The sequence below is a fragment of the Pseudochaenichthys georgianus genome, chromosome 11 (assembly GCF_902827115.2).
Source record: "Pseudochaenichthys georgianus chromosome 11, fPseGeo1.2, whole genome shotgun sequence".
NCBI classification, from domain to species: domain Eukaryota; kingdom Metazoa; phylum Chordata; class Actinopteri; order Perciformes; family Channichthyidae; genus Pseudochaenichthys; species Pseudochaenichthys georgianus.
Window position 1 is genome coordinate 20,316,321 of NC_047513.1, and position 63,386 is coordinate 20,379,706.

The following is a 63,386-nucleotide window of genomic DNA, read 5'->3' on the forward strand; positions in this document are numbered from 1 at the left end:
AATTATTCATCAATTAGGGGCTAGGCTCTTTTTTTTCTCTCCTCTGAGCTGATTTTTCATTCAGTTTGCTCGAGATGTATGGCTCCCCTGCTGTTAACCAGTCCAAAGTCATTAGTTTCTGGGTTTGCAATTAAACCTGATGCCTTATGCATGAGGCTCCGACTCAGCAGACACACGCAGCAGCGGTGGCCGCAGCAGCAGCCAGCGAACGAGCTAGCAAGCTCTGGAGGCGTGGATGGGAAATTAATTTGCTAGAAATGAAGTTCTCTCTTTCCCTCCCCCCTCTCTCTATCTCTCTCTTGTCTGGCAGGTTGGAACAGATGCCACTGGCTGGAAATGGAGGTGGAGATAGAGATGGGGCAACTATGGAGTCACAGTACCGCTTGATCAGCACTGACTGATAAGATCTCACTAGATTTACATTGAGACATTACATTCACACCAGTTTATTAGTTACACTTAGCTACAACTAATTCGGTCTAATACAACAGACCTGCAATAAATCATACCCTTGTGGATGCTAGATTGTTCGGTCGTTCTGTTTTAGAGAGGAGTTGAATCAGCTTTGTGTTCATTTGGGAGTATTTATTGTGCTGTAAAACTGTATTACACTTTATATTATTTATATCACATTATACTGAGTGGTGTTTCTATTTTTTTGCCTACACATATTGATATAAATTAGGGCAGACACAATAACACAAACACCTAGTACAAGCAACTCAAAATATAATACGTTAATATGAATTTGAATGGTCAAACTTCATGTAGGTTAATGTTGAACAATCATGGTGGAAGAACCTTCAGAGTCACCAGTTATGTTTCATTTCTGCACTGACCTTTCAACGTTGACAAACAAGCCGTAGTTTATACAGGTTTTTAAAGTTTTGTGAGTAGTACACAATAGTAAGCAAACTCACCATATCCAGCTGGGGCAGTGTTTACTCTGTAATTAGGAATTGTATGCAATGCAGGATTGTTTATCTACATCTCTCGAAGTGTGTATTACACTGAAGCAGGATCAGACCAGGCATTGTTCAATGATCATTGGCTGCCACCTAGTGACCACAGAGGCAAATAGCATCTGTGAGAAGTTTATGGACAAGAAAGTATACCCTGGAAACTATATTAATACACTTTACATCTAACTACTACCAGAATGTGTTTTCTTGAAGAGTTCTGCTGTGAAATGGGTGATTTTAACAGATATGTGTCCACAGTTTAAGTTTCTAAAAAAACGAGATGGGATAGTGCTTTAGATCATGAATTGTACAATTGTAATAGTTTTATTTATTTTCTAGCAACACCATAGTAGGAATGTCCCTCCGTATTGAAGCACTTGTATGAACAAAGAAAGGCGCGCACTGGAATGGTCTTTGAACTCCTAATTTTCGTCTCCTGTTACATAAAACAAGACAATCAATAGTGGAATATTAATGAGTACATTTAGAACTGTGCCGTACTAAAAAATGAGAAGATTTTACTAAAATTTTACTTAAGCATTTCTATTTTATGCTACTTTAAACTTCGTCTCCAGGACTTATCAGAGGGAAGAATTTACTTTTGTATTTCACTTAATGGGTCTGAAAGCTTAAGTTACTTTACAGATTAAACATGTTCATACTCTTTCGTCCAAGTATATGATTTTGAATGTTTGCCATTGTAGATTTAAAAAATGTCGTCATACTTTTAAGTAGGGCTAAAACATTCAACCTACCTTGTTCACACTGACAAAATGCACACACTCCAGCCAGGTGGTGAGGAAGGGGTTCAGGCAGAGCGCACAGCAGCTGCCATTGGCCAACAGTTCAGGCAGGGGAGGATAGTAGGGAAGCATCCTGTGGACCAGAGAGGACATGTCCCTGTCCTGCTGCAAGACAAACCTAGCAGCTAGTTCCTGGGAAACAAAGAGTTAGCATAGTCATCATAATCAGTGTTGAAACTATTTTTTTCATTGAATTGTGACCGCAAAAAACTAAATTGAATTGTAAGTTAACAAAACATTCACACGTCTACTAAATACAAGTGTTTCATCTGCTGTGACTTTACCTTTAACATAAGCACCTCCACATCCTGCACTGATGACATCGGCTCACAGCGCACAAACCTGTTGTCCTCATGGTACAGCTCCTTCAGCGGCAGACTGTCAAACTGCACAGAGCAATGTCCTGTGTTACTCAGTGAAGCTGGGATGTGTTTTACATTTCATTACACAGCATTGCTCTGCTGAATTAGCTAACACAGTATACTGCACCTCAACAGGGAACATAGACAACTTGTTGCCAGCTACATCCAGAACTTGGAGTTTTGTCAGTGCCTTGATTCCCTGTGAAAGGTCGGGTAGAGTTTGGTTATGTAGCTGACACACTGTACAGTCAAAAGTACAGTGAGTATAGTATAAGAAAGTAGAAATGACCCCAGCAGACACCCACCTCTGGTAGGCTGGTCAGCTTGTTTCTGGCTACATGCAACTTGGTTAGCTCTTTACACTGGTACAGCTGCACTGGGAGCGAGGGTAGATTATTGGAAGTGAAGTTTATCTCAGTCAAACTGGTGAGATGACCCAGCTCAGCAGGGACCTCTTCCAGCTTATTGTCCAGCACACTGAGATGTCGAAGCCTGGTTAAACTAATGGGACAGACAGGTTTGCATTTACATTACAGTAAGTAAAACATTATGATGGATTATTATGGATTTAGCAACACAGCAGTTTACGAAGTGAATACATTTAGCGCCACATTCACAAGCCACAACATTAACCCTCCAGTTGTGTTCGTTCCCCCCCCCCCCCTTACTTTGGTGTTCGCGGTCATGTTTTAACTGCAATTGTGTGTGTGTGTGTGTGTGTGTGTGTGTGTGTGTGTGTGTGTGTGTGTGTGTGTGTGTGTGTGTGTGTGTGTGTGTGTGTGTGTGTGTGTGTGTGTGTGTGTGTGTGTGTGTGTGTGTGTGTGTGTGTGTGTGTGTGTGTGTGTGTGTGTGTGTGTGTGTGTGTGTGTGTGTGTGTGTGTGTTCCAAATGTTTACTAATTCCTTTTCTTTATGGATGGCCGGGAACACCATGGGTGTTACAAAGTTGACTAAATCATCCAAAATGCAATGAAAGTGGTGATCAGCAATTATATATGTTCAGATGTCTACTGTGAAGGATATCATAAAGCCTTAATGCAATCGAATGTAAAACAAAAAAGTTATGATTGATGAAAGTCGTAAATCGGGCAGATTTGACCCGAACACAACAGGAGGGTTAAAGTGATGAACATAGTATCAATGCATCAATAATAATAATCCTATATTTTGATAGGCAGACTCTGCATACTGACTATGTTTGCTTCTTAATGATGTTAATGCTTATATGATTGCCTTAGTAAGATGTTTACTGACATTTATGCTACTTGTAGTTGTACTGTATATATTACGACTTGTCCTATCTTATTAAGTCAAGTTTCTGAGTACTTCTTTCATCACTGACATGCAGAATCACACTTTTTAAGGCATAAATGGTGTTCAGAACCTATAATTGCAGGTGTGAAGATGTTGGAGACTAGGGTGCCATTTAATTACCTTTTAATCTCAGGTGGAAGTCTTCGGATATGGTTGTGATTCAGATTCAGCACAACAAGGTTTTGTAAGCCATCTGTAAAATATAAAATACGACAACGATCATACTTGTTTTTCTTTACAAAACTTGCAAGGTGCTAATCATGCAGAACAGTGAGAAACTACCTATCACATCAGGTGGCACTGCTGTAATTTGGTTGCTGAACAGATACAGTTTCTTCAAAGACTCCAGATGGCCCAAAACAGCAGGAAGCTCCTTCAAGGCATTATTCCCCAAATTCAGCTCCACCAGCTTGCAGGCATTCGCAAAACGAAAAGTATTTACACAAATCTGCGTGCTGAGTAAAACATTGGAAGTGTTGTGTTGGAACAGCAAACAACCGTAGCAGACTCACTTGATGCAGATAGAGCAGCTCATTGGGCAGCGCGCTGATGGAGTTGTTCTTCAACAGGAGCACCGACAGGTTGGGTAATCTTGAAATACACTCGGGAACCACGTTTATTTTCTTTGAATTCAAATTTAAAGATTTCGCTTTGCCGTATAAAGCTCTTACCACTGACTCGGTCATTTTAAGAAAATCTTCGTCCAGCACTCATTCAGGTCTCCATGGCGACACAACGCTTTTTGTCACGTCGGTGACGTTTTGCATCAGCGCGCGAAAGAAGTACTTGAGTGAAAGTAGCACTAATAGTATACAAAAATACTGTGTTACTAGTAAAGGTCATGCATTCAAAATTGTACTCAATAAAGGTCTTAATAAAGTCTAAGGATATACTTAAAGTACCAAATGTAGAAAAAGTACTACCAACCAAGTTGGCTACCAACATTTAGTGGAGTAGAGTCGACGTATAAAGTTGCATAAAGTGAAAATACTCATGTAAAGTACAAGTACCTCAAAATTGAGTTGAGTACTTTCTTACTATCCACCACTGATGATAGCCTTCCTCTGCCATTTATTTATAATGCCAATGTATGACATTAGGTGTTTAGTATAACTTATTTTAAACGTTGCATTGTTTAAACTGCTCTTTAAGAAAACAGCCTACATTTATTTGTATGACAGTTATAGTTATTGTAAGGTAATACTCTTTATTTCATATGGATAATATTACATTTCCAAATGCAAATGAACTAAAGAAGCGAACCACACATAACAGTCCAAAATAGAAATCACACTTAATTGACTAATTAAATGTAATGAAAGCATTAAAAAACAGTACTTTTAAAGCCTAGTGTGTACCATGGTACCTTAATATGTATGTCCTGTCTTTTCTGTAAAGATGTAACTTGTAACTAAAATGTTACGTTTGCTGGCCATTTGAAGGCTTAAATGCTACAATTTATATTTTTTAGAAGAGTAGCAGCCTCTAGTGGTGACAGCCTAGAATTGCAGGATTTGTCCAAATAATGTCCAAAGTTACATTTCAAGTAGAAATGCTTCCTTATGAAGTCCATTACATACAAGCACTGAAGTATTATGAGCAAAACGAGCTTCAAGTATTAAAAGTCCTCATTGTGTAGAAAAGATTCAACTTCAACTGTAATATTGTCTGTGAAGTAACTCGATTATAAAAGCATGAGAATCGTTTCATTTTTTTTAGATAAAGCTAGTTTTAAGTACTTTGGTTACTTTTTGACTGTTCTTCTTTATATTAGATTTTCTTCTCTGTAGTCTGTTCTTCATGTATGCTTTGTATATGAAATGTAATCCAATTAAAAGTAACTACAAACTATAGCTGTCAAACTTAATTAGGTAAATAAATAGTACAACATTTATGAAGAGTATGAAGTAACAAACTACTTTAGAAATACTCAAAGTACAGTACGAAAGTGAATGTAGTTACTTTTTACCACCGGCATTTCCAACATTATTTAATGACAAATTGCAAAATAATGTTTTGTGTTTCATTAGAGCTACAGTATGTTCTGTAGGCCTTTGGTATATGTGTAGACATTACCCTGAGTGAGACAATATCTGCTTTAAAAGTGACAGCTTGTTTGAGGTTCATGCAAGTATTTCATCATTTTCAACAGATAACTTTTGCTTCACACATGCCTAGAATGAATAGATGTGTGCATGCCTCCTGCTGGTCACTGCAGGTTAAAATGGCTGTTTCACAGTCTCATGTTGAAAACAGTATTTATGATAATATCTTCCTCATCAGAAATATTAAAAACAAAGCAGTTGAATACCTTATTAGTATTTTATGAGTTTATGTAACATTGATAAGATTCACAAGTTCCACAATTCAGTTCAGTTCGTCAACCCCACACTGACTGTTAACATTTGGAGTCAAATGAATGATCAATAGCTCTTACATCCTCTCCTATGGGACAACTTTGCTTCCCAAAACATCGTTAATTCACATGAATTTCCCTTTTATGCTTTTTTTTCTTACGCACAAATACATATCACTCTCCCCACTGATATCTTTTGACTTTTAAGACCTACCACTGTATATTGGAAACAACCAGCTTCTTCGTTAACCTCAGCTTAACAATGTCTTAAATGAGGGGGGGGGGGGGGGGGGGGGTCTCCTTCGAAATACGATTGTATTTAGGGTCCCTTGGTGTGAGTGGTTTGAACACACTCTGAATCACACACATTGGTTTAAGTCACACCAAGACTGGGTTGTCTCTCAGCTGTCCTCTGCATTAGCAGGATCCTTTAGCTGCTCCACAGAGTTGTAGTGCTCTCCTAGTCCATAGGCGTGACGCATGTATCTGCAAAAAATAAGAAAATATATTCTGTGAGTCAAGAGATCTTATATAAATATTTCTAAATTCTGAAAAGCTTTATTAAAATGTGTCATTTAATATAGTCAGTATATTCATTACATGTTTGTTAAACTAGTTTGTCTCTACACCTTCTTTAGTGTGTTTTGTGTTAGACATAATGTAATCAGTTTTCAAAAATGTCTAACGTTCCTCCAATATACTTTTTTCTACTAATTTAACTGTATTTGTTATGCAAACTGAATCTTTGACAAAAAAAACACAATATACACAACGTACATTAGGGTGACGGGTTCACTATCAAATTCCTCCCCGATTTTTATAGGTGGGGAGTCAGCCTGGATCACTTCCATTGGCAAGAGAAGAACTTGGGTCAAAGCTCGCAACTGTTGGGAAAAAAGAAAATAATTATTTAAAAATACAACGAGCAAAAGCACAGTGCGTCTGTGACAAAACGTCAACAACTCACTTCCAGTTGTCCACCCCAAGCTGCTGTGTGCTCCACGTCACTGCAGTACTTCTCAAACTCATCTGGAGACCAAAAACACTGCATGAATACTGGGCATACACATAATTCCTTTCTAAAAATATATGTATGGCTACCATTATTGGTCTTTAAATGAATAGTTTAGATGTTTAGAAGTGGGGTTGTATGAGGTATTGATCTGTGTACAGGCACAGAAGAAAAGTAAATTTCTGGACAGAGATGTCACCAAAACATATTTTAGCCAGCAAAATAAATCTATAACAGTATGCTTTATTTAAAATATTTGCCTTGCCGTGACACAGCTTTACATTCTTTGTTTCTAACAGGGAACTGAAGTCGTTATCTATGCTCTTGGCAAGACAACCAGGCTCCGTTGAAAGAAACTAACACAATTCACCTCGCAGAACATGAGGGTTGCAGGACTGATCAGTTAGTTTGTTTGTGTAATTATGTTATTTTGATAAGGCTTTCTTTCAGGTGACTAAAACGTGTTTTCAGCTGCCCTAATCAACAGCAGCACTTCTTTACTTCAGTATCGTACGTGCAGACCATTATCGATACATTGACTGCAGATTAATACCTCATACCACACTGCAAAATCCAAACCAACCCATTAAAATATTCTTTAAAATACAAGAGATAGTTCCTGATTACGAATACAAAGATAAGAGCGTTACCCGTTGTGTACATGTCCCCCGTGTTGGAGTTGGTGAGGAAAGGCAGGAAGTCATCAGCATGGCCCCTCATGAACTCAGCAGTGCGAGACCGCAGTTCTTTCATACTCATGGTTATCTCAGGCTAAAATTAAACAGAATAAAATATGTACTTTGTGTATGAGCTTTGGTAATAACACATGCATGAACTTTTGTCAAAGTTTGTCATTATATTAAAATGTGGCAACTTACACAGTGCCGCATGAAGTGTAGAGATTTGCCTATCGCATTTCTGATTAGGTATTCAAACTTCAGCCACAGCAGTAATATTCCTATAACAATGAGTACCTTTGTTCGCTGGGCCAGCTGATCCTCGATGGCACGGTACATGCAGTGGCCATCAGAGGAGATCTCCTTGATCTGAAGCTGTTTGGTGGCGAGTTTCTGAGCCAGCTTCAGCCCCTCCTGGTGCCTCACACCCTGCAGGTTCAGCACCTCGGCCTCTGCTATCCTGCTCTCTCTCTCCTTCTCCTGCGCTGCCTTCTTGTCCTGGAGGGGATCATTTTTATATAAAATGCATTTAATTAGTACTCAAACATTTTTAATAGGAAAGCAAACAGACGGCTTAGAAAATGACCAATTATAAAGGAAATGCTTAGGAATAACGTGCTATATAACATTTGTTGATTATTCAAAGTGTTGTGCTTTGTGGATTTTAGTACTAAGGATGATGGATTGCAAGCCTGAGGATTTCTTCAACTGCACACTAATGGCGCATTTCCACTACAGCGCGGAGCGCGGTTTTAAATGACAGTTAAAGTGCTGTAGACAATAGCAAACAACACTTACAAATGTCTTAAAGTGCACCTATCATGGTATTTTTAGGCATATATTATGTGTCTCAGATATATAAAAACACGTCTATGATGTGTTTTTCTCAAAATACAAACAGATCATGCATTTTAGACATCCCTCATTGTTGTTGTGGAAATATTTTCCAAGGCCCATAACTTTGACCCAGTTTATCAGTTCAAACTGTCCTGACTGAGCACACGCACCTCGTAACCTTGGCTGCTGTGCTCTCAGTGTTCTGTCTCCCTGTTCCTGCCTGTTGGCGTCAGCTGATAGAGGTGTTATGATTTTATCTTGTTATGCAGCATGTTGATGATGCTCTCAGAACTAGCTAAATACATGGGTCTGAGGTAGAGTTCTTTAGAATTTACGTGGCAATCCACCCGTGCAGTCTGACCGTGACTGCTGTGACTTGTGATGTGAATCCTCTGGCCGTAACTCCAAATAAACCTCCAGTGTTTGACATCGAAGCTCCTGCTCTACCGTGTCTCCTCCCTGAGTCGGTGACTCCCACTGCATTGCTACACAGAAGTTTCCCTTACACTCATATCTAGGGTTGGGAACCGAAACTCGGTTCCAGATGAGAACCGATAAGAAAATGCCGGGTACCGGGTACCCATACAAAATACACAATTTCGGTTCTGCTTAACAGTAGACCCTGTATTCCACCGGGTCCGTCTGCGCCGCGGTGACTCGGTGGAATACAGGGTAAGGGCGGACTTGCCATCTGTGTGTTCTGGAGAATCACAGAACGGCCGGTCGTCAGCGGGCCGTTAACGGCCGGCTCGGTACGCTGACGGCCGGCACCGCCCTTAATCTTTTTAAACGGCATCATGTAAGTTGCGCTGACAGGCGACAGTGGTCCACAGTTTCCCCGCAGCGAGGCTCCCCCCGCCCTCCCGCAGACAGTTCACGAGCTCAGTCACTTCATAACACCAAAGATGGATCGCGGTGAACGCTCTAAAGTGTGGCTCCACTACACTAAAAAAGAAAAAGACAAGGCACAGTATAATGCCTGTTAATAGCTTGCCACAGGCATAGCTCAGTTAAAATAAGGCACAGCTATTGTGGAATACATTTGTATTGCATGTATTTTTTTTATTTGTAAAAGTGTCAGTTAAAGCTTAAAAGAATAAAGATATTTTTCTTTTATAATTTTGGAATCGAAACGGGGAATCGATAAGAACCGGAATCGATAAGAACCGGAATTGGAATCGATACATTTCAGATGATACCCATCCCTACTCATATCCCTCTATTCCAGCCTGTTAGAGAAACGCGGATTTTGGGTCCTTAGCTTGAAAAAAAAAAAAAAGGAGGAGGAGGAGGAGGAGGCGGAGCTAATGCCTGATCAGAATTCTACCGGAGATAAAGTTACATTCTGCTGTGATAAAACGCCATCCTGTTCTAAACCACATCAAAGATTATTTCTGAAACAGTATGGAGCTCAAATGCTTTTTCTCTTGAGGGTTTATCACAAGGTGAGTTCCTTTTTTTATTTCCTGCTTTTTAAACACATGTGCTCTCCAGTACAGGTTAGCTCTGAGTGTTAGCGATGCTTGCTAATGTAAACAAAGACCATATTACGTCCAAAACACGTCAGGCATTGTTTCTGATAGCAACTTTCTCTAGGTCCACCATCCGAAATTACGTAATATCGGCAGCAAATCTGTATCTGCTCGTTGGACCCCCTGGTTTTATTTTCTGACGCTGCGTGAGTTCCCCGACACACCGGGGACACATATTTATGTATAAAAGACATCAAGAAGTGTATTTGCATGATAGGTCCCCTTTAAAACTTATGTGGAACCTGTATCTTACCCTTCTCTTCTGGGCCTTTGTTACACGTGGCTGTGTGGCCTCCTCTTCTTCATCTTCTTCTTCTTCTTCTGCTGCTTCTGCTTCTTTTCCACCCTCCATCTTCATGGTCTCCACTCCATTTAACACTTCTTCCACCTTGTAAGATTGAGCAAGGAAAGCTTATTTTCCACATTGACGTTTATCTAATACCTATACTTCATGTGAGAATGAACAATGAGATACCAATAAAAAAGATGTGTGTTCATATTTGCTTGTACCTTGGTGTCAGTGGAAGATTTGAATTGACTTAATTCCTCCTCATGTTTATTGTTCAGGTCAGCCTCTATTTTTGCAATCTCTTCAGTCATCTGTTTCCTCCTTTTCTTGTCATTTTTGGGGATGGCATTTTTCATGCTCTGGATTTTAGCTAAAATGAAAAACAAGAAAGATCAACAAATCAATAATATAGCGTGTGCCCACTCAATGCAGAATATATCTATTATGTGTCCTTGAATGTTGTTTGAAAAAGAGGGGGGGGGGGTCAATTACATAGCTGGGACCCTCACAGACGGCATTAACCTGTCTCAATGTTGGTTTAACAGTTAGAGGAAATTAAAACATATCATCATAACATATATCTTAAAGCCATAAATCACATGCAACAGGAAACTGCTTATCCACCTCTCTCTGAGTTAAAATAATTTAGCCTGCATTCTACTCTAGCCATTCCCAAATATGTGTTGTCAAAACTTCTATTTTGCCCTTAGCAAATTATTCAAATCTTGTTTTGACATCAGTGATGGAGTTTGGATGACAGTCATAAAAAGCTTGTAAGTTTCAGACTTCTGGGTTCTGTGCAAAACTCAGTTTTCTATTCTATAGTCTATTCACTGACAAAACACTAAACTTTCAATCACTGTGTGCCACAAGTTAAAAAGCAAAACAGACACACAAATACCTAAGAATAATAACACAGGCGTTACCATAGGTTGTTTATCCTGTGATACAGTCTATGGTGACAACATCTGACTGACTACTCCATGGTTTGCTAGTATCGAGATCGTGCCAGACTCTCAGAACACAAACAACACATGAGGTGCACTGCAAACAAGCTGACAGTGAACTAAACACAGTTAATATTACCTACCTTGCATATCTTTCTTCTCCTTGCGGTGCTGCTTGGCCAGATGCTCCTCTGGTGTCTCCTCTATCTCCGCCATTGCTGATGCTGCTCAGACTGTTCAGGGCGAGCTATATGGAAATTAAAACTGTTCGATAAATTATTATGATGTTTGTGTCATAAAATAGGCCCCATTACTAACGAGATATATACATATATGCTCCACAATAAATGAAATGTGCTCATATGGCCTTAACCGGAAGAGACAAAGATTCAGGGCGGGGCTTATTTCTTCTTCTTTTAAATAAACTCGGTTTTTCTTTGCTACAGCGCCACCTCTTGGCTTGTTATTACACTGCAGTCATCTCCCGTCAGCCATAGGAGCCGTATGTAATGGTGCCTACTGTGTCTCTTTATTTAAATCATCATTACCATTTGCATAAATATTTGTGTAACCAATGTGATGTGAGAGAACACAGAGATTGAGATTTGGTCATTCTTTTTTTAGCTTATGCTTATACAGTTTTTACAAAAGTTTTGTTTCACTTCCCCCTTGTTATCTTTGTTGCTCATACATCACATCACGCTTTCCCAACCTTTGTTATGATCACCACCCCAATGAGTAGAACAGGGCCCTTTCTCATTTCATCAAATCCCCCTCCTCGACTCCTCGGCTGAAGTCGAATAGTCCATTTAGCTTAGGAACCTTCCTAAAGGAGTGAAATGACCCGGAAGTCCCTCAGTGGCAGCCATAAGTGCCGTTCGAATTCTCTAGAATGATGAGAATGAAAGGAAAGGAGGTTTCAAACTTCCTTTATCACCTCCTTTAGCTTAGGAACCACTGGATCTCCCTTGACGAGAGGAGAGGAGAAAATGCTGCCCCACAATGCATTGCAGCCGCAGCATTTGCCGTCACTCAACAGTCGGCCGTTCACGGAAACAACCGATTATGAGAAATTATATCATGAAAGTTACGGTGCTTATTAAGCATTTTAAAACGTATGTGGTAAGTTGCCAAAGTGCTTTGTTTTGAACATTCATCAGTATTATAATCAAAAAGAGAAATATGAACGTTAGTTTTTACTGAAATTATCAAATAAAGTCAACATTTCACAGTCTTCACTGAGCTGTGTGGGGTTTGTTCAACTTTTAAAAGATGTTTGAATGGTGATATACACAGTGATAGATGTTAAGGACTAACGTTTATAATAAATACATTTGTATTGATTTTAAGATATTTTCATAGTTCATACAATCTTTGGGATCATTAGTATTAATGTGGACTGGAGGGAGAGGGAGACGAGCAGAAGTTTCACTTTCCTTTTTTATTTCAATTCCAACTTTGTTCATGAAGAATATGTTTCTCTGTTGTCCACGTTCATAAAGCAAAGCAGCAGCATCAGAGCACGGTGCAGAGTCTCTAGATGACTTTACAGTAGTCCCTCCTTCTTATTAAACATCCATGTTGTAGTCCGCTGTATAGAAAACTGTGGTTTCCATAGTTTCCCCACAGCAGCAGACGCACACAATGACGTCCGCTGGCGCATCATAAACACGTCGGATAGTGAAAGTGCATTCGGATTCTCTAAAGTACCGCAGTCTCTTCTCCTAAGTCCTTTTGAATTCTCCTATCCACTATCCCTTAACCCCGTGACGTTTCACTCAGAGGTCAAGGAATAGACGATAGGGTTAGAACTTAGGAGCTGATTTTTAAACTATCCGACTGCAGCCCTCGACTCCTCTGTCCTCCGGTAGTGACCCGGAAATGAATTTTAGCGCGCCATGTTGAAGGACATCCCATTTCTCTAAATGCACGTCGAGGACCGAGCATCGAGCGTCGAGGAGGCTCTCTGGAGGAGAGGAGTTCTCATTTCTCTAACCACCTGCTGCTTCCCCTCCTCTCTCCTCGGTTCCCCTCCTCGGCTCCTCCGCTCGCATCTCCTGTGGGCGGGACTAAGTATCGAGGATAGGAGTCGAGGAGGGGAGTTCGAGAAATGAGAAAGGGCCCAGGTAATTCAATAGGGCCTAGGCTATATACAATTATGACCCTTGACCTCACAATAGCTTGACACAGCTTTTCAAAACTTGATAATACACTATTTTAATACACACAATAACTCTATCAACTATTCGTTAATGAACACTGTTTTATGAAACCTATACAGTGATACAATTCCAGGCTATTGCAAATAGCAAATAATGCATCCGCGGAGCCGTTACGTTAAGTCACACACACACACACACACACACACACACACACACACTCAATCTTTTCTCAGCTGCAGCTCCGCCGATTTCTCCTTCCTGAGACGGCGGGACGCGGCGAGGCTGTGAGTCTGTGTGTGAGCACCTCTATGGTGAGCACACACACAAACTCCGAGCCAGGCTGCGGGTGTGTGTGTGTGTGTGTGTGTGTGTGTGTGTGTGTGTGTGTGTGTGTGTGTGTGTGTGTGTGTGTGTGTGTGTGTGTGTGTGTGTGTGTGTGTGTGTGTGTGTGTGTGTGTGTGTGTGTGTGTGTGTGTGTGTGTGTGTGTGTGTGTGTGTGTGTGTGTGTGTGTGTGTGTGTGTGTGTGTGTGTGTGAATTCTCCTATCCACTATCCCTTAACCCCGTGACGTTTCACTCAGAGGTCAAGGAATAGACGATAGGGTTAGAACTTAGGAGCTGATTTTTAAACTATCCGACTGCAGCCCTCGACTCCTCTGTCCTCCGGTAGTGACCCGGAAATGAATTTTAGCGTGCCATGTTGAAGGACATCCCATTTCTCTAAATGCACGTCGAGGACCGAGCATCGAGCGTCGAGGAGGCTCTCTGGAGGAGCTATAACCGAGGATACACTGATGGGTCCTCCACGGCTCCTTCGCGGATGCATTTCCGGGAACAGAGATGTTTCAAAGAGTCGTGACGGCCGGACTTATCTCAGCCAATGACAGCTCTGCATGCATCCCCTGGATATTATTTTAGAAACTGCTTTCATCGCGACGCGATGTTTACAGTGAGAACAGCTGTGAGGTGCAGAAAGCAGAGCAGTGTGTACAATATATATCACTCAGTATAACAGGCCTACTCTCTTTATTTGCTTTAGTTTAGTAGATATCTACAAAGAGTCGATATTTTTCTAAAACCATTTAGTGCTTCACAATAAAATACACAACGGCTGTAGCCTGTTTTAGGAGCTGTATGTGCGTGTGTGTGTGTGTGTGTGTGTGTGTGTGTGTGTGTGTGTGTGTGTGTGTGTGTGTGTGTGTGTGTGTGTGTGTGTGTGTGTGGTACAGTGTGTAGGTGTGTGTGGTACAGTAGAGGCTTCTCAATACTCAAATTTCCCCTCCTCAACTCCTCGACTCCTCGGTCCTCCGGTAGTGACCCGGAAATGAATTTCAGCGCGCCATTTTGAAGGACGTCTCATTTCTCTAGAGGCTTCTCAATACTCAAATTTCCCCTCCTCGACTCCCCTCCTCGACTCCCCTCCTCGAGACTTAGACCCGCCCACAGGAGATGCGAGCGGAGGACCGAGGAGGGGAACCGAGGAGAGAGGAGGGGAAGCAGCAGACGTTTAAAGAAATGAGAACTCCTCTCCTCTGAGCGGTCATATTAAAGCGACGTCCGTTCATTATGACGTGGCAACAGCTGCATCAGCTGTCGAGTGTTTTGTCATATTTTATAATCTCTGTTAGATCAGCTGAACATTGTTCCCCCACATATTTTATTTGAATTCATTGAGAGTGCGGTATAATGAGACAATAACAGGCTACAGATGCGGACACACACACACAAATATATTTATATAAATATATACAATTTAAAGTATGAGAGCACTCTCATAATAACGTAACACAGTCAGAGACTGGATATACCCCCCCCCCCCCCCCCTCTCTCTCTGGTCGCTGAAATGGGGAATTGAAATTACGGGCCAAAAGTTGTATTTGCAAGTATTAAAAGTAAGGACATCAAACCAACTGAGACCCGTCTGTCCGCGGCATCTGCGCACTGTACAACACACACCTACACACTGTACAACACACACACCTACACACTGTACAACACACGCACCTACACACTGTACAACACACGCACCTACACACTGTACAACACACACCTACACACTGTACCACACACACCTACAGCTGCTAAAGCATAATCAGGCTACAGCCGTTGTGTATTTTATTATGTGAAGCACTAAATGGTTTTAGAAAAATATGGACTCTTTGTAGATATCTACTAAACTAAAGCAAATAAAGAGAGTAGGCCTGTTATACTGAGTGATATATATTTTACACACTGCTCTGCTTTCTGCAGGACCTCACAGCTGTTCTCACTGTAAACATCGCGTTGCGATGAGAGCAGGTTCTCAAATAATATCCAGGGGATGCATGCAGAGCTGTCATTGGCTGAGATAAGTCCGGCCGTGCGTCACGCCTCCACCGTTCCCGGAAATGCATCCGCGGAGGAGCCGTGGAGGAACCATCAGTGTATCCTCGGTTATAGCTCCTCCAGAGAGCCTCCTCGATGCTCGATCCTCGGTCCTCGGTGTGCATTTAGAGAAATGAGACGTCCTTCAAAATGGCGCGCTGAAATTCATTTCCGGGTCACTACCGGAGGACCGAGGAGTCGAGGAGTCGAGGAGGGGAAATTTGAGTATTGAGAAGCCTCTTCTAAATGCACACCGAGGACCGAGGATCGAGCGTCGAGGAGGCTCTCTGGAGGAGCTATAACCGAGGATACACTGATGGTTCCTCCACGGCTCCTCCGCGGATGCATTTCCGGGAACGGTGGAGGCGTGACGCACGGCCGGACTTATCTCAGCCAATGACAGCTCTGCATGCATCCCCTGGATATTATCTTAGAAACTGCTCTCATCGCAACGCGATGTTTACAGTGAGAACAGCTGTGAGGCCCGTGCAGAAAGCAGAGCAGTGTGTAAAATATATATCACTCAGTATAACAGACCTACTCTCTTTATTTGCTTTAGTTTAGTAGATATCTACAAAGAGTTTTTCTAAGACCATTTAGTGCTTCACATAATAAAATACACAACGGCTGCCTGTAGCCTGATTATGCGTTAGGAGCTGTAGGTGCGTGTGGTACAGTGTGTAGGTGTGTGTTGTACAGTGCGCAGATGCGGCGGACAGACGGGTCTCAGTTGGTTTGGTGTCCTCTGCTTACTTTTAATACTTGCAAATACAACTTTTGGCCCGTAATTTCAATTCCCCATTTCAGCGACCAGAGAGAGGGGGGGATATATCCAGTCTCTGATTGTGTTACGTTATTATGAGAGTGCTCTCATACTTTAAATTGCATATATTTATATAAATATATTTGTGTGTGTGTGTCCGCATCTGTAGCCTGTTATTGTCTCATTATACCGCACTCTCAATGAATTAAAAGTACATATGTGGGGGAACAATGTTCAGCTGATCTAACAGAGATTATAAATATGACAAAACACTCGACAGCTGATGCAGCTGTTGCTACGTAATAATGAACGGACGTCGCTTTAATATGACCGCTCAGAGGAGAGGAGTTCTCATTTCTTTAAACGTCTGCTGCTTCCCCTCCTCGGTCCTCCGCTCGCATCTCCTGTGGGCGGGTCTAAGTATCGAGGAGGGGAGTCGAGGAGGGGAAATTTGAGTATTGAGAAGCCTCTAGTGTGTGCGTAGATGCAGCGGACAGACAGGTCTCAGTTGGTTTGGTGTCCTCTGCTTACTTGTAATACTTGTAAATACAACTTTTGGCCCGTAATTTATTTTCCTCATTGTAGCGACCAGAGGGGAGAGGGGGGGGGGGTATATCCAGTCTCTAATAGTGTTACGAGTTATGAGAGTGCTCTGTTTGATTCTGAAATTGTATTTATTTATATAAATATATACACATATATTTGACCCTTGACCTTACAATAGCTTGACACAGCTTTTCAAAACTTGATAATACACTATTTTAATACACACAATAACTCTATCAACTATTCGTTAATGAACACTGTTTTATGAAACCTATACAGTGATACAATTCCAGGCTAGCAAATAATGCATCCGCGGAGCCGTTACGTTAAGTCACACACACACACACACACACACACACACACACACACACACACACACACACACACTCAATCTTTTCTCAGCTGCAGCTCCGCCGATTTCTCCTTCCTGAGACGGCGGGACGCGGCGAGGCTGTGAGTCTGTGTGTGAGCACCTCTATGGTGAGCACACACACAAACTCCGAGCCAGGCTGCGGGTGTGTGTGTGTGTGTGTGTGTGTGTGTGTGTGTGTGTGTGTGTGTGTGTGTGTGTGTGTGTGTGTGTGTGTGTGTGTGTGTGTGTGTGTGTGTGTGTGTGTGTGTGTGTGTGTGTGTGTGTGTGTGTGTGTGTGTGTGTGTGTGTGTGTGTGTGTGTGTGTGTGTGTGTGTGTGTGTGTGTGTGTGTGTGTGCGTGCTCGGGCTGGTTCCGGGCTGGGTTTCGCTGTGTCTCGCTGTCTCGCAGACGGCCACTGGGCTCACAGGGAGGGGGGGGCAGGAGCTCCAACAAGCCGTTTAGGACAGAGAGTGAATACACATACAGAGATGCTGTATGAGAAACCAATGTGAGGTTGGAAAATTGCACAATATAAATCTATTTTAGTATACCTCAACAACGGAATTGTGATCAGTAGAAATGGCCATGACATGGGACATATAATGCTTATTACATTTGTAAATCTGCTCCTTTTAATCTTATCTTAAATTCATGTTTAGGCTTATATGTGTCTGAAAACCAGTGTTGGTAACTTGGAACGTTTCTCAGGGGGTCTTTGTAGGTTTCATTAAAATAACCATCTGGCAACTTTCCCAAAATGTGTATTGCAAGAAATATAGCCACACCTTTATGCAACCTGTTTGCTAGGATGCTTCTGTTTTCTCAAACTATTTTAATATGTTTTGCCTGTTCTTGTGAAATACTTGATACCTCTACCTCTCAAGGCCTCTATTGCATCTGAAATATAAAAGTAATTGTCTTTTCGAACTGTTTGCAGCTCTGTGTGATAGGGTTAAACAAAATTGAAAACAGGCCAAAAGGTAACTTCCTAAAAGTTCAGTTGCATGGTTACTTTATTATTAAAATAAATAAATAACAACACTTGCCTTAAGAAAAAAGTTATCTAAATGAATTACCAATCAAGTGAATATTGCAATAGTGTCTGTTACTAGAAGTTGCAGCACTATTCAAAGATTAAAATACTTTATTGTCATATCCATCTACAGTGTAGTTATGGCAATGAAAATCCATCGTCCCAGGCGCCTTCAACAATGCAACATAAATATATAAAATAATACTAAATATTGCTAAAAGAAACAGAATATAAATAAAATAGAGCAAAATAACTATTTATGTTATGTTATGTCGTGTTATGTTATGTTAAGTTGAACACTCCTTCCTGGAGGGCAGCGTGCTCGTGCTGTGTGACGTGGCACGGGGGGCGGAAGAGCTTGTTTGTGTTTTGGTTCTGACGGGAGTTGCGAGACGAAAGAAAGGAGGAGACGTGACGGGATTGTTGAAACTGTTTTCTTGGTTCCCAAACACCACAGTGTCCCGGTTTCCGTGTGTAAATACTGCATCAGTGGTATTTAAAGTAAAAAAACATCGTCTGGCTCTCAGGTAGAGTACTTGACATGAATCGGCAAGTTGTGGTTTCCAGCTGGCTGACTGGCTAACGCTCACGGGGGACTAACATTAGCTTGTGCTACTGCCTGTAGCTAGTGTCGGTGATGTTTGATAGCTAAGGGAATCCAGAAATACAGGCCTTTTTATACGTCTTACTGGGTCCAGCTGTTGATATGTTGTCAGTAGTAAGTGGCCAGTAATGTCTGGTATAGCAAGCTGAATGACAGGCTTACAGTTGACTTTGTGACATCTAACAGCTAAATGGGTGTTATCAGGTCAGTGGGTGGAATGCTAACAATGCTAACAAGCTAATGTCAATGTTTGTTAATTGGGGATTGGCTACTCCCCATTAAATAACTTAAGTCAGCCAACACAACATTTCAGTTTCTTGTCGTTCATGACAATACAACGACTGGCCTGTTATGCAATCGTATTTTTGTATTTGAAAGTTGACCCTGTCGTTTTAGGTGCTTTTCTGAAAGTGGTTGGGAGGCTAAAGTTGCTAGTCAGTTAAAGAGCTGTGTTAGGCTAAAAACAAGCACGCTAACTAGCTAGTGAACGAAAACGGATGCATGACTACAGCTATCATAAGCAAGTGTGTTTGCAGTCAACTAACGACGGTCATAAATGTCGAACATTGCAGTGCGCAGCGTTTGTTGACCGTCCCTGTCTTGAGTACACGCAGTTAGTTTTTCACCCAGGTGTGTCTTCGCATAATTGCTTTCTTTTTGCTTCATCACTTGTCAAATGTGTTTGGAAAACAAATAATAAATGCTTGATTTCATATCCTCTGAAGCGAAACTTAATAGTAACTTTCATGGGCTTCCTGTCCTAGATCATGTTATTTTCTGTGTGTGTGTGTGTGTGTGTGTGTGTGTGTGTGTGTGTGTGTGTGTGTGTGTGTGTGTGTGTGTGTGTGTGTTTCGTAAAGCAACATCTGTCACTATGTTGATATTAATTTAGCGTTGCCTTTGATTTTGCAACAAAACTTAAGGTTTAGCATAAACAGGCTTAAACTATGGCCTCAGACCTCACCATAGAGGCCGTGAACACCTCTCCAATATCATCAACAATGTCTAAGATATGCTTTACAGAGGCTTTTTGGTAGATCCATTTCCACGTTTGGACAGTCTTGTTATTTTAAGTTCCATCACCTACAACAGCAGAGGACTTAATGTTTTCGAGTGTTATTGTTGTCTGTCCATTTGTCCCTCCCATTTAATTGATATCCCAACGCAATATCTCAGAAAGATCAGGTTGCGTATTTCTAATTCCCTTCTAATTCCCATCTAACATCTCACATAGAAGTGTTTAGCAGTACAATACATGTTAGCAGTTTTATTTTTGAGCCAAGTTCCACACATGTTCCTTACTCATTGATACTAACCTCTCTTTTCTTGCATGTTGCAGTAGAAGTCCTCCTTGTGAGGTTTGGCACACAGGACAGCGGGGGATCTGACTAGGTCATGGCCAATCGGGGAGGAGCTACAAGACCCAACGGACCCAATGCAGGGAACAAGATCTGTCAGTTTAAGCTGGTGCTGTTGGGGGAGTCAGCCGTGGGGAAATCCAGCTTAGTGCTCCGATTCGTTAAAGGGCAATTCCATGAATTCCAGGAGAGCACGATAGGAGGTCAGCTTCATATCAACACACTATGTCTCAATAGCTGCTAGTTGGTTGGAACTCAATTATGTGAGATTCATGACAGTCTTTCATCTAGCTCATTTGGTGCTTTGGTATTGTAATGACAGGGCCTTAAAAAGAAACATTTTAAAAGTTAAAAAAAAAACATAATTGTAGAAGTTAACTGTTTTATTGTTTTAGTCATAGTCACTAGATTTGTAAATTAGCCCTTGAATTAAGCCACAATTGTCATCTGTAGAAATACATTGCGGCAAAAGTGGAAACATTTTAATATTTTGGTCTTGCAAAATTCATATATATATATGTATGACTTATATTGTTTACATGAAGTTATAAAGTAGTGTTGTTTTGGTGTCAATATTGATTATCTAATGCTTACTCACCCCTCTGCTTATCCTTTTCTTTCAGCTGCCTTTCTCACCCAGACAGTGTGTCTAGATGACACAACGGTGAAGTTTGAAATCTGGGACACTGCCGGTCAGGAGCGTTACCACAGTTTGGCCCCCATGTATTACAGAGGAGCACAGGCCGCCATCGTGGTCTACGACATCACAAACGAGGCTAGTTGATTCCCCCTTACATAAGTTATTTTCATAGTTTTCCAACATTTGACTCTCACTTAAAGTTGGAGAGATGAGCATAATGCTGCCCTCGAGATTAAATGTCAGATTTCTTCTGGAGTGTACATCAAGTTGAAGTGCGGGTGATTGCCAATGTGAAAATGTGATTTTTTTTAATTTTTTTTTTTTAATGGAAATATCTATTGAACTTACTGATCACATGAATGAAATGACAGATAACACAATATGTTCTATTTGTAGGAGTCCTTTGCACGGGCTAAGAACTGGGTGAAGGAGCTGCAAAGACAAGCCAGCCCTAACATAGTCATCGCTCTGTCAGGCAACAAGGCCGACCTGGCCACCAAGAGAGCTGTCGACTTCCAGGTCAGAGCAAACAAACAAACAAACAAACTGCGTCGTTCAGTCGGTATTAGCTTTGAGTTTCTTGGAAATACTGAGGGGTGTACCATGAAGTGAAATGAATGGTTCAGTTAAGGTTATAGTCGTACTTACACTGAACAAAAATATAAACGCAACACTTTTGTTTTTGCTCCCATTTTTCATGAGATGAACTCAAAGATCTAAAACATTTTCTATATACACAAAATAACCATTTCTCTCAAATATTGTTCACAAATCTGAAAAAATCTGTGATAGTGAGCACTTCTCCTTTGCCGAGATAATCCATCCCACCTCACAGGTGTGGCATACCAAGATGCTGATTAGACATCATGATTATTGCACAGGTGTGCCTTAGGCTGGCCACAATAAAAGGCCACTCTGAAACGTGCAGTTTTGCTTTATTGGGGGGGTCCGAAAACCAGTCAGTATCTGGTGTGAGGGGTAGGGTTAGGGTTAGGGTAATGTTGTGAATCGAGTGGCCTGTGTTTGTCGTCCATAACATACGCCTGCCCATACCATAACCCCACCACCACCATGGGCCACTCGATTCACAACATTACCCTACCCCTACCCCTCACACCAGATACTGCCTGGTTTGCGGACCCCCCCAGACCCCCCCAATAAAGCAAAACTGCACGTTTCAGAGTGGCCTTTTATTGTGGCCAGCCTAAGGCACACCTGTGCAATAATCATGCTGTCTAATCAGCATCTTGATATGCCACACCTGTGAGGTGGGATGGATTATCTCGGCAAAGGGGAAGTGCTCACTATCACAGATTTTTTCAGATTTGTGAACAATATTTGAGAGAAATGGTTATTTTGTGAATATAGAAAATGTTTTAGATCTGTGAGTTCATCTCATGAAAAATGGGAGCAAAAACAAAAGTGTTGCGTTTATATTTTTATTCAGTGTATTTTCAGACTGAAAATACCTTTGTCTAATCAACCCCATTTTAATATAGTGTTATCAGTAACGTAATCAGTAGTCAATATATGGGCTAATACATTATTTTAAATGTTTTAATAGCACAAGTGCGATTCGTGCAATCTGTCTATGTTGTGCTATAGAAAAGGCAAATGATGCCCCTTTATTGGGAACGTGCACAGAGCCTGATGATCAAAGCCTGTGTTAACAGAGCAGATAATCACTGTTGTTGTTCGCAATGTCTCTGTATGGAGTCTCAAGCTCTCTCCTGCCAGATAAGGCTACTATACATTTTTGATAGTTTGCGGTACACCCCCCTAATCTCCTACTTCTCATAGATATCTATATTTTATGTTATTGTAAGTCGCTTTGGATAAAAGCGTCAGCTAAATGAAATGTAATGTATCCAAGACCCACACAAGTGATTTGTTCTATCTAATTGTTTTTAAATACTTGCATGTGTACTCATGGTGTTGACAGGATGCCCAATCCTACGCAGATGACAACAGCTTACTTTTCATGGAGACGTCGGCCAAGACATCTATGAATGTGAACGAGATATTTATGGCTATTGGTGGGTAATTCTTGAAACGTATAGATTTTGATAAATAGATTATTTTGCGTTATAGAACGTATACCACTGCACCCTGCAGATAAAAAGTTTCAGTTTACTTTGTTATTAAGTATAGTTTTGCTTTTCCCTCAAGCCAAGAGATTGCCGAAGAGTGAGCCCCAGGCTGCGGGGGCTAACAGTGGGCGGAGCCGGGTGGTGGACCTGACACCTGCGCCACCGGCCAAGGCTCCGTGCTGCAGTACCTAACGTGAAGACCCCCGCCCTCCAACCACCTGTAGAGCAGTAACTAATGCGGCCGATGTCCTGAATGCCACCGCAGTTACTAATGCAATGTGGTGTACTCTTATCCCTCTTCCTGCAAAACAAGAAAATATACCCTGTGCCCCCCCTTTCTTTTTGCAGTAAAGAACTCAATGCCATTACACTGATCTCTTCACACGGCCACGCCTCTTTTCCTCCATCACGGTTCCGCTGCTTCCCGATTATGCCTCATAACCAATCTTTTTCTTCTTTTCCGCCATCCAGCTTGTTACATCTGTCAATTATTATTGATAGATTAACGATAGCAGATATTAGAGGTGTTAGTGCAGCCTGCCTTCCATATCCTTTCTTCTCACTAAGAGGAAGTGGTTACTTCCCTATTATGGGATAGCTTAAGACTTTACTACTGCATTTCTTATTCTGGTCTTCTGTTTTTGTTCTTTTTGATAATCTTGTTACTTATTATTGTCAAAAGGATGGATGCACAACATTTCTATATGGCCTAAAATAGAAAAATTCAAACAATTAGTCTGCAGCAGCACAGAAACCAAGGTCTATCATAGAAGAGGAGGGTACTATCGTGATCTGAGAAAGAGGAAAGGCCTGTGTTTTCCAGGTCCTTTCCCCTACTTAACCTAAAGTAGCACTAGTGTATATTTCTCTAAAGCTCCATTCTGGGGCCATGCCTGCTTCTAGCTGTCCATAGTGGCATTGTGCAATGTTTCACAGTATTTACTCTGTGACTTGAGTGTCTGCAAGGACCAATGCAGCACAATAAAAAAGAAAACCCTGCTCCACACAGCTTTCTCCACAACAAGGCGGCCTCTGAGGTCACAATCTCCTGATGCAGTGTTCTTTGATACATCTTGTGCAGACCATCTCTTTGTGGTTATCCTCGCCGGGTCTCTTGGTTTCTGCCTTGGATGGTTTTGTTTATGCAGATTACCTATTCTACTGTTAATGTTGTCGGACCGCTGCTAGGTTTGCACCTGGCAAAAGGTGATGGTTGGGAGTTGCAATATGTAAGGCTGCTTCATAATCACCAGTTTGAATCATAAATATTAGTCATCTTCTCCTGTTTAGGAAGTGCTTTAGAAACATTTGTGCGTCACAGTGTGTACAAACTAGGCCTGGGCTGGCTGGCTGATGACAGATTTCATCCATTGACTCACTCACACGTGCCCGTTTGTGTGAGGTTTGAACACATTTGCACATGAACACACACATTACGTTGACTTCCTCCCTCTGAACTGTGTCAGACATAAACATAACTGTACATAAACGCACACACAGTCTGTTACACCTGTCCATCATCTGTGTTGAGCACACTTTCCCCCCCTGTCCCACCCCCACACTTGACATTGTTACATACAGCGACACATGCACACACGCACATATACATACATGTGGTCAATAACTCTTTTTCCAGGTCATACTCATGCCTTGCACTAATGATGCTCATTACTATATCTTGTCTTAATTACAGCCAGTGTGATATACATATATAAAAATATAAATATATAAATAATATACTGTAAATAGGGTGTTGCCGTGTAGTCTACTTTTTTTCGATTTACCAGTGACGGGACTAATGCTTGCTAGGGAGATGTCTAGAAAATCTATCTAAAAAACTGTACAGTTAGCAGAAAATAACAGCTACAATCTGGGTTTGGAGTTTGGTTGCTGTAACTTTTTTCACACAAATGGTTAAATTATAATCAGTGGTGGTCTTTATAAATGTATGTAGTGTTATTAACAAAAAAGGAAATTGCATTTATTTAGATGTCTGTCGGAAAAAAATAATATCCAAATATTTTGGTTTATATTTTTAACAGTATCTCTCTCGCATTTCACAAATTCACTAATCTCGTTTTTAGTGGTATCAGGCTACTTGTCCACATTTGTCCCTGTAAGTAGATCTGAACTTCCAGAAACGCTGGTTGTAAAAGCTCCAGAGAAGGCAGAACTAATACAAAACAGTTTGATTAACCAACTGTCTGCCTTTTTAACATCTCAGTAGTCTTGTGAAGATATTGTAGGAAACGTGTAACAACTATCAGCTGGCACGATGGTCATTCATAAATAAATGAATTAAAACATAATAAGGATGTAAATTGTATGTTTTTTTTCATTAACACTTAATTGCACCCGAGAACCTTTAAATGCAAGCATTTTACAGTACTGTTATGTAATGACCAAATAAATACTGAAATCAAGTTGATCATTTATTATTGCCGTCAGACTTTGTGTGTGTGTGTCGAACTCCCTCCCCCCCCCCAAAAAACACGTCATGTTAGTTATTTTATAGGTTATGACATACAGTTTACCTCTCATCCATCCCTACCCATATAGGTCGTTTTAATGTTCTATTAATATTGGGTTTTTCTATTAATTTGACTAATTCCTGTATGCAAGCCTTGAATAAACACGGTTCACTAGTCACTGTGTGCTCAGATATGGCTCAGCATGGTAAGCCACATTTTTCCTATTAAGTTTGACCTTGAACATTTGCTACAAACGGGTGCATTTTGTGACCTATCCTCTGAATTGTAGTGAATTTGGCCTATCCCACTTGAGTCCCCTAGCGGAGGAAAATGGGCCTACAGTGAGAAATTAAAAAATAAGGATGAGCGCCATGTCTGATCCTCCGCTTGTGGAATAGAGAGGACGGCAGAGCGAATATAACCCGGGCCGGGGGTCCCGTCGGGGGTCCGTGTGAATCATGGCCGACAGCGCTGGGATTCAGCAAGGTTCGCCGGCCATCGGGGCGGCGGGCCTGGTCCCGGCCGCTCCGGGAGCCGGGGGGACGGAGGGCGCCGCTGGAGGATCCGCACGTATCGCCGTAAAGAAGGCGCAACTCCGCTCTTCACCTCGGCCGAAGAAACTGGAAAAACTCGGAGTTTATTCTTCCTGCAAAGTAAGCGATACCTGAAGATGCCTGACTCTTAAAACACTGGTTTGATGGATGTATTCTTAATTAATCCTATTTCCTGGGTTTGGTTGCAATAGTTTACGAAATGCAAGCGCAGCAAAGGAAGCCATTGCCGCACTTCATTTTTTTCATTTTGCATGCACAGACCGATTATTGAAAGAGGGATATTAATAATATAGTTAATGAAAGCGTTATTTCTGCAGAACTCTTAAGCAGAGGCCTCTCAGGTGCAAGCTTTCCGCTGGATGTGTAATGTTGTTTCTATATTTCTGTCTAGGTGGGGGGTCGGTGAACGTAAACATTGGCTTGGCGCTGTTACTTGGGAGTAGCTGGCTGTGTGCAGAATGGCTGCATGATCCCACTGTTTGTGCTCGTGCACGGTCTGTGGCGTTACACGGGAAACGATACTGTGTCTCCGTGCCGTCTGTTAACGCACGGTGTTAAATAGACAGTATTTTATTGGTTTTATGCAGTAAATCATCCGCAGAGTGGGACGAGGTCTTTGTTTTGACAGGGTGACAGCTGCTGAAGGGGCGGAGTTTGTTTTTGTTTCAATGCGCATGCTCAGTGCAGCAGCTCCAGCTGACGCTGACAGGCCAAAGATGCTCTTAAATATATGTTAATGCAGCTTTGGCCCATTTATTAAAAAATATATAAGAAATTATAATTGTAATTCGGCACTGACTAAAAAGCGGTTAAAGTGTGCGAGTGACTGAAATCAGCCACTCTACCTAAAGTGTTTTTTTAAAAGATCACTTCAACTTGCATCAACAGCAAGTATGAATGATGTGTTTCACAGATAAAAAGGTGATTCATTAAATAAAGTAGGTTGGTCCTGATCTGTTCTCCTGCTTGTTTTTCCTAGGCAGAGGGAGCCTGTAAGTGTAACGGCTGGAAGAGTCAGAACCCCCCTCCTACGCCCCCGCGAACTGACCAGCAGTCCAGCACAGTCAACCTGCAGGAGCCTTGCCGGAGTTGTTCTCACACCTTGGGTATGTCAGCCAGTCTAGTAATTAAACATACAGCTGATATTGATACTATATTATAATCAGCTGTTTTGGCAATACCATTTTAAGGTTTATTCTTTCTTTCCTAGGTGATCATGTGACCCATCTAGAAAATGTTTCCGAGGAGGAAATGAACCGACTTCTAGGTATAGTCCTGGATGTGGAATACCTCTACACATGTGTTCACAAAGAGGAGGATGCTGACACTAAACAGGTCTACTTTTCCCTTTTCAAAGTAAGTCTCAGCTTTTACAATCCAAACATACAAAAACGTGATTTTACAACCAGCATTGTGTCCATGTTAACATCCCCCCTTTACTGCTTATTTTTCAGCTGTTGAGGAAATCAATCCTACAGATGGGAAAGCCAATGTTAGAAGCACAGGAGAGTCCTCCGTTTGAAAAACCTAGCATTGAACAGGTAATCAAGGGTTTCTCCTGTAAATCAACTGAAATATAACCTTCTTGTGTTTGCGTTCTTAATCAAGTATCTTCTCTTTCCAAATAGGGGGTGAATAACTTTGTCCAGTACAAATTCAGCCACCTGCCATCAAAGGAACGTCAAACGATAATGGAGCTGGCCAAGATGTTTCTCAACCAGATCAACTACTGGCAGCTGGAGACGCCGTCCCAGAGGCGGCAGAGGGTTCCCAATGATGACGCCGCGGGATACAAAGCCAACTACACCAGGTATCAGCACTGCCAGACGTCCTGCCAGATTTCCTGTCAACATACATTTGTTTACAGCCAGTTATTTCTGTGTTGTGCTCATTGTAGATGGCTCTGCTACTGCAACGTGCCTCAGTTCTGCGACAGTCTACCCCGGTACGAGACCACCCAGATCTTCGGACGGACGCTTGTGCGTTCGGTGTTCACTGTGATGAGAAAGCAGCTGCTGGAGCAGGCCAGACAGGAAAAGGACAAGCTGCCACCTGAGAAACGCACACTCATTCTCACACACTTTCCCAAGTAAGATAAACAAACATTTAGAAACTCTAAAATGTCAAAGGCATATACCACAAACTTAATTATATATTCAGACTAACCTATAATTAGCGGTACAGCAGAGAAACTTACACTACACATGCATGCATGTTTCCAGTATAAAGCTACACAGTTACCACTGTCATGTATGTATACATGCCCAGCAGCCTTTTTAATATAGTTGTTTTGTTTTGTTTGGCTCAGGTTCCTTTCTATGCTGGAGGAGGAGGTGTACAGCCATAGCTCTCCAATCTGGAGCCAAGACTTTTTGGCTGGAGCGTCAGGAGGGCTGATCCCTATCCATACAGGTAGCACACACACTCACAACAAAAACACTCTCCCTTTATGTTGGGAGTGTAAGAAACAACACTTAAGAATATGATCATAAAAACATGTTGTGACACTAGATGTCCTTTCTGTAGTTATCAGTGCGCCTCCTGTGGCCAGGCCGCTGTACTACAGCCCCAGCCCTGTGTCAGTGGACCCATCCACCTGCGGCAGCGTCAGTCCTGCCAGGAAAACCGCCTCCGTACTGGAGCCAAACCCAGGTATGACGGTCAAACCTGTTATTACTCATAAGGTTACAATTATTCTGCATTATTACAAAACATCTGTGAGAAAACAGTGAGCACTAATGTTTTACATTTATTGTAATGACATATGCACCTGAGTCCTCTGGCTAAGAGAGATATTTATTGGCCATCTGACTAGAATTTTGATTTAAAATAAAATGTTCCAAAAGTGCAGCAAACACATTTCCTCAAATACTTATTTGAATGTTGGCCTTTAAGCTGTATAAAGAAACAGAAGTGAACAACATCACAGAATTGCTCCTATACTGAAAGTAAGAGATGAACTCAGGGTAAGCCCACCTTAAATGCGAGGTCACATCTTATCTGGATATAGATACACTACTTAACTGCTGAGACTGTGTTTAAGAGACATGTAATTAGATAGACAAGATAAGATAACACTTTATTCGTCTCAAGGGAAATGGCTTTTCAGCTATTGCAAAACAAAGTGAAACAAGTGCAAATATAGAAGTTTAACATAAGTACCTTCCTCTGCTTACATACTTTATCACAGTTGGAGAGAAACGTAAACCTTCAGAGCCTCTCCCCCATGAGGAAAACAAGCGCCCCAGGGTGGTGGGGGACATCCCCATGGAGCTCATCAATGAAGTCATGGCAACAATCACAGACCCTGCCACTGTTCCAGAGGTAACAAATGAGCTTAGAAAATATCTTAGCCATTAACAAGACCCGATAACTTTGCATTCCCAAAGTATGTTGCTGAACTTCAAAAATATGTTCTTCACTAGGCACGATAACTGCCGGTCATGTTTAATACTGTCAATGATCCACTTGTGAGACCCAGATAGTGTCAGTCATAGTTGTATGAAGTAGTAAAGAGTGCTGTGTGTGTTTATCTTCACATTCGATGATAAGAACAAGGTGATCATAATATTTGATCCCTTCCTCCATGTGCAGACCAGTCTGCTGTCGGCTCACTCTGCACGCGATGAAGCTGCCCGTCACGAGGAGCGCAGGGGGGTGATTGAATTCCACGTTATCGGGAACTCCCTCAACCAGAAGCCCAATAAGAGGATCTTGATGTGGCTCGTCGGCCTCCAGAATGTGTTCTCTCACCAGCTGCCACGCATGCCCAAGGAGTACATCACACGGCTGGTGTTTGATCCGTGGGTGCCACCGTACTTAATCACCACTCATCCCATTTAGAGATGAAGTGGAGGTACATTCTGACTGAAATGCATGTCTTTATTTTGACAGGAAGCACAAGACGCTCTCTCTCATCAAAGATGGCCGTGTGATCGGAGGGATCTGCTTCCGAATGTTTCCATCGCAGGGCTTTACGGAGATCGTCTTTTGTGCCGTGACCTCCAACGAACAGGTCAAGGTGAGAGCACTTCCTGTCTGTCAGCTCGGGGAACTCACTCTGTGTGATGGTTCAGTTTGAACTCTTCCCTTTTTTGGCTGTGTTTTCTGAAGGGATATGGAACCCATTTAATGAACCACCTGAAGGAATATCACATAAAGCACGACATCCTCAACTTCCTCACGTATGCTGATGAGTACGCCATCGGCTATTTCAAGAAACAGGTAACATGTGATGTCCATTAAAGTGTAACATGCTTTAAATACAAATATAGTTTTAGTCATAAGATGCAATATTCTCCCTCCCTCTTCCCTCCTGATCCTCTTCACCGTGCTTACATAAAAACCTTAACATGACCTGCAAAAACAAACAAGAAAACATACAAATGATTTTACTGAACATATAATGAACTTTGCTTTTTTGATACTTGAGAATCTGCCTTTTTTTACTCTACTAGCACTTTTTACTGCTTTTCACTTACTTTTACTTTTTGGTCTTGAAAGTCTCTTAATGATTTTGTTTTTAATGAAATAGTTTAAACTAAAGCTTTTTATGGGGCTTATTTTTGTAATGGTATATTACAGTGTATGTACAGGTTAAAGAAACATAAATCTTCTCTCTCTCAGGGTTTCTCAAAGGATATCAAGGTTCCCAAGGCCAAATATGTGGGCTACATCAAAGACTATGAAGGAGCCACGCTCATGGGCTGTGAACTCAACCCCAGCATTCCCTACACAGAGTTTTCCGTCATCATCAAGAAGCAGAAGGAGGTGTGTGTTTTTACATTTAAAACTGTTTAATTGGCAACTTTTTTTCTCCTGCAATCACTATCGTTTCGCATTATTTGTCTCCCTCAGATCATCAAGAAGCTGATAGAGAGGAAGCAGGCTCAGATCAGAAAGGTCTACCCGGGGCTTTCCTGTTTTAAGGAAGGAGTCCGGCAGATTCCCATCGAGAGCATTCCCGGCATTCGTATGTTATTTACAATATTGACTTTACAGCATACAGTTTATCTTTTTCAACACTATTATCTAATCTTTTTCAGTAGGATATTGGAGGTTCATTTGAGTTTCTTTTATATCAACAGGTGAAACTGGCTGGAAGCCTATAGGAAAAGGGTGAGTTTGTCTCTGCTGTACAAGATATTAACCGAGCAGAGTGCCTTAAACTTCAAAATGGAATGTTGTTGCTGTTTCTTTTATGACTTTAGGAAGGAACTGAAGGACCCAGATCAATTGTACAGCACTCTGAAAACCATCCTCCAACATGTGAAGGTGAGCAACAGATACCAGCCTACACTCGCAGGGTTACTTTGAAAGAAACATATATATTACCATACTTTAGTGTTTAAGAAAGAAAGAAAGAATCCGCTCAGCAGCTGTTTCTGTAAACCAATCTCGAAAATGCCCCTGTGTCTGGTTGGTCAGTGTTTACTTGTCTTCCACATCTGAGGCATCTCTCCAGCGTCATTGCAGTCAGGAATAACTGTGGTGGCACTGTAGTGACACCTACCTGTACATTGTTTCATTTTGAATTAAAATCATAGAGCCTTATGGTAGCCCTGAACCGTTTCTGTACTGCATATTAAGCACATAGATACTTTCACTGTATTTATAGAGCCCATAGATCTGTTTTATAATAAATAAAGACACTCTTTAATTCTTATCCGACTGTTCTTTATGTCTCAGAGTCACCCGAACGCCTGGCCTTTCATGGAGCCGGTGAAAAAAACAGAGGCACCTGGGTACTACCAAGTCATTCGCTTCCCCATGGGTATGAACACAGCATATATCATAGGAACACACTCGCTAATAGACTGACTTTATTCTTTACAGAAAAATGTAATCATAGAAGAAAATACTAAGGGGTAAGACATTGCAGATGATGTTCAAGGACACATCAGCAGTTCAGATGCATGCTAGGATTGTAGGATGTGTGTTCTGGCTGAAGGTCAGTCTCCTCTAGAGGAGACTTAACATTTCATATTTTTATAGTAATCGTGCATCATCATTTTTTTGTCCATTTGAAAGTTGTATGCACTATTCAACAGTTACACAGTGCATTTCTTTGTAGAATAGAAACTGATCTCCTGACAACACATTTAGCACACTATTGATTTCATTCATAGTTGCTGCCCAAGTGGTACTAGAGAAAATATAAAGTTTGTGTTTAAGAGCTATAGGTTTGGTAGCGTACATATTCAGCTTCTGACAGTCAACATTGAAAGTAGTATAAATGGTGGACTTCACTCTTTTTCTCCTCACAGATCTTAAGACAATGAGCGAGCGTCTGAAGAGCAGGTACTACATGACACGCAAGTTGTTCATGGCCGACATGCAGCGCATCTTCACCAACTGTCGTGAATACAACCCTCCAGAGAGCGAGTACTACAAGTGTGCCAACCTACTGGAGAAATTCTTCTACACCAAGATCAAAGAAGCAGGCCTCATCGAGAAGTAGAGGAGAGGAAAAAATAGGCTTTTCCTCGCCTTCACAGAACGCAGACTCAGACTATGAAGGGTTAAGGTTAGGCCATGGGTATGTGCATGGAGAAATTAAGAATAGGACTACTGATCTGGAGGGGTGACGTTTCAGAAACACATATCTTCATGTTAAAGGTGCGAAGGGGTCTCGGATCAGCACTCTTCAAATGTACAATGCATGCTGGGCCGGATCGCGAATCAGTAGCTTTGACTGATATAAACACTGAAAGATAAGCCACGAGGGAAGGCCCTTTTTGAAGGCCTGCGGGACTGTTGCTCACATCAAGCAAGGGGAGAACTGTGTCTTCATATTTCATCACACATCCCATGGAAAAACAGGGCAGAGGAAGGTGATACATATTGAACAGGGCAGAAAACTTCCGTTATTATTTCTGTCTTAGACGTTGGAAGGTAACACAGGATGTCAGCTGATTGGAGATTCACCGTACACCTTACTTTGTCGCCCTTCATCTCTTCTCTATTTTCTTTTTCATACTTTCACCCCCTGCCTTTTTGGGCGTCTGCCTCCTCCTCTCAGTTGACTCAGGTAGAGTTCTTAAGAGCAGCGACCACACCTACATTGTATTAAGTCATAACATAAGTGTTTCCTGTGAGGAAAGTGACTGAGACTTCAGGTTTTGCTGTCAGTTTTAACTTGGTTCTTGTGCAGAGCGTTATAAAGGTCAACGTTTTTCTGTGTGCTGAGTTCATCCTGCCAAAAGAGGAATACATACTTTAAATGTGTACAGAGTTCAATTATTTGAAAGCACTTATACCCACTGTATATTTTAAATGTGTATATATCATATATTTTCTGTTTCAGAACAAAAAAAAACAATCTTCTTTTCCCAATAAGCCGCTTAGGGCAGTTTGACTATCGAATTGCACTTTTATTTTTCCAAGTATTAGTTAACATAAATAACAGCATTGTCTTTTCTTCAGAATTTGTTTTACATTTGAATTAACGCTGTTGACAAAGGACTAATTCAATGATCTAGTTTATTCTTATTTATGTTCTGTAATTTAAAAGAATTATGCTTAAGACAAAGTCTTAATTTATTCTCTTATTTTTTGTCATGCAGATGGAGATTAATAACTTTATACTTTGGAGATAAATGAAAAGATTGTGCAATACTATGTAGTTTTGCTGTTTTGTAAAAAGGTGTTTGTACTTTTCAAACTTTAGGAAAAAAAATACATTTTGTAAGATGTCTGGAAAAGAATGATTTCATGCTCTTTGTACGACTGGTTTTAATGACATAGTATTAGCCTATTTTATAGACTGAATAAAACAGAAGTGAGGCTAATTTAGTGTTTGTACTTTTTCAAAGCTCATCTCATTCACTAACTGTTTAATGTAATACCTTTTCCCACTGGATTCACATCAGGAACACATTTGAATGAAATACATGTTTAACAATGCTAAATGATCGCAGTGATGATGGTTTACAGCATAGTTTAATAGTAAAATTCATTAATCGTAACTTTATTGTATAGTATGACATACAATTCTGAAAAAAGTCATAGTGTAGCCTGTCATAAAATTCAGAAAAACTGCACGCAGTATGTCGTAAGTTAACTTAAAATGTCATAGCATATGTACACATGCAAAGTTCATTTGACAGTATGTTATAAAATGCCTTAACACGGTCATAGTATAATATGACTTTAATCAGGATGTTTTAATAAAAACCACACGGAATTGAAGACAAATGGCAATTAGAATTTGGAAATCATAAAAAAAAGCAATTAATACATTTAGCTAAAGATTAAAATGAGCATTTAGAATACGTTTTGCAGCAAACAGTCAATAAAACAACATCTGAAAATGATCACAGTAGTTCACATAAAGAAATAACAACCAAATGATCACTTGTGAAAGCTATTAATTCAACAAATGACACATTGCATTTCTCAACTGGCCATTATTTGAATTCCTTGATTTCGGCACAGACGACCTGCGAGACTTCTGCTTGAAAATAGGAGAGCGGAGGAACTGCAGGTCGGTGAACTTATCTCCGCGCCGAAGTTTCCTGTCCAGATGACAACGATACAGTTGAGCATCCATACAGTAAAATGTGAACATAAATGAAATCAATGAATCAGTTCAAGAAGGGGAAGCATCCATATGTGAACTTACGCATTTATGGTGGGTTCCTTGTAGTCCACGACGCTGGTGCAGCGCCTCTTGCGAGCAGGAACAGGAGTGGAGCACAGGGGCTCGGAGATCCTGGAGAACGGGCGATGGGCTGCAGGGGACATATTGGTCACATCACACAGACTCAAGCCCCGCCCTGCTGTCCTTACACCAAGCCCACCTGTAGAAACGGTGAAGTTAGACATGACCCAGAAGCAAAAGAGGAAAAAGCTGAAGGTACTCATGTGTGCACACACCAGTGAACAGATAAAGATAAAAGTACACAGGAGCCGATTCAACAAGAAGTGACAGTTGAGTGAAAATGTGATCTGGCCAAGCCTCTCAAGTGCCCATGTGATTAAGATTCAAATTCGCAAAGCAACTTAGTGACAATACGTACGCTTCTTGCATGTCTTGAGGGTTTTGTGGGGTAAAAGAGAAGCCCCTTCCCCAGAGGAATCTCCAAAACTGGACAGGACGCTGTTTATCCTCTTCATCTCCTCTTTAACCAGAGGGCTGACAGACGGCAAACAATCCTTCTCACTAACCCCTGGCAGAGGTTCTGAAAAATCAACACGAACAAAAACACACATAGGCATCTTTACTTCAGGAATTATGATCAGCAGAAACAGACACTCACGCCCAAAAAGGAACTGCTCAACCAATCCCCCAGATGTCTTTATTATAGGTCTCAGAGGATATCACACAGTAAGGTCATTATGAGACAAACGAAGAACATAACATTGTGCTACATTTTTGGGCTGCACGAGAGCAAATACTAAAAAACGCATACATTTGTTTTACTATGTGATGTCATGAGATGCATCGAGTTGCTGCCGAACAACATTCGTTAATGTGACAGGAGCATGGCAGTGACTGAGCAGCACCTTGTTCATGAGCACTATAACAATAGGATACACAAAGCAGACTTTTACTCACCACGGTTATTGACCTGTCTCAAGATGTCTGGGTCAGGGCTGTCAGGAGCTTCTTCCACCTCAGGCTCTGCAGCCTCGTCTCTGAAAACTAAAAACGATGAAATAAATGGTTAAAATATAACAAGGAATCAGCAATAACTCCCGAATGTTTTAACTCGATATAGCTAATTTCATATGTAACATTTATTTTAGTAATTCAATAAATAGGTTGTCCATGTGAAATAAGCATGTTGCAAAGGCTTGTTTGTCCTCCTGTGTGAATAAATACAAATGCAAGGATTACGAAGAGTTTTCTCTTGTAATTAAGAACTTTAGTGCAATTTAACTTGACAGTGAAAACACTGACGATGTTTACATGCATGCACACAAAAACAAAGTAATCAAATGAATATAATAGTCTGATTTAACTACACTAAGGTATTCCCATAAGCAGAATTATGGGTATAAGACTTATAAGTACGAAGGAGTTGATCAATAAAGCTTAAGGAATGAATGAAGAAGATCTTGCACACACTGCTGTTTAACGGGTTGACCTTTACTCATTATTCTCCACAATTATTATTCAGAGAAAACCTTGTCCTGAGCTGAATGAAATATTGTATTTTGGGGTGATGGAGCTCAAAGTTTGGATTTGCTGCCAGTTGTAGTTCAGTTGGTTGATATCTCAATATATTATTTCATCTCGAAGGGATTCCATTGAAAACCAATTCATTAATCGATCAAGTCCTGATTTTAACCTTTTAAAGAACCACAAAACTCGACACTTACCAGTAGGGCTGCTCGATTATGGCAAAAATCATAATCTGGATTATTTGGGTCAATAATTGATATCACGATTATTAAAACAATTATCCATTTACTTTGAAAACATCAATTTATTGGAGAAAAAAAAATGTACAGTACTTGAACAGTACGTTTTTAACAGTTGATTACCCTGAACTTTAAGTATAATTCAACTGAAAAACCAATACAAAAAAAGTAATACAAAAAAAAAGTAATTAGTTTTATTTCGATTACGTTGTTTTCGTAATCGTTGGAAGCCATAATCGCGATTAAAATACGATTAATTGAGCAGCCCTACTTACCAGAGATCTCCTGTTGCAAAGGGACGCTTTTCTTCTGCCTGATGACTTCAGAGGCCCGCCCTCTTCGAGTGGTAATCTTTTTGGACTTGTCATGTGAAGTCTGTCTCCATCTGGTCCCCTCAGGGACATAAAGACTGTCCTCTGATTCAGAAGATGACGAAGAAGGACTGGACTCATCCTGTTTGAAAACCACAGGTAGAGCTTCAGTTTGTGGAGTCTCCTCCCTGACAGGCGTGGACGGCTGGTTGTCCTCGGCCTTGGCCTTGAACGGTGTGACATGAACCGCCTCTTCACAGTCGAAGTCAAACGTGTCGTTAAATCCCAGTGAGGTGTTGAGCTTATTCTCTTGTGACAGAGGACCTGTTTTGGCCCTTGTTGCTGACCGGTCCCGACTCTTGGAGCGAGTTCTGGGTTTGTCCCAAGGTTTCTTTAATGGGACCCGGTCTGCTTTGCGGCCTCTCTCTGGTTTCTGTGCAGCAGGTTCTGGTTTTGTGGAGGGCGTCTGCTGAGTTCTTTTTCTGCTTCGACGCTGCTGGTTGTTTTCCTTTGGTGGGACAGGTTCAGGAGTAGAATGCTGAAACTCCACAGTGTCAACGGGGTCCGCTAAATCTGGCTCTGGTTCGTGCTGTGGCTGATTTGTATTTTCAACATCACTGCGAATTGGACTTGCAATCAAATTATCCAAGCCTGCGATGTGCGACAAGTTTTGTTGCACACGATCAGACCTCCTCCTTCTTGCTCTATCCGCATGGCCTCGCCTCACAACCACCGTAGATGGCAAGGTAACCTGCCTTTCAGATTGTGCATTCCTTTCAGAGGGCTGAGGGTCTGCGAAGAAAAGGACACAATCAACAATATCATTATAACTAGGGATGTAAAGATCTGATTGTGGAGCTATAGCTATCAGTGTCATAATGAGCACAAGTACTTTTTAAATAGTAAACCAGGTGATCTAAAGAACAACCAATATTTCAACGTGTTTTCTTGCCTGCGGATAACACTCATGGCAGAATGCATAAATTAATGAACAAAATGGTATAAAAGAACTCAACTGACAATAAGTCAACAATTATGGCTAATCCTTACCATTGTTATTATATTAAAGCATCAGAGTAGAGTAGTAATAGTAGTATTTAGTAGAAGTAGTGTGTATATACCTGTACAAATTGGTGAGGCTTTAAACACACTGGGCTTTTCAAGGTTCTGGCTGCTCCTCTTTCTCCTGTAAATCAAGAGGTAAAATATCCCGATCATTCATAAAACTCAGGATAAAATACAGTTTTGTCAAATAATTTGTGTTTTTAAAAAAAAACCTTACCCTGGTAAATCCACATGGTACTTGGGTTCAGCAACGGTTGAAGTCTAAATCAATGAGAATGAAATTATATGTTTTGTTTCAAAGGGCATCAAGCATTACAACAATTAAAAGAAAGGAACAGTTTATCAACAAGCGTCTAGGTGTACCTCTGACGCTGCAGCTTCCTGCTCTTTGAGCTTCCTCTTGAGCAGAATGAGGTGAAGGAACAGGGCCTGTCGCTCCCTCTTCAGCTGCAGAATCATTACATTAGCATGACCCAGCTTTTCCTTTTCAGCTTGCAGAGCTACTGCCAGCATCTTGTTGTTCTGCTGGACCCCGAGCAGGAGGGTGCTGGCAGATTGAACCACTAGAAGAAAACATTGGATGGATGTTTGACACTTCACCAGAATGTCAACATATTTAGCATATCTGAATCTATGTACCACATTTATCACAAATGTGATTGCTGACATTCAATATAAGCCTTGTTTCCGTACCACTGTTTGTGTTGATTTTTATTAACCTTCCTCTGTTGGGAGCTGAGGCACTCTCCAGCCGTTTGTTTCTCTTTTCCTTCATCTTCTCCTTAATGTCCTCCAGACTCTGCTGAAATGACTTCTTCTGGGCCCGTTCTTTCGCCATGGCTTGGAATTTTTGATTAGTTAAAAATGTGTTTACTTTATCAAACATATCAACATCGTAGGGCAGTGATATTATGCACCAAAACAAACGACTAGGCTAACATGCTAGCTACGTTAGCTCGACATTTACCGTTCACGTTATCCAACAAACGTAAAGTTGGACTTACCAGCACGAGTATATCACCAGGCGGTTTGTGAATGTTAACTATCGCTTCAAAAAAGGTGTAAGGTATAAATAAAACAGTTATTCCATTTTAAAACAGCGTTGCTTGCATCGTCACGACGCCAGTTGACGTTCGAATTTTGAGTCGAGGCTGTTGATTGGTCAGAATTTGAGACAACGTCACTTCCGTCACATGAAACTACTGTTCACAAGGTGGCGCCAATGGATAGCAATCGTTCTTATTATACATCCATGAGGGCAAAACTTGATGTACATGTCCTTGATGAGGAGCTGTAACTGATTTGGTATTCATTATTCGTCTGCATATTTTGATAATTTGTGACCAAACAGTAACGTCAGACCACAACACAGCAGCACACCGAATACCTAGTATAATTATTGCCGTCTTAATCGGCATCTTTTCACCGTTTTGCCTGTAGCCTATGTCTGCGTGGGAGGGAAACAATGCAAACCACTGGGAAAATAGAGGCATAGTACAAATCTGAAAAAGAAAATTAGATTAGCCCTCATCACGGGTCAGGTTCATTCAGCCAATGAAAAATGACTAATTGGGTATTTATAATTGACTGGTGAAGATAAGAGCTGTAGCCATGCTCTGAAGTGCTTTGCTGCATGTGGATAGAGAGCTGATAACTGTGTTAATCTAAAAGCCCTATGACAAGCAACATTTGAGTTATATTCCCTGAGGGTTTTCTGAAACTCGTTTCAAACCCTTTCAAAATTAGATTGCATACAAGAGCTCAGAAAGCAAGTCAATTATTAGATGAATGTAACTTTTATTTTTGAGCTAACTATGTTTGGCCAATAGGCTATAACCTATACAGTCTGATCTTGACAATACTCCAGGGTAAGGCAAGTGCTTACAAGTATAGCTATTTCTTCATGCATACACAACATTTTCCTAAAGCTCTTTACTTCAATGCCATAAGTACTTAAGTACCCATTACTACCCTAAATGTTCTATAAATATTGGAATGTAATGTAAAGCATATATACCTCTTCATGATCTCATTTACTTTCCAAAGTCAAACAGGCATGTCTTATTTGGCAGGGTGCTGGAAAGAAACTCCCACCTTCCCTGCAAACCACTGCAGCTAATGTAACATCCATTAGGACCTTCTGTCAGTGATGATCCAACAAAGTGTCCATGACGGCCAACTGAATGGCATATTAAGGCAAGAGGATGGGGCTTGGTAAAGCTTGGGTGTTGTCAGTCTCACCCTGAAAAAAAATTACTTCAGCAGGGCGCCTCAGCTGTGAAACAGGCCTGAACTTTCAGGATCCATGAGCCTGAGTTCTTGATTTAGCTGACTTTTCTCAAATGTTTGATGCTTTATATGTTCTCAATGTTTTTTTTTTCCAAAGCAAGTATGTATCTGTAGCTGTCAAGCTTTATTACAAACTATACACACAATGTTATAGACTTATTTAACCTGCAGCTGCCATCATGCTTTTTTAAAGTCTTGTAGGTGTGAGGTACAAGTGTTCTGTTACCAAGTGGGCTACAGACCTGTAATGACTCACTGTTTGAATAATAAGATCACTTCTATCTGTGTACAAGGTGTATTTTTCTGTCTCAAATGCAAATGTTGCGGCTGTTCCCTCAAAGCAGGGACATATTCAGTGATTGTTTTGTGTGAGTCCATCTGTATTAAAAAGAGGAGGGAGATAAATATAAAGACAGACAGCCGGAGGGGGTCCACGGGTGTTAGCTCAGCTTGCTTTAATGGACAAATCCATCAAACAGTTATTTTATGCCACCCCTTACGTGTCAGACGCCGGGAGAGAAACATATTATCACAGGTATGGCAAAAGGACAGAATAAGAGCGACTAATTGAAATGAAAATCAAGAGAGCAATGTAAAATTAGGGCACACGCGGATACAAAGAACAGATGCCGGCGACCATCAGCACAGATGAATACTTTGCTTTTTTAATCTATTTATCTGAAGTGATGCACTGATATAAGAGATAACAAACTGATCTCTGTCCAGTGACTTCTCTAGCTCACTCATCACTAGCCAGACTGGCCAATGAAAAGATCATCTGTTTTTCTACCAGATGAAAAGAATTAGCTCTAATCTGTGCACTCGCTTCAGCTGTGGCCAAAAATGTACAGCCCTACCTTTTAATATGGAAAATGTGAGTATGGTGCCATAATAAAAATGTATGATAATGAAATTATAACACAGGTTGATTAATCAACCCCTAAAAGCAACCCGTAAGACAGAAGCAGCTCAGGAAATCAGATATGTCTTGTTTAATCAAACTTCATGGGAAACTGTAGGGCAGAAAACCAGGTAGCCAGCTCCCTTTTTAGCATGTTTTTTATTGTTTCGTTCATAGAGGTCACACACGTCAATGAAAGATGTCAAGGATAACAGGATAAAGTTATTCCCTTTATGATCTGTGATGCAAGATAGCAAAGATGCAAGAGTCCTGTTCCTCGTGTTAGGGTAGCTGTTCTTCTCATTTGCAAGTCGGAGACAAAAAGCCACATCATAACACAATTCATCTAAATAAGAAAGACGATATTTAGAGGGGAACAAGTGCATTTCAGTATTGTAGAGGACCCTAATATGGCAATTGTTCCTTCTATGGGTATAAGCAATGTCAGACTGCATTGCCAACAAACTGTAGCTTTAACTGCAACATCTCTTTGAAATCCAACAACAGCAGCACTGAGCCCCAGACACACAACCAGCTCTCTGTGGGGTGCAGCTTGGTCATTATGCCTTGTAGCCTGCTGTTGAAAACCCTGCTGAGCCATTTGCTTCACAGCCTACATCCCCTCCGTTTACAGATCTGTTGCTCCATGCCATACCGCAGGAAAGCCTCACTGGGACTTAACAAATCCTCTCTGCTGCTGGAAGAGCAACTAAGGGAGGAACTTTAACTGACTGGTTTGTTAAAGACAGATGGTGCTTGTGCCACAGCTCCCCACTGCCCACTCATCTTTTGTCTACTGAAGCCAGAGAAACACAGCTACCAAGGGCAGCTTTTACAGGTATTTTAGTGTAGAAGTACCAACCTAAGCTGTGTCCCTCAACTTAACTTTTTTCTCCTATGTTTAAAGTATAATAATGGCATTTTGGTGATGTATTTGAGCTGACTGAATACACTTAATTGATAATGCACTCATATGAATGCCAACAATATACTTGTAAATGGAGTTCAAGTTTTATTTTCCAGATGATATTCAGAGAGAGATTTATTTTCCAACAGTCATCTAAGAGTATCTGATTGCACTTATCCATGACCACCTTTGTTTTATTATATACAGAAGTCAAAATGCTGCATTCCCGCACCAAAATCTCATTACTTTCTTTTTCTCTGGGACCTGCCCTCACATGGCATGTAAAGGCCTTTGTTTTACCTTTGTACTCTCTCCAGGTATCCGAGAATAAAACGTTCCCCGGATGCCAAGTCAGGCTGTTGCTGACATATGTTTATGTGTGCATGCCTGCCACGAATTGGCTAGAGGAGTGAGAGACGAAAAGGCGATGGAGAGAGTGACTGTGAACGTCAAGTGAGATAACGAAAGAAAGATGACAAAAAGTGAGAGAGAAAAGGCAGTGAAGGAAGGTGAGAGAACGAGGGAAGGAGGAAAGAGGACAGAGAAGGTCTGGATTCTGACAGACTGCAGAGAAAAGAGCATCCCACACACAGATGTTCACAATCCTCTCCCCAGAAAATGAATAGTGATGATAATAACTGCTGTGACAACTAGGATTATCAGGAGCCGTGATTGATTCGAATATATTTATCTGAATTGTTCTGTAGAACTATTTTCTTTGGAGCGCCTGCTGGAGACAGAAGAAAAGAAAATATCACTAATTACTCCACTTTAGTGTCAGTTGGCTGATGAAAGACTAAAACAAAAACATAGTCTGAGAGGTCGTAGAAAGTTGAAGAAGCAGCGATCACTCACTCAGCACCTTGTCCTGATTAAGTAAGTTGAGACTTGGACCTCGGAGAAAGGTTAAAATAACCATCAGCTTTGGAGTCTCATCAGTTGAAACTGTTTAAACGGGAACATGATCTCTGTACAATGCCCGAAAAGCAGCAGTACACATTCTTTTGAACCACTTATCAATTTGAAAAACATCGTTCAAGGCTGCAGAGTAGCAAACATCACCAGGTAGACACAGACAATAAAGTCAAGCTGAACATTCCAGCTTTGATTTATCTCAGAGAATGAAGCTGGAGGGGATAAAGGGCAAAGATTTATCTGTACTCTTATACACTCTTCAAAGTCCTCTGAAGCCAAGTATATGGTCTTGGGATGTGCCCTTTTCATTTAGTTTTTTAGGGAAATACCTGAATAAAGACCAAGAATAGACTTGTGTGTACTGCTAAGTGGTTAAGAGGATGAAATGGGCCTTAGACTGTGTCTGAATGCAGAGAGATATTGTTGTCGGCGGAGGTGATGGCAGTGATGGCTGAACACGTACGCAAAATCTGAAAATACAGACTTTAGTTACAGCATATGCATCTCATTCAAAAGAACCAAGATGTATTACTATATAAAATGCTTACGTTGAAAGGTCTTTGCACTTATTTATTGAATAAAAAAGGCTGTTATGGAGAATTACATTTGTAATAAATACTTTTCTGGAATCAAACATGAATATCCACAACTGAGTTTTGTTGGAAAAAAATAACCATATTCAGTCAACTATGCTGTCATTGCCATTCATACACTGCACACAAACACACATTTATAGACATCATTAAAGTTTACCATAAACACCTTTCTTATGCTGAATCAAAATGTCCATTTTAAAAGTTTTTTTTATTGATTGTCATGTAATTATCAGCATCTTAAAATATGTGAATTGCAGGAGGATGGAGTAGTAGTGCAACAAACTTCTATGATGGCTATATCTGTGCGTGCACTCACACATATTCACACACACTCACATCAGACAGCACTATCTCTTTTGCTGCTTTTGTGTTAACTTGATCCCAGTCCACTTTATGGTTTGGGCTGAGCAAATAATGTTCAGTCCTGGTCCTTAACACCCACATAAGCTGTTGTTTGTAGAGCACAGTATCTCTGTTTTATATCACATCTTGTTCAGGACTCACGTCTGCTTTTAGCTGCAGTTCAGGGCTGATTGAGACGTCAGGGTCAGTATGGGGAGAACAGCAGCGATGTGTGTGTTGAACAGATGGGTCCAGGGGCCGGATGCATCAGCGCCTGAGGGAGGGGCTGACTCTGAAACAGGGCGGGGCTTGAGTTTGTGGCAGGACGGAGATGGAATGGGGGCAGCGCTGCCATGGCGGCAGCAGTGGCAACGGAGAGTTGATGTTGTAAGAGACAGGAGGCCAAAGGTTTGGTCAGGTCTTGGTTCTTACACAGAGCGAGATGAATCTGAGGGGGGAAACACAGACAAACAAGCTGCAATCAAGGTGGGTTTTTTCTCTCTAAAAGGAAATTGAGCAGGAAACCAGAGAAGGATAAAGTCTTAGCAGCTCCTTGGCCAGTAGAGGTCTGGGCTGTCCCAGTTACTGCCAAACAATCTTTCCATTAATCTGCGCTTCTATCCAACATCATCTGCCTTTTTCTCCCAAGACAATGTCATTGGGCTGCAACAGTTCAGACATAAGAACCAGAGACCTGAGGATTGGCCTCATTTGAAGTAGGGAGTGAAGCTTCTTGGAAGAGGAGTCAACTAGTGCACACAAACACAACGCGGACGGCTGAAAGCATATGAATCAACAGCAGGGTACTCACTGCTTGGAAACTCTGGTGACGCTGGGTGGGAGTATAAGGGCTGAACTTAGGCTTGGCTGGTTTACCTGCTGCTCTATCCTTGTGTCTCCTACTGCTGATGTGCTGGAATGAAGGAGAGAAACAGGCAGATAAACACCAGGCACACTCAGGCAAAAGCATTAAGAAAAGAAGAAAACATATTTGCCGTTGTCTGGAAATTTGAATAATCAGGGAAGAGGGAATTATAGAAAGAAAGCCTAATCAAAGTTTGAAAATGTTGGGCAGCATGTCTGTATTTTGTTGGCTCGAAATTTGAGATAAAAAATATTCATGAGGGGGCGTCTTTCTGATTTGATTGACAGGCACAAACAGATGGCTACGGCCACGCAATCAGCGGTGAACTGCTGAATATGCATGAGCACCTGGCCAAAGTTTACTTTCACACAGTCAGACCCACACTGTGCATTCCCATCACGAACAGAGATGCTAACATCACATTCAGAATGCTCGCTGAAAGAGCCTGAGTATCTTTGTGCTCATTATCACTAGAGATCTGTGATTTTATGTTACCTGCAGCGACAGGTTTGAGATGTTGACACTGTGAATTGGAATAAAATATGCAGAGTACTGAATTGACTTGCTGTAATGCACGATGGGTTAAGTGATGTAGAATCTGTTGACGCCTTTGAGTAACTCAACTGTGTGGCAGATCTGTGCGACAGCTGACCTTTTCATAGCTTTACCTTCACAAGAGGAATTAGGCAGTGAAAATGTGAAGTGACAGTATTTCACCCGCCCAGTGGTAATTCTGCTAGAGCAATAACCCGACTACACTAAGTTAGTTTGTCTTTCTACTTTTAATTCATGCACAATTTCATATACTTTAGGACGCAAAACACTCCAATGTAATGCTACTTTATATATCTACCCCAATACATTTTTAGGCAAATGTTTTGTACTCCGCTACATGTATCTGACCATTATAGTTACTGTTTGGATTTTACATTTAAAGACAAATGGTGACACATTGATGAAGATTAAACAAATGGATCCAGATATTATGGGCTCTGACCTTTTGAGAAAATGCAATGTGTACGTGGCAACTTTTGTCAAGTTTCAGATGTCTGTTAGGTGTTTTCAGTTCCCCTCTGAACTTCTCACATGTTTTGCCAACCAAAGATTAGATGAAAGTCCAAGGAATAAATCTAAATGTGCGTAGCAGAATTGAGGTTTTTCCTATTTCCTGCCTCTTTAATCATCTCCCGGCCACTCAAATGTACTGTATGTTGTGTTGGCACTGAGTTGAAACGTATGAACGAAGTGAGCGTGACCTCACTAATCCAGGGATGTCAATGCAATGTATAGCCGGGTATGATAATAAAATGAATGTCTGACATTTGGAGTTTCCCATCCAATATCTCACCTGATGCCTTAACTGCTGTCTGTAATGGACTGTGTTCGTTTTTTACCAGTAAAAAGACCCCTCTGAGCTTTGTTACTGACAGTACATCAGCAGCTGACCTGTTTGAGCTGCGTCTCTGAGTTAACGTGCACATCGCAGATCTCACAGTGGAACGTTTTGTTCTGGAGTCCCGTTGACACCTCAGGCAGCACGACCAACTTAGTTTTGACCCCCGTCCTCGGGAAAGACTTGATGGCCCCATGCCCGCTCCTTGCCTCCAGCATTGTTTTGTGCTTAGTGCCTGAGCAGATATAAAGTCACGTCAATACAGCATCAAACATAGCACGAGCAGGCTAAGCTTCACTACGGCTGCAGTTTCTCACCACTGTTGTGGGCCTGCAGCTGCGAGGCAGAGTTCACTGCCACCTTGCAGAGGGAGCAGTAGAGAAGACGTATGGATTTCTCTTCTTCTGTTTCCACGTCCATCTCTCCGTCTCTTTGTGTCTCTTTCTCTGGTGTTGCAGGGCCGGGCGACAGGGAGGGGTCAGAAGGCGGAATCTCAGTTACAGCGGGGGCACGGCTCGACAGTGCCATCTCTGAGGTAGGGTATGGGGGTGAGGGTTCTGAAATAACCAAAAAAAAGATACATAAAGATATTAATAAGACAGTGTAAGAAGTGTGAGAAACAACAAGAACAACCTCTGCCAGCCAGTACATTTGCACACCACATCATGTCTGTAGAAGATGTCATCACTTCATAATTCATATTATACATCTGCGTGAAACTCTCATAATGAATTGATACATTCTTGAGTTGTGGCCAAAAACCTGTTTAAACACAAACATCGAATCAGTTCATCTTTATGTCAAAGTGGATGGTGTGCCAAATTTGAAGAAACAGATCGACAGACAGCCAGAAAACCCAATGCCTCAGGTATAAACCATGGCATAAAAATGTGGCAAGAAAGAAGAGAACGAGAATGGAAAAAAACGAGGTGGAGCACGAGAAAGTCTGATGATTCAAACTTGAACGTTTTTTTCTATTCTTACTGCTTACAATAAGAAACAGCAATTTCATGCCATGCTCAGAGAAAGAGATAAAACCTCACCAGGTTAGGTGATTATGGGCTCTATCGACTTCTCTAATCGCACTGATAATCAATGATTTCCCCAAGGATCTGCCTGCCAGCACTTAAACTCACAGTTTTGTATAAGAATGATTTGGCTCGATTATCTTTTGTGAGACTGACTTGTTAGAATCCCTGGAGGAATGCGTGCTGATTTAAGGATTCAGTCTTTGCTAATAACAATGATTAGCTCTGCCTCTCTGAGTGGGTGTCTGTTTGTTACCATTGACTCCCCCACTTGAAGAGGCTGTTTGCTGGAGCATTCTTCACAAAGCTCTCATGCCTTCTCATCCAACTCCCTGAAACTAAATCCAAACTGGAAATGATCACTCATTCTCTCACTCTTCAAATACACTCTCACATGGGTAATGTCAAGTACAATTCTTCAGTCGTTCTGCTTTTCGGCTTGCAGCAAAATGTATTATTTTCCTTCTGCAACGCCCACACATATGCAAGACTAACACATCAGGACTGGCTCACAGAGACATGTTGCTTCGACACACCTCCACACATAATATCAACACAATCCTGGCACACATGTCCTCACATGCACTATAGAGTTCCCACTCATCATGTGAGAATATTGAATGTGTTTTTTCGATCTCTGAAGGCCATTCAGAGGTCAGTAAATGTAGATATGAAAAAGCAGCACGGGATAATGCTCAACCCTTAATCTGTTCACTGTGATACCAAAAGCAGCAGGGGGTTTATCACATCAAATAATTAAAGTCGTGACTGGGAAGAGGAGGTTTGAGCTTTACATCCCCACATCTGAGGCTGTCATACATTTGATTCCTGCAAACACACACACACACACACACACACACACACACACACACACACACACACACACACACACACACACACACACACACACACACACACACACACACACACACACACACACACACACACACACACACACACACACACACACACACACACACACACACACACACACACACACGGGAGAAGCATGTAGACACACACCTCCTGATGTTGTTTCAGAGCTGGAGGGCTGCGAGCAGGCTGATGGGAGAATTTGCAATGTGGTTTCCGTGGCGACTGGTTCAGAGGTCCTGATCTTTGAATCGGGGGCGTCCATCGTTTTCAGCCTTTTAGCGTGCTTGGTGCCAACATAATGAGAAGACGTCTGCGCCTGTCCACACAACAGAAACACAAGAAGGTGTAAAGTCATTGCAGATATTGTTTTAGCTACGAGAACATTACAGTGGATCAAGCACAAAGTAGAAGCTGCTATAACTTCTTGATTGACAGGTGTTTTATATCAGTTTGTATTGTATTAGAAACAGGAGTGGTGATTGCAAAGGTCAAACAAGTGAGAGGTGTTCATCTCCCCCAGTTATGAAATGGGGCCGGTTTTACCTAAGGCAGGCTTAGTAAGTGTTCAACTGTCATGTACTGTAAGGGTGTGTGTGAGAAATAAAATCACCCTGGAAGAAAAACAATCAAAGTTAGTGTTTCCCACACGACAACGCCCACCTCAGAGTTGAACAGTCGACACACTCCACAGGGACTGGGCTTCCTCTTCAGCGGCGATGTTAGGCCGAAGCCGGGGCCAATCAGAACTTTATGGACGTGATCCATCTGCAACAAAGGAGAGCGTAACTTCAGGGTCATGCAAGACTTATTAGGTGGTGAAATAGACCACTTGAGGTGTTAATGACATGCTGTCTGCAAGTTAATGTACTCCCTTTCGAGAGAAACACAGATTTATAATATGTCAGGTTAGAGGTGGGAGTTGTGAGAAGGAGCTGAATGAGGGAGCAGCTTGTCTAGCACCCAATCACGCATGAACACAACAGAGTGTGTAAATGACATGCCCTGCACTGCGGCTCCACCTTGACTCACCCCAACAGGTTTAAAGTGACTGTGAAACACCTGTTTATGGGAAAGGTGGCAGTCAGAGACTCGTAGTTTACTCCATAGTGCAGAACATGAGGCTGTGATCAGCGTGGATTTAGCTTGGATTCAAAGAATATCCAATTTATTTTAATACATGACAAACCATAAACCTGTCAAACCACCATTGCAACATGCTCCAAACTCCATTCAAACCATTCTTTCATTGGTCAGAACCACTTTATCTTTGCTCACTTATTGCCTACCTACTACTACTTACAAAACTAAATGCAGCATAACCGAGTACACCACAGAGCATGAGCAGCAAAATAGTCAAAGGCTCAAGGTTCTGATGATTTTATTTTCCACACACAAATATGTCCAACGTGACCACCCTGAATCCCAGCTGACCACGGCCTTTGCTCTCTATGATGGAACAAACTATAAACATTTTACAGGCACCTTTCAAACCTACAGGGGGTGAGTGCTTCAGGCTGGAAACCAAAGCCTCACCCAGATCTTTTCCAACAAAATACTCAGATCCTGCCGATGGTCTTTCTGCACTGTAAGAAATGAATGAGGTTTAGAAATATCCCTTGCAAGGTGTCGTTCCCTTTTAAAAGAATGCATGTCACAGTTCACATAAATACTATAGTTGTACAATCATGTGTTGTGTAACCCTGTAACAAGAACACACACAAATCAACTAACTTGAAAATATGGACGTTTCACCCCATACTAGGTTTCAGTATGAGAGTAAACAGGAAGTAAACCTCCCATATCTGTGTGTGTGTGTGTGTGTGTGTGTGTGTGTGTGTGTGTGTGTGTGTGTGTGTGTGTGTGTGTGTGTGTGTGTGTGTGTGTGTGTGTGTGTGTGTGTGTGTGTGTGTGTGTTCATTTCCTTTGATCATCACTCTGCTACACTGGAATGCATGTCCGCAGTCACTGCTCTCTTATCTCTCGCTCTGCTTCCCTGCAGCTGTGTGTCTATGTAACACTCAAGCAACACACTCATAACAAATGCATACATTTCTCTTGGGTATCCTTATATTGAAAATACACAAGAAATAATTAACTAGATGACCATGACATGGAAATATACAATGTTGCACATGAAAAACAACAAGGCCATATTAATGTTATGAGAGTGTTTATTCTGAATGAAACTGAACATTATAACATCAGTGAAAGTCTCTCTCCCTCCTCAGCCCGTAAGGCTCCTTCCTGTAGCACCATCTCCACCACACATTCCTCACTTCACCCCTCCATCTGCTCCCCTATAAACTCTCTGCTGATCCCTCTCGTCTCCGTTTGATCAAAGTCACCTTCCTGCCTCCCAGAGGACTCACTCTCTTACCCTTCACTCCCACTCCACGCTCTGGGGTGGAGTTGCACCTGTGGCAAAGTCATTTCGCTCTTCTTACTCATCGCCTCTTTTTTCTTTCTTCTGTACAAACACTACATCACCTGACTTCATCCAAACTGTCAGTCTCCGTTCTCTGTATTCCCTCTCTGCCTGATGTTTTTTGATTTTTTTTATATACTTTATTAATCCCTCGTGGGGAAATTGTTTCTCTGCATCTGACCCATCCTGTGTTAGGAGCAGTGGCCTGCCATTTTGAACGGCGCCCGGGGAGCAGTGTAGGGAACGGTGCCTTGCTCAGGGACACCCCGGTAGCACTTGGTCTTGCCGGGACTTGAACTGGTGACGTTCCAGTTGCCAAGCCAAATCCCTATCGACTTCGCCACCACCGTTTTGTGACATCAAAAGCAATATAAGCACTACATTCAATGGATGATATAAATAAAGAAATTAACCACATCCCAGGTGCTCGATCCATGAAGCAAGTGGAGCTAATGCATCCCCACTGAATTTTATACAAAAAACGACATGCTTATATTTATAAAACGTACATCAATGATCATTTTACTATTTTCAGCAACTGACTGAAAACAAATAACACAGATATGTGGATCACCCTTGGTTCAGTGGAAACATTTTAAACAGGGTCCTGACTATTTATAAAGCCCCTGTCACACTGTCCCGAAATTGACACCCGATGGACACACGAATATGGAATTGTGAATTTCGCACGAAGATGGCCCCGAACCACACACGAAGGTAACATTTACATTACATTTAAGACATACAACTGCAATGAAAGTAACAAAAACAATTATGTTACAGTACTATGATACTGTACTGATATCTTCAGACTTTGTTCTTTACTTTATCCGTCTTTATATGTAGAAGATATTACGTTTTCTCCGCAATGTTGTTTCCATAACAACAACAACTTCCTGTCAACTGTCCTTCAAAATAATATATTATATCCTTTTTAGTTTCACAGAACACAAATTGGGTTATTTACATAATATGTTTACATTATTTTGTTGTGCAATAAAACAACCAGATGGACACACGATAAAAGAAATGTTCAAATTCGGCTGTGATCGTAGCAACATCGGGCCATTCGTGAGGGCATCTTAAGCCATCGTATGATCGCTGGTGGAGTTTCTCAGGCTCCGGCAGCAACTTCGTGAGCGGTGGTAAAATCTTTGGCATGCCAAAAAATTGCCGAAGGACCTTGCGAAGGTTCATTTTCGTGTTGAATTCGTGTGTCAATTTTGCCCTTCGTAAGGCCATCGTGAGGGCATCTTGTTATCATCGGTGCCATCGGGCATTCGCCCCGATCAGAGTGAGTGTGAATGCACCGATGATAACACGAAGATTACACGATTTGACAAGATGCCCTCACGAGTGCCTTACGAAGTTGCCGCTCACGAAGTTGCTGCCGGAGCCTGAGAAACTCCACCGGCGGTCATACGATGGCTTAGATGCCCTCACGAATGGCCCGATGTTGCTACGATCACAGCCGAATTTGAACATTTCCTTTATCGTGTGTCCATCAGGTGTCAATTTCGGTACAGTGTGACAGGGCCTTTAAGGTAAGAAACATGCCCTTTATCTTAGCTGCATAAAAAAAAGAAACATATTGGAAAATATAGACTAGCAAAAGTTAAATGAACCTGCTTGGCCCTCTTCTCACCAGCCAAACTTTAGCAAAATTAGCTAAAAGTAGGATTTACTCTCGTAAAAATGCCAGATTTGCAAATCAAGGTTAGATAACTTTGTAGCAAACATAATGTTAGTCACCTTGATTTGGATGTGGAGATAGGACATTCTGGAAGGAGTAGACTCAAATGTTATTAAGATAAATCTTGCTTTTAATATTTTGTATTTCCATGTTCATTTTATAATTTGGAATTTAGCAGAGGGTTACACCAAGAAGTTAGGAGGTGTAGAAAGAAATGCAGGAAATTCTTCTATCTAGGGGAGAACTCCCATCTCCCCCTGCAGTTATGTATCTTGCTGACTTGGTTTTCCTGTTTTTACCAGAGCTTCAGTGTTAATCAGGTGGTGGCGCGTCAAACCAACTCAGCTCCATGGACTGAGTTATTGCTGCAACATATGGTCGAGTGAAGTAAAGCAGAGCCTCAACATTTATAATGATGAATGTTCCTGGATTTATATTATGTACAGCATGACGTCAAACCCTGATAAAATGGCAGGCTGTTGATGATGAACGAGCTGCTGCTTTTCCTTATTTGTTACTTAAATTATTTGCTTGGAAACAAAAGCACTTATTTGTTTCCAATTCTGTCAAACTATAAGCCAACTAGCCAGTCCCAGTTTGGATCACTGGCTCACGACAAACATCCACACACACATGCATGCAATCCTGTAACCACGACAACCCATGTGGGCACTTAACAAATGCAGCATTTAACAGAGGGCGACACACACACAACACACATGTAAAAACACACATGTCAGGACAAAGGCAAGCAGCCAGAGTCCAGCTGTGTGCCCACTTACTGAACACCCACAGGTTCAAAACCGAGCAGGGAGAAGGTTCCCTTTACATTATTCTAAGCTTACCAGTACGCCGAATAAACCACATTAAGCTTCTTTATGTTGGTTTCTGTGAAACAATATTCAAATCTAAATAATGAAACTGAGGAAAATGTCAATGTTTAATGTACTTTAATAAACACAGCGGAGCAGAAATAATTAGTCAATTGATGGACTGAGATGACATTTATGAGGATCTACCTCATGGAGATTGGCGTCAATCACATCGCTTTATCCCTTCAAAAACATATTGCCATGTCAAATAAAAGAACATTTCAGTGTGTCTTGGATCATTTTTGAAGGACATTTTCATTTTAACATGTTTTTAGGTCAACATTCCTCACATGCAATGAGCCCTTCAAAATATTAATAAATCAAAAACAACACTGCTTGTCTTTGTCCTATATAACGTTCAAGTAAATATGTTATATATTGTTATAAATATGTTATGTTGTGGTTTTGGCTGATTGACATTAAATACAATAATTTGGGCTGTGGGAATTCATTGACGATATTCATTTTCACTACTTTCTAATGAACCAATCTGTCAAGAAAATAAGTCAGCAGAATAAAGATAGCAGCCCTCTGTAAAGGAGACACGCTGTGTATTTAAACATTGCACTTTATGTCAGTCATAGACACAGCCAATACGTTTCCAATTTATGTTAAAAGCAACCAATTCAATTCCAAGCATTGTAAATGTTAGCCACTTTTTTAGAATTTGTTCTTGAAAATGCAGAGAGGAGGTGGAAATGGAACAAAGTGAAAGAAAGGGGAGTCATAAATTGGTGAGAGGGGTTATGAGTCAGCGGTCTCTTTCGTGTGAGACTTTTTAAGAAATTGGGCACCTGGGTATATAGGCTTTTTGTCATTTTAGAAGAAGGTATAATAGATAGATAGATTCAACTTATTGTCATTACACAGTACAGGTACCATGTAACAAAATGTTTTCTCTGAATTTGACCCATCCTAGTGTTAGGAGCCTGCCATTATGTACGGCGCCAGGGGAGCAGTGTAGGGTGCTTGCTCAGGGACACCTCGGTAGCACTTGGTCTTTCCGGGACTTGAACTGGTGACCTTCCAGTTGCCAAGCCAAGTCCCAATGGACTTCACCACCACCGCCCATAACATGCAGACATTTTAAATTGTGGAGAAAGTGGGAAAGAGGATGGTCAGTGATGGTGAGAGGTTGAAACTCTGAAGTGCTGAAGTGAAGAGGGTGATAGAGCAAGAGAAACACAAAAAAGTGAAAGGATGCGAAGGCAGGAGGGAGAGGACAAATGGAGGGGGCTCAAACCTCCTTAGGTGGCAGAAAGGCTTTTTGACAAAGGAGAGAATAGATTAACTGCAAACTAGAAGCCTCACATACCACACAATCCTCTCTTCTTTTATACACTCAATTTGTCTTTCTAATATCTCTCTTGTTAACATCAGAGCCACAACAAGTCCATTTTCCTTCAGTATTTGGCTAGACTCAGTGAAGGGCCTATGAGTCATAGCAACATCAAGTCAAGTTTAGGTTTTGTAATAGGTTTGGTATTAGCGAGGTGTGAGGACAAAAACACACATCATGTTTTCTTGGCTGCATGTTCTTGCAACAAATAGAGGTGCGAGATTTAATTTGGTATTGTTAGTAAATCTGATTACTTATACACCATTGATTCAGAGCTGGAATATTATTTCATGCATTATACAGCCAGGAGTACATGGAGTCATAAAGCAGTATCTCCATGTTAATGTCAGCCCACCCTCTCTTCAGGGGCTTGAACTTTGGTTTTGTTTCTCTTCTCTTTCACCCTTCACAAACACCGGGACAGACATCTTCAAGAGACGCTGTGCGAGGAACATCAAGGAATCCAGTCCCACCCCCACCCCCCTCCCCGGGTTGTGTGGAAATGTCACAGCTCTCTGCATCAGAGGTGATATATTCGGAAAGGTGTAGGCAGCTGGCTCATGCATCTGTGTGTTGAAAAATACAGACTGTGCCGTGAAATAAACTGAACCACTTGCAGCAGAAATCAGCATCATGAAGTGAACAATTCGTTTTTATTAGATTTTTCATCTTTTAAAGGCACAGTTTGTGAGAGTGTTGTTGCCGTGACAACTGCGGTTACTGACGGTATACTCACGTCGGTGAATCGAGGCAGCAGGTGGAAGGGGAAGAGGGGCTTCGGGTCCGGGGAGGGGTGCGGCGTCCTGCCCAGCGCGGGGCGGGCCAGCGGCAGCAGAGCGCTGTGACACACACTACCTGGGGAGGGGACAGGAACATAAGGGGGAAGGACTCAATATAAATATACAAAGATGAAGGCGAGTGCACCAGAGAAAACGAGATGAAGACATTCTTCGCTTTGAGATTATGTGCTCAGAAACTTGTCTGATTGTATTGTTTGTTTAAGATTGGCAGAACAAAGTGTTTCCCTCAGTTTTTTCCTCTCTTATTGTCTTTGCAATTCAACTTTGTGTAAAGCTTGTTGTCTATTTGTCAGTCTTTATATGTGGAAGGACAGCTAACCAAGCGGAATCTCATTAACAGTTGAATGTCAATGTAATTTTGCATTTATTTCGTTTATTTTTCTCAGAGAATGTGCATATTAACATAGAAAACAATGAAAATATGCCAGGAATGTCCAGGCGGCTATAGGAGAAAAATCTCAGTCTCAGATCTACTCATTGGGCCGAATGTGCCTTTACTCTCAAACACACACACACACACACACACACACACACACACACACACACACACACACACACACACACACACACACACACACACACACACACACACACACACACACACACACACACACACACATTCACACACTTGCGGTAAAGAGGCCATTACTGAAAGTGCCATGTGATAAGCTTCTTGTTTGTGTTGCTAAGTCCTTATTATGGCTTTGTTTTCTCGTTTGAGCATGAACTTTGAGCTTGATTACAGTTTGATTCAGGACCAGCCTGCATGTGCAATCATAATAATCAAAATCAGGACACACACCCATCCGCTCTGCCATTAGCCTGATTGCTGTTAACAAGCTCAAATCATATGTGAACGTGTGCGCGGGCACGTCACGCTGTAAGTGTTTGCTTTTGCACGGGAAGATATGCAGTTCTGGGGTAGGCCAACAGGGGCCCCTGTAACACTGATCTTGGACGGCCCTGCAGCCCCTCTCCAAAAGAAAAAAATATGATAAAACAATTTTGGAAAGTGTTGCAGCAAAGAATGTGTTGTAAATTGGTTCGAAAATAACAGTAATGTTTGACTTCTTTATATTATAATAAAATAAGTCATTTACTTAATGTACGTTACTAAAACAAACACAAATGGTATTTTATGCTTTTTTGTGGGCAATGATGACTTTATACTGAATAAAAAAAATCTTGAACACTGTCTTTGTATCTTTTGTCCAACAGTAATGTGCCCCTCTCATAAAACAGCTGGTCCGAGCACAGCCCCCCCAGTAAGACTGGTCTAGAACCGCCACTGCAAGGGAACGTCTTTTCAGTAAGGGTGGGGGCTGCCCTCGTGTATCACAATACCGTTTATAATTGTCAACTTTACACGGGAATACTATTACAATACGCTTAGCCAAAACCGCAAAGAATGATTTAAAATATAAACGTCAAGCTTCATACTGCTTTGGTTTCCACCCACTGTTTTGGTTCAGCATTGATGCTTTATGTTTCAGAAACAAAAGGTGTCAATCCTCTCTGTCCTTAAAATCAGCAGCTGTCAGGACCTTTTCTATGCAGACCCTTTAAACTGCACTGTGCAGATCGCAGGTGCTCCTGCTAGGCTTCATCTGGGCCAAACACACTGTTGGTCATTTCGTAACCAGACGCGCTTTTACGCAGTTGTGGCTTCGCGGGATACAGGGGTGGAATCCTAAATACTACTTTATCATATCTAAAACAAGGGGTGGGACAACAACTCTCACCACTTTCAACCACGCAGGCCTCCAAGTCCGACTTTTTTGGCATTTGGAGAGTTTTCCTTAAAGTAAAATGTGTGTATTTGTATTGTATCGTAACATTCATGATATTTTGTTGTCATCCCGATTAGCTGCCAGTAAAAAATGTGCACGTGTTTGTTTTGTCGAAGTTAGTTAGGGTTAGTTGCACAGCTTATTTCCTATCACATCATACATGTATATTAGGCATTCAACAAACATGCATGTAACATAATAATTCATATCAAGCTTTCCTGCTATTATATGTAAATGCTGTCTCACTAGTTTTGAAGAACTGTCTCTATAGCCTACTGTTGTTATTTATCATGAGGATTATTGAGCGCACTAAAACGCTTCATGACACAAACCTAGACCATAATGTTGTCTTTCAAATCTGTATTGAGTAAACTGCGCGATCACTGTGTGCTCCGCTGTGCAGGTGACTGACTTCACAAAGCTCACATCCATCTCAACATAGCAACAAGTGACTCCGCTGCGTTATATTAACCAACAACTCTTGAGAGGAAAACGCATCATTTACGTACCAAAATACATGGCGGCAACAGGTGAAATCCGACAGTTCACTCAGTGTAAGATAAAAGTATTTCACATCTCCAGGCAGAGATTAAGCTGTGTGTCTTCTCCTCCACAGTCTGTCTCCCCTCTCGATCTCTCTCCTGCGGCGCCTATATTCTGCTCCTTCCCATCTGGATTCCCTCCTCCTCCTTAGTACCCGCCCACTCCTCCTCCTCCCTTCACGATTCGTGTACAAGTCGGCTCCTGTATCTATCACCCAGAATTCTGTTTTTAATTCCGTAAACAGACGGAAATGACCTTAATGAGTTTGCAGTAGGCTACCACCCTGGATGAGAGCAACCTTCAATACCAACAGAGCAAGAAGCACACTTGGGTTTCATTCACACTCAATATAACACCACATAAAAGTAAAATAGAGGTGTCTATTCTTTAACAGCTTATGCAGTTTCTTTCAGGTAATATCAAAAACAAACCTGCATTGCTGGGTGATCCTGTTTGCAGGCGTATATACCTCCGGGGCGGCTGTCTCTGGAAGGAGCTCCCTGTTCTTCTTTTGCTTCAGTAAATGTTTCCCCATCCTTGCTATCCTCTCGGGCCTGTGATATTTTTAGATACATCTCGGAGCTTTCACTGGCTAGAAAAGAAACTACACACGATACATAACAACAGCTAAAAACATCACAGGCTGTCACGCTTTTATACAGGCTTATGCATATATGCATGCACTCACACGGCAAAGGACTCTGCGTGTATATATCTGTATTTTGTGTTGCACACACACACACTTCCACAGAGAGTTAAGATTTGTATCTCTTGGCGGTGACCTTAACTCAACTTTCTTGTCCCCCTAAGCCCAGACATGTCTCCCCCCCCCCCCCCCCCCCCCCCCTGGTGTACAACAACATGTGTTTTCCCACAATCCAACTCCAGTGAGATTTAGCACTGGAATTCTGTCAACTCAACTGCTCTCCTAAAAATGCACACACACACAAACTCTGTGTTATTGAGCCCAGGAAGCATTTGATTGCACATTTCTGATTCAAAAGTGGAGCCCTCACTGCATGGACCTACACAACAAAAACCATAACATGGAATGATACGCTTGCTCTTCAGAAAGGCTCCACTCATTGAAATGATTCAGTGGAACAAAAAGTGAAGTATTCTGTAAAAACTACCATGGTGTCTTCACGCTCCTGGCTTAAACCTGTCATCTGGCTGCACCTCCATCCACAAGCCACATGGAACAAAAGCTTAGCAGGAGAAAAATACACACATGGAAATATCGACTCATAAAGTCAATTTAACGCCCATTTTGTCACTTACTGTATTGCTAGACGTTTTGTGTTCTTCTGAGAAAGAGCAGAACACATTTTAGCGGCTGGGTGGTATCCTCAGATTTTTCCCACCTCTAGAAGGAGAGGCTGAAAAGTTGCACACAGAGTTTGGAAGATCAGTGTTTTATATTTTATTTACTGTCTGTGTGTATCCATTTTGGACAGAATTTTCTGGGTTAATTTTCATATCAGTGATGCTTCAAAGGTCAAGTGTCATGGCTGTGGATAACAGACTTCATTAAGCTTAAGTGATTGAAATAATTGGCATTCACTGACTAAAACCCCATCTGTGTCCTCTCCAGATGTCATCACTTAAATATACACCCAGTGGAACGCTCACCTGCCACACTGGAGATAATGTTAATGACATGCATTGTTTGCGGTCTCAGGTTTCAGGAGGCTAAAAGCAGCAGTCAAATAATAGTTCACTGCATCCATTTACACCTGCAATCGTTTAGCATCACATACTCGCAAACAAACACTGTGGCTGTCATGGCAACTGAGGTATATTTATGTGGAGTCCTGTTTGTCGCTGGCAACCTTTTTGCTGTACGCCGGGAAAGTTATGTTGTGACAGCTGAGCCTTGAATACGGACGTCTAAGCACATAAAGCTTTGTTATGAAATGAGAGGATTTAGGATTAAAGGACGTTAATTGGCAGGTGGTGATATGCACGCATGCACGCACGCACACACACACACACACACACACACACACACACACACACACACACACACACACACACACACACACACACACACACACACACACACACACACACACACAGGAAGGCACACAACTATGGAAACAGTTTTTGATCTGATGTCAAGCTGGGCTGAGACTACAGTCTTAGAGCACAAAATGATGAACACACTCTTAATATTTTCTCTGCAATCTCTGCAGGCAACAATCATCCACCTCTGACCTCTCACCTCTCACTCTCTCTCACCTCTCACTCTCTCTCACCTCTCTCTCTCTCTCACCGCCCATTAGTTCACCACTCCCTTTGATTGGTCGCCATAACAACATCACCATGGTAATCAGCGTGCATTTACTTGGTTTTCTATTAGTGTGATGATGTCAGTGGAGAGATATTTAAAAGGCGTGTGCTCTCTGCTGACATGCACTGACAGACACAGGCATGCAGGCTGTCACACACTCTTGTGTTTTAACTTTTGTTCTTTTGTTTGTGCGCACATTATGCAGGCATGCGCACACACACACTCAACTGTACACCCACACATCACATAATATGACACAATGGTAACAAATCTGGCTGTCAGTTATACAGAGATATGTTCAGCACCTCTGTATTTTAACATGATCTTATTACTAAATGATATACTGAATCATAGCTATCCAATAAACCCGCCGTATGTCCACATTTGGTTATAGGATGATGGGTGAAGAAATATTCCTACGTCATCGAATAAAATCTGCTTAATTTAACAGGCTTGATTGTATGTTGACATTTTGTCTCAAGACAGCAAAAAAACGCCACAAAATACACTTTTATGTTTGTGTGGGATAATTTGTTGGGAGATTTAATTAAATTCACAAATAGAAAAACAAGTAAATAAAAGGCTCAATGTGGATGTTTTATGAAATGTTGTGTAAATGTTAATGGGAGTGTGTGGGGCTTCTGGTAATCCAAAACAGTTTTACAGAACACAAAACATGATTTCTTCTCTGTGGTCATAAAAATTGACATCATGGAAATACATGTTTCGATCAAGACAGAAATACATTTGCGAAATCACCTTTTTGTTAGTTTGTCTGTAGTATTCTGTGGTTGAGAGATTGAGTTGAATGCACAAATAGAAAAACAGGCAACTAAAAGGCAAGGGCATACATGTTTTTTTGTATATTGTGTATATGCGAATGGAAGATTGGTGAGGCCTCTGGTAATCAAACATGTCAACAAACAGATGCAGGAGGCAGAAATAAACAGCAGGAAAAGAGCTCCGGAAAGCCTGACACCATGTCGGAAAAAATTTGTAATCTGGGAGATCAGAAGTGGGAGAGGGGAAGAGAAAAAGCAAGGCAGAAGAAGTGATGGATGGAAAGTATAGGTTTTTTTCTAGAAAATATCCATGTTTCATGAGGTCAAAGGTCAGAAGAACTAAAAGGGCACAATAATATTCATGCAGATGTGCTGCTGCAACTGTAAATGAGAGGAGGACAAGATTCCACAAAGTGCTGGTGGAAAAGTTCTCGTAGACAGGAGATAAACAGCTTGATGTGGGGTCAGAGGTGCAATACCACTCATCGCTTTAGAATATTATATACGAGTCCTGCTTTCAGACACACTTTTCTTACAGGCTACACATCTCAAATAGTATGTGGGTAATAGCCTCAACATGCAAGTGCTAAAACCGATTCTTTCCAACCACTGCAAGAGCTTTAAGACAAGAGGAAGGAGGAATTTGGAAGAATCTGTGATGGGATGGAAGAAAATCTGACTATCCTCGTCTTAAGAAAGAGCTTGTAAGTTTTTTAATTTAATGGTTTTTTTATAAATATAACCCTTACCTCCAGGCTCGGGACAGATATCATGACCAGGCTTTCAACCTGCTCCGCCCGCTTGGATTATTACTCCAGATGCTTTTACTCAGCCCATAAAAATAACCTCATTCACAGGAAATAATTAAACATTTACCGCCCGGTGCTGAGCCGTCCCTATCATATTTTCAGGAGAGAAACTTAATAAAAGCATTTGTGGTCATTTCACCGAAGCTAAATTATGTCTGGCAGAGAAGACTTGCTTGGGGACACACACAAACTCTCTCACTCACACACTCACACACACACACACACACACACACACACACACACACACACACACACACACACACACACACACACACACACACACACACACACACACACACACACACACACACACACACACACACACACACACACACACACACACACACACACACACACACACACACACACACACACACCACCGTAAAGACTCCTTATGCACATCTGTGAGCCAGAGATAGAGCACTATCTGTCCAGAATGTCATTAACGACCACTGCTGTAGATTTATATTCTCTCAGTCATGCCATGTGAGCCCGTCCAATTACATCCATAGTCTGGAGATCATCCGCATGCTCATACACACTCATACACACTCATATATACACACACACACACACACACACACACACACACACACACACACACACACACACACACACACACATACATACACACACACACACACACACACACACACACACACACACACACACACACACACACACACACACACACACACACACACACACACACACACACACACACACACACACACACACACACACACAGAGAGATTAGCTTGTCAAATAGGCATCAGAGGCAGCTGCCATGGCGACAACCCTGCAGGGCATCATGAGCTTAATATCCTGATCATTAATGGAATAAACCGGGGATTAGATGATGCTGTGAGTCGGACTGGAGTTAATAAAGAGCGGAAAAATGCATAACACTGAAGTGATGCTTTTAATTTAACATGCAACATCAGCACTGCCATCTGCAGGAGAGACACACACCTGCAACTCATTTAGATAAGCAGTGCCACCTTTTTATATACAGTGGGGCAAAAAAGTATTTAGTCAGCCACCAATTGTGCAAGTTCTCCCACTTAAAAAGATAAGAGAGGCCTGTAATTTTCATCCTAGGTACACTTCAACTATGAGAGACAGAATGGGGGGAAATAATCCAGGAAATCACATTGTAGGATTTTTAATGAATTAATTGGTAAATTCCTCGGTAATATAAGTATTTGGTCACCTTCAAACAAACAAGATTTCTGGCTCTCACAGACCTGTAACTTCTTCTTTAAGAGCCTCCTCTGTCCTCCACTCGTTAACTGTATTAATGGCACCTGTTTGAACTCGTTATCAGTATAAAAGACACCTGTCCACAACCTCAAACAGTCACACTCCAAACTCCACTATGGCCAAGACCAAAGAGCTGTCAAAGGACACCAGAAACAAAATGGTAGACCTGCACCAGGCTGGGAAGACTGAATCTGCAATAGGTAAGCAGCTTGGTGTGAAGAAATCAACTGTGGGAGCAATTATTAGAAAATGGAAGACATACAAGACCACTGATAATCTCCCTCGATCTGGGGCTCCACGCAAGATATCACGCCGTGGGGTCAAAATGATCACAAGAACGGTGAGCAAAAATCCCAGAACCACACGGGGGGACCGAGTCAATGACCTGCAGAGAGCTGGGACCAAAGTAACAAAGGCTACCATCAGTAACACACTACGCCGCCAGGGACTCAAATCCTGCAGTGCCAGACGTGTCCCCCTGCTTAAACCAGTACTTGTCCAGGCCCATCTGAAGTTTGCGAGAGAGCATTTAGATGATCCAGAAGAGGATTGGGAGAATGTCATATGGTCAGATGAAACCAAAATAGAACTTTTTGGTAAAAACTCAACGAGACGTGTTTGGAGGAGAAAGAATGCTGAGTTGCATCCAAAGAACACCATACCTACTGTGAAACATGGGGGTGGAAACATCATGCTTTGGGGCTGTCTTTCTGCAAAGGGACCAGGACGACTGATCCGTGTAAAGGAAAGAATGAATGGGGCCATGTATCATGATATTTTGAGTGACAACCTCCTTCCATCAGCAAGGGCATTGAAGATGAAACGTGGTTGGGTCTTTCAGCATGACAATGATCCCAAACACACCGCCCGGGCAACGAAGGAGTGGCTTCGTAAG

General features: G+C 41.6%; 6 protein-coding genes across 7 annotated transcripts; 2 read left to right on the forward strand and 4 right to left on the reverse strand.

Moving 5' to 3' along the window:
- Positions 1-1,267: 1,267 nt before the first annotated feature.
- Positions 1,268-4,159, reverse strand: lrrc69 (leucine rich repeat containing 69). Its single transcript, XM_034095169.1, has 8 exons — positions 3,953-4,159; positions 3,723-3,849; positions 3,561-3,633; positions 2,433-2,628; positions 2,255-2,326; positions 2,050-2,151; positions 1,718-1,897; positions 1,268-1,398 (listed from the first exon to the last, which is right to left on the reverse strand). The coding sequence occupies exons 1-8, from the start codon at positions 4,124-4,126 to the stop codon at positions 1,291-1,293; spliced, it is 1,032 nt and encodes a 343-aa protein (XP_033951060.1). The 5' UTR covers positions 4,127-4,159; the 3' UTR covers positions 1,268-1,290.
- Positions 4,160-5,748: 1,589 nt separating this feature from the next.
- Positions 5,749-11,497, reverse strand: otud6b (OTU deubiquitinase 6B). Its single transcript, XM_034094480.2, has 8 exons — positions 11,234-11,497; positions 10,365-10,513; positions 10,108-10,242; positions 7,783-7,983; positions 7,459-7,579; positions 6,764-6,825; positions 6,574-6,680; positions 5,749-6,282 (listed from the first exon to the last, which is right to left on the reverse strand). The coding sequence occupies exons 1-8, from the start codon at positions 11,304-11,306 to the stop codon at positions 6,198-6,200; spliced, it is 933 nt and encodes a 310-aa protein (XP_033950371.1). The 5' UTR covers positions 11,307-11,497; the 3' UTR covers positions 5,749-6,197.
- A 7,150-nt stretch (positions 11,498-18,647) lies between these two features.
- Positions 18,648-25,429, forward strand: LOC117455002 (ras-related protein Rab-5A-like). Of its 2 annotated transcripts, none has more exons than XM_034094336.2 (6): positions 18,648-18,836; positions 20,253-20,474; positions 20,895-21,046; positions 21,308-21,430; positions 22,854-22,947; positions 23,081-25,429. In XM_034094336.2, exons 2-6 carry the CDS (start codon positions 20,309-20,311, stop codon positions 23,191-23,193), a joined length of 648 nt encoding a protein of 215 aa, XP_033950227.1. In that variant the 5' UTR covers positions 18,648-18,836; positions 20,253-20,308; the 3' UTR covers positions 23,194-25,429. The 2 variants fall into 2 exon arrangements, with proteins under 2 accessions (XP_033950227.1, XP_033950228.1); XM_034094337.2 differs by having other exon boundaries at positions 20,256-20,474.
- Positions 25,430-25,835: 406 nt separating this feature from the next.
- On the forward strand, positions 25,836-33,816 carry kat2b (K(lysine) acetyltransferase 2B). The gene is made up of 18 exons (XM_034094531.2): positions 25,836-26,125; positions 27,006-27,132; positions 27,237-27,382; positions 27,481-27,567; positions 27,655-27,836; positions 27,924-28,115; positions 28,335-28,438; positions 28,553-28,678; positions 29,217-29,350; positions 29,621-29,829; positions 29,921-30,047; positions 30,140-30,250; positions 30,653-30,796; positions 30,884-30,998; positions 31,114-31,144; positions 31,237-31,300; positions 31,715-31,799; positions 32,293-33,816. Exons 1-18 carry the CDS (start codon positions 25,931-25,933, stop codon positions 32,484-32,486), a joined length of 2,373 nt encoding a protein of 790 aa, XP_033950422.1. The 5' UTR covers positions 25,836-25,930; the 3' UTR covers positions 32,487-33,816.
- Positions 33,817-33,948: 132 nt separating this feature from the next.
- Positions 33,949-38,957, reverse strand: sgo1 (shugoshin 1). The gene is made up of 10 exons (XM_034094532.2): positions 38,775-38,957; positions 38,464-38,610; positions 38,134-38,333; positions 37,988-38,031; positions 37,827-37,891; positions 36,670-37,497; positions 35,586-35,672; positions 35,047-35,208; positions 34,650-34,827; positions 33,949-34,542 (listed from the first exon to the last, which is right to left on the reverse strand). Exons 2-10 carry the CDS (start codon positions 38,606-38,608, stop codon positions 34,395-34,397), a joined length of 1,857 nt encoding a protein of 618 aa, XP_033950423.1. The 5' UTR covers positions 38,609-38,610; positions 38,775-38,957; the 3' UTR covers positions 33,949-34,394.
- A 2,150-nt stretch (positions 38,958-41,107) lies between these two features.
- On the reverse strand, positions 41,108-57,427 carry LOC117454758 (zinc finger protein 385D-like). Its single transcript, XM_034093924.2, has 8 exons — positions 57,311-57,427; positions 54,948-55,066; positions 48,543-48,647; positions 48,030-48,198; positions 46,296-46,535; positions 46,032-46,213; positions 44,532-44,633; positions 41,108-44,168 (listed from the first exon to the last, which is right to left on the reverse strand). Exons 1-8 carry the CDS (start codon positions 57,318-57,320, stop codon positions 43,926-43,928), a joined length of 1,170 nt encoding a protein of 389 aa, XP_033949815.1. The 5' UTR covers positions 57,321-57,427; the 3' UTR covers positions 41,108-43,925.
- Between the last annotated feature and the right edge of the window lie 5,959 nt (positions 57,428-63,386).

Coding starts and splice junctions, on each gene's coding strand:
- lrrc69 (XM_034095169.1), bottom strand. CDS start 4,126: ATGACCGAGTCAGTGGTAAGAGCTTTATACGGCAAAGCGAAATCTTTA. Junction 2,327..2,432: donor AGCTGACCAGCCTACCAGAG/GTGGGTGTCTGC, acceptor GACCTTTCACAG/GGAATCAAGGCACTGACAAA. Junction 2,152..2,254: donor TGTCTATGTTCCCTGTTGAG/GTGCAGTATACT, acceptor TGCTCTGTGCAG/TTTGACAGTCTGCCGCTGAA.
- otud6b (XM_034094480.2), bottom strand. CDS start 11,306: ATGGCGGAGATAGAGGAGACACCAGAGGAGCATCTGGCCAAGCAGCAC. Junction 10,514..11,233: donor GGAGAAGAAAGATATGCAAG/GTAGGTAATATT, acceptor TTTTCATTTTAG/CTAAAATCCAGAGCATGAAA. Junction 10,243..10,364: donor AATCTTCCACTGACACCAAG/GTACAAGCAAAT, acceptor CAATCTTACAAG/GTGGAAGAAGTGTTAAATGG.
- LOC117455002 (XM_034094336.2), top strand. CDS start 20,309: ATGGCCAATCGGGGAGGAGCTACAAGACCCAACGGACCCAATGCAGGG. Junction 21,431..22,853: donor AGAGAGCTGTCGACTTCCAG/GTCAGAGCAAAC, acceptor TGGTGTTGACAG/GATGCCCAATCCTACGCAGA. Junction 22,948..23,080: donor CGAGATATTTATGGCTATTG/GTGGGTAATTCT, acceptor TTTTCCCTCAAG/CCAAGAGATTGCCGAAGAGT.
- kat2b (XM_034094531.2), top strand. CDS start 25,931: ATGGCCGACAGCGCTGGGATTCAGCAAGGTTCGCCGGCCATCGGGGCG. Junction 27,133..27,236: donor GAGTTGTTCTCACACCTTGG/GTATGTCAGCCA, acceptor TTTCTTTCCTAG/GTGATCATGTGACCCATCTA. Junction 30,797..30,883: donor TCATCAAGAAGCAGAAGGAG/GTGTGTGTTTTT, acceptor TGTCTCCCTCAG/ATCATCAAGAAGCTGATAGA.
- sgo1 (XM_034094532.2), bottom strand. CDS start 38,608: ATGGCGAAAGAACGGGCCCAGAAGAAGTCATTTCAGCAGAGTCTGGAG. Junction 37,892..37,987: donor TACCATGTGGATTTACCAGG/GTAAGGTTTTTT, acceptor CTTGATTTACAG/GAGAAAGAGGAGCAGCCAGA. Junction 35,209..35,585: donor GAGACAGGTCAATAACCGTG/GTGAGTAAAAGT, acceptor TTGATTTTTCAG/AACCTCTGCCAGGGGTTAGT.
- LOC117454758 (XM_034093924.2), bottom strand. Junction 48,648..54,947: donor TGCTGCCTCGATTCACCGAC/GTGAGTATACCG, acceptor CCTTTGTTGCAG/ATGGATCACGTCCATAAAGT. Junction 48,199..48,542: donor GTCGACTGTTCAACTCTGAG/GTGGGCGTTGTC, acceptor TTGTGTGGACAG/GCGCAGACGTCTTCTCATTA.